Source organism: Oncorhynchus keta, chromosome 33, assembly GCF_023373465.1.
Source record: "Oncorhynchus keta strain PuntledgeMale-10-30-2019 chromosome 33, Oket_V2, whole genome shotgun sequence".
Taxonomy (NCBI): domain Eukaryota; kingdom Metazoa; phylum Chordata; class Actinopteri; order Salmoniformes; family Salmonidae; genus Oncorhynchus; species Oncorhynchus keta.
In genome coordinates, this window is record NC_068453.1 from 18171475 (window position 1) to 18238716 (window position 67242).

General features: G+C 44.4%; 1 protein-coding gene across 1 annotated transcript; it reads right to left on the reverse strand.

Annotated features, from left to right (window-relative positions):
• Positions 1-13393: 13393 nt before the first annotated feature.
• LOC118366315 (leucine-rich repeats and immunoglobulin-like domains protein 3) lies at positions 13394-37259 on the reverse strand. Its single transcript, XM_052492314.1, has 19 exons — positions 36793-37259; positions 33055-33126; positions 32861-32935; positions 26219-26353; positions 25893-26036; positions 24432-24575; positions 24013-24156; positions 21030-21173; positions 19403-19483; positions 19160-19231; positions 18476-18547; positions 18146-18309; positions 17319-17657; positions 16173-16454; positions 15519-15977; positions 15063-15224; positions 14734-14874; positions 14330-14602; positions 13394-14145 (listed from the first exon to the last, which is right to left on the reverse strand). Exons 1-19 carry the CDS (start codon positions 36993-36995, stop codon positions 13880-13882), a joined length of 3372 nt encoding a protein of 1123 aa, XP_052348274.1. The 5' UTR covers positions 36996-37259; the 3' UTR covers positions 13394-13879.
• Between the last annotated feature and the right edge of the window lie 29983 nt (positions 37260-67242).

The following is a 67242-nucleotide window of genomic DNA, read 5'->3' on the forward strand; positions in this document are numbered from 1 at the left end:
CCGAGGGGGCATATCAAAGACAATAGTGCTGGGCAATGGAGGGAGGTTGAAAAACAGTTTCATACACACGGGGTACATAACCTAGAATAATTGTAGGATATAACAGTAGGGATGGAAAGGAACAAACAGTACAAGGAAAGGATCTCCTCAGGGAGATAATCAGACAATTCTGCCACCAAACTGTGCATGTTTTCTCCCCAGCTACCTCCTCCATTGTGGACATGATTAGTTTAACTGCAGCGAAGCAAGTTCCACCCACTACCATGGAAAGTAATGCTGTTTTTTTCTGTAGGGAGTAATTTGTCCACCTGCACTTCTGAACACCAGGTTTGGTAACAATTACTGGCCCCAGGAGAGAAAACATTACAGAGCCATTACAATAATGATAGTAATTCAAGCCAGGATTGATGGAGGGCTCTGCCGGCTTTCTCTCTACCTCCGTCCCTCCACCACTCTCTCTCTCTTTCTCTCTCCCTCTTGTCCGTTCACTTTTTCTCTCCCTCCCGTCCACTTTTAATTCCTTTGTCTGTGTTTCACTTTGTCTCCCAATACTTCTCACTCACTGTGAACACACACATTGGCATCTGAAATAGCACAGGATAGTCCCACTCAAAAGCTGACTGAGGCCTTTGACTGAAGTGAATTCATCTGAATGCAGAACTGGAATCAAGGCAGGGTATTCACACCACATATTGTATGAAAACAATCTGAGAAAAGCCTGAGGGATCAAATGTTATTTTTACTTGTGCACTGAGTTTTCCAGCAGGGGGCACAAGGCAGCAGAGACAGAGAGCTGCTGGACTCACTCTGCCATCACCACGACCATCTTTTATAATAATCTTATTTATGTTTCAGAAAGCTAGCAGTGCCAGGACATTATCTAACACACTGATGGAGCTACCACAGTGCTTGCTGCCGCTGCTTTTCCCCCCTTCGCTGGTCTGGAAAACATTAGAAAGTCTTTGTTATGAAAAGCGTGTGATGCTCACCAAAATGAACTGCACGTTTGAGCTCCCATGCCTCAGTCTTCATGTTGTAGAGAGAGTCTTGAGGAAGAAAAATCAAAAGAATTCCCTATTTCCATTTGGATCGTACTAAATTGATGTGGGGAGGAGGGGGTAATGTATACAAGACTTTGGCACCATACCCAGAAAGTCAACCTATGGAGAGGAGGGTTGTGTAACTTAATAAACATTTCTTGTAATATTCTTCTGGGTGGGCTTGGAGATGTACATCTCAGAAGATGTCTCCAGGGGCTTAACTGTACTTCTCCTTCATTTTGGGGCGAGAGAGAGCCATCAGCTACAAAAAGACCCTGGCTAAGGTAGACCGATCCATCAACGGAGAGCCCCTCTGGACAAATCCACCTGATATGGGAACTCTTCATCTATCAACTGGAGTTGGTGTTATGTCTTAAAACAGAACCAACAGACTGCTAGCCAAATGCCACTCTATTCCCAATTTAGTGCACTACGTTTGACCAGGATCCATAGCAATCTGGTCCCAGGGCCCTTGGGGCACTGGTGAAAAAGTAGTGCACTACTTAGGGAATAGGGTGCCATTTGGAATGTACAAATCTGGGCTGGGAAAGTGGGAAATCCCCCTCTCTCTGTCTCCACTGTGGGCCTTGTTGCTACTCAAGTCCAGTGTCATAATTCAGTGCTGTAACCCAAAACCAACCAATAAATATTAGACAGTTTAGTTGTTTTAAAAGCAGCAGTGTTTCTACAACAGTGCACGCCTGAACATGCTCGCTTTATGGCGATGTGGAGGCTTTTTCTATTGTCAACCACCAGCCTCAAAACATACTGTAGCCTACTATACACAACCCAAATGAGGTTTCACACACAGGCTCTTACTTAACTTCATTGCAAGTTCTCCAACAGCACAGATCTGTCTGTATTTTTACATATAATATTTTATCAGTTCAATAGTCTTCAGGCACATGGTATATGTCAAGTGTGTACATTTTCAGATTGACTGCACATATTATGATTAGCCTGGAAAACACACAAGATATGTGTTTCAATTGGCTTTTTTGATGGCTGCAGTGCATCAGGGCTCCCCAGACAGCACCAGTAGAGCACGAGGCAAACAAATACACCATGGAGCCAAGAGTGGATTCTTTGCATGTGAAGGGATCAAACAGATTGTTTCCATTAATCACTGGCAAAACCCAGAAAAACACAATAATTGCCATAACATACCAGCCAAGACTTGAAATCAACATATCTGCAGCGCTCTCTGATGCTCCACAGAGAAAATCTTGGAGCTGAGTACTTATAATACTGTATATGGGAATATAAAAGTACTCCCTATAATGAAACGTCTCTGGCACATTCAGGTAATCTCCATAGCACAGTACTGGCTAGCTATCTTCCCCACACTGTATGTAGCCTTATTACTCCCCAATGTCATTCCTGGTCCACCTTCTGTTTGGCTGAGTCATTTGGAGTATTCTAAAACAGCAGCCATTTGGTGGCTTTGGCTCTCAGTAAACAGTGGATTGGTTACCGTGGTAGAAGACCAACCCAAACACCCCCGCTACTCTAAACCTTCCCCTGTTTGTTTTCTGTCATCAGATCTGGTTTCTATATAGAGCACTTTAAATCAATGAATGAGTCATTTTGGGGGGTGAGGGGTCGATGTCTGTGTGCCCTCCTCCTGCCTTCCTCCCCCTTCCTCCCCCCTCATCCCTCCTCTCATTCAGGTGTTGTTTGAGCTGATGACAGGGGGCTTGGCTTCACATTACAGGCCTTTGGTGTTCGCTTGCTCATAGTCAACAAAAGGGCCTATTCCATCCATTTATGGAGGAGCATCACTCACACCTTTTCAAAGCACATCCATTGATTTGTCCCAGGCCATCCATTGCAGTGCCGTAGGTAGGGTAGCCTAGTGGTTAGAGCGTTGGACTAGTAACCGGAAGGTTGCAAGTTGAAACCCCCGAGCTGACAAGGTACAAATCTGTCGTTCTGCCCCTGAACAGGCAGTTAACCCACTGTTCCTAGGCCGTCATTGAAAATAATAATTTGTTCTTAACTGACTTGCCTAGTTAAATAAAAGTAAAATAAATAAATAAATAAAAACTCCCAATGGTGGAATTGAAGATATGTCATGTCATCGCTTGACAAGGACTCATCTGCACAGTTCCAGGACAGCATCTTCAATGTCTTTAAAGGATAGCTATCTTTATTTAAGAAATTAAGCAAATAAGTGAAAGACCCTTGAGGTCAGGTCTTTGCCCATTTTTGTGTGTGGTTTGAGTGTGTGGTTTGAACATTTGTGTGTGCGTATGGTGAGGTTCTCCTGAGTTGTTGTGTAAGCATGTTTGACCCTGGAGTGTCTGAAGTGGCGGTGCTCCAACAGGTCAAGGGTCAGATCAGTCAATACCTCGTGTGGGAGTGTCACCGTCGCCTACATGATCAGACACTGTGTGGCACCCTGAGTTTTGCTCCATTTCACCTGTCAGTTACTCCAAGGATTTATGACTTAATGACCCCCTCTCGACCTCTCTGTGAGCAAATCTCCTATTTGCATTGATCTACGATACCATCTCAATTTCGATCATGTGCCTCAAGTTAGCATTCATCTTTAGGGTTCTTGTAATTGTAAATAAATTCTGAAATTCTTGAATCGGACAACAATTAGCATGGAACTTCAACAACGCAGACTCAGACGCATTATTCGCTTCACTATGGAAAGATTGGGGGGTATCTTACATGGAATAGCCTTGGGGTCAAGCCAAGAGTGAATGACCCTCTCTCCCTCCTTCTCTCCATCGTCAAGCGTGCAAGGCAGATCCCCTATAGAAGAGAATTGGCCCTCTGGCCAGTCACACATTTTTAAGGGGGGTACTAGCCACATGGTCTTAGAAGTTTCATGTGGCTGGTGAAAGCACCACAAAAAGGCAATATTCATGCCTAAACTTTGCTGTTTTCTACAGCTTTAATACGGAACATTGTAATACTGAATCTATTGTTTTAATATGAAGTTGTAATATGAAGGCGGTGGAAGAACTATCAGTGCCAAGGGGCATCTTCTATCTACAGAGACTATGGGGCACCCTTGATTGATTGATTTTTGTGCCGGTGCCCTCCAAGGTCCTTCACTAAGTGAAGTAAGCCATTAAGTGTGGGTTTGTGTCAATGACCGATAATGTCATAGTTGCCAGGTCAAAGAGGTTAACTCAAATAGCCCACCCATTTTTACCCTCCTCATCCCCATACTGTTTTTATTTATTTACTTTTCTGCTCTTTTGCACACCAATATCTCTACCTATACATGACCATCTGATCATTTATCACTCCAGTGTTAATCTGCAAAATTGTAATTATTCGTCTACCTCCTCATGCCTTTTGCACACAATGTATATAGACTCCCTTTTTTTCTCTACTGTGTTATTGACGTGTTAATTGTTTACTCCATGTGTAACTCTGTGTTGTCTGTTCACACTGCTATATCTTGACCAGGTCGCAGTTGCAAATGAGAACTTGTTCTCAACTAGCCTACCTGGTTAAATAAAGGTGAAATAAAAAAATAAAATAAAAAATTACACAATCTACCAGGCTTGACAAATAGCATGATGTAGCTGTAAAAAACGTTATGTTCTCACCTGCCTTGCTAAGCCACGGAATCGTGGCTGAATGATGAATGATGACATGGATATTCAGTTAGCAGAATAAACGCTGCACCGGCAAGATAGAACAGCACACTCCGGTAAGACGAGGGGAGGGCGGTCTGTGCATATTTGTAAACAACAGCTGGTGCACAAAATCTAAGGAAGTCTCTAGACTTTGCTCGCCTGAAGTAGAGTATCTTGTGATAAATTACAGACCACACAACTTGCCTAGAGAGTGTTCAGCTATACTTTCGTTACTGTTTATTTACCACAACAGACGGATGCTGGCACTAAGACTGCACTCAGTCAGCTGTATAAGGAAATAAGCAAACAGGAAACCGCTCACCTAGAGGCAGCGCTCCTAGAGGCCGGAGACTTTAATGCAGGGAAACTTAAATCAGTTCTACCTCATTTATATCAACATGTTAATAACCTGTTGAATCTAGGGGGCACTATTTTCATTTTTTGAAAAATAACGTTCCCAAAGTAAACAGGCTATTTTGTCAGGACAAAATGCTAGAATATGCATATAATTGACACCTTAGGATAGAAAACACTCTAAAGTTTCCAAAACTGTAAAAATATTGTCTGTGAGTATAACAGAACAGATATTGCAGGCGAAAGCCTGAGAAAAATCCAATCAGGAAGTGGCTCATGATTTGAAAGCTCTGCGTTCCGATGCGTCCCTATTGAGCAGGGAATGGGCTATCAACCAGATTCCCTTTTCAGCTCCCTCTGCAACTGGATCCTGGACTTCCTGACGGGCCACCCCCAGGGGTGCGTGCTCAGTCCCCTCCTGTACTCCCTGTTCACCCACGACTTCATGGCCAGGCACAACTCCAACACCATCATTAAGTTTGCAGACGACACAACAGTGGCAGGCCTGATCACCGACAACAACGAGACAGCCTACATGGAGGAGGTCAGAGACCTGGCCGGGTGGTGCCAGAATAACAACCTATCCCTCAAAGTAACCATGACTAAGGAGATGATTGTGGACTACAGGAAAAGGAGGACCGAGCACGCCCCCATTCTCCTCAACGGGGCTGTAGTGGAGCAGGTTGAGAGCTTCAAGTTCCTTGGTGTCCACATCACGAACAAACTAGAATGGTCCAAACACACAAAGACAGTCGTGAAGAGAGCACGACAAAGCCTATTCCCCCTCAGGAAACTAAAAGATTTGGCATGGGTCCTCAGATCCTCAAAAGGATTTACAGCTGCAACATCGAGAGCATCCTGACTGGTTGCATCACTGCATGGTACGGCAAATGCTTGGCCTCCAACTGCAAGGCACTACAGAGGGTAGTGCGTACGGCCCATTACATCACTGGTGCCAATCTTCCTGCCATCCAGGACCTCTACACCAGGCGGTGTCAGAGGAAGGCCCTAAAAATTGTCAGACTCCAGCCACCCCAGTCATAGACTGTTCTCTCTACTACCGCATGGCAAGCGGTACCGGAGTCTAGGACAAAAAGGCTTCTCAACAGATTTTACCCGCAAGCTATAAGATTCCTGAACAGGTAATCAAATTGCTACCCAGACTATTTGCATTGTGTGCCCCCCCCCAACCCCTCTTTTACGCTGCTGTTATTCTCTATTTATCATATATGCATAGTCACTTTAACTATACATTCATGTACATACTACCTCAATTGGCCCGACCAACCAGTGCAACCGCACATTGGCTCACCGAGCTATCTGCATTGTGTCCCGCCACCCGCCACCCGCCAATCCCTTTTTTACGCTACTGCTACTCTCTGTTCATGCATAGTCACTTTAACCATATCTACATGTACATACTACCTCAATCAGCCCGACTAACCGGTGCCTGTATGTAGCCTCACTACTGTATTTAGCCTCGCTACTGTTTTTTTCGCTGTCCTTTTACTGTTGTTTTATTTCTCTACTTACCTATTGTTCACCTAATACATTTTTTGCACTGTTGGTTAGAGACTGTAAGTAAGCATTTCATTGTAAGGTGTTGGTGTAACCTGTTCTATTCAGCGCAAGTGACAAATAAACTTTGATTTGATTTGAATAATGGTTCATTTTCGGGTATTGCCACACTGAAATCTTTTGAATATGCTGAAATTAAACCTGTAAATACAAAAAGGTAAATACATTTTTTGTGGTTGTAGTTTGTAAGTTTGACTTATTCTTCCTTTAAATCTACAAACACCTGTTCCCCTCTCCATCTTACAATATGAGTTTCTTCACAACAAAATTACTTTTAACAAGAATTTTAACACAGAATTTCCATTTTTCACACAGTTTATTTTAAGGCTTTTGAAACAGAGTTTCAAGATGGATCAGACGAGCCCAAACAAATGAATATGATAATGATAGCCTGCCAATTACAGTGCCCACTGGGCACAAAGAGCATTGTTTGCTCCCTGCAGTGGCTCTTTGCATACAGTGAAAGAATGCAAAGAGGCTGGAACGTCGATTGTGTTGACAGAACGAGCGGAAACCACCTGGACTTAAATTAAACAGGCAAGGTCACCTTTCTTTAAAAAATATATATATATATATATATATCTCCGCTCACAAAAGATGCCCCGAAGACATACACTTAACCAGTCTGGGTTTATCCAGGGCTATAATTTCATTCAGGCTTAACACAGACAACATTTAGCTCTTTATTGGCCATTTGTTAAGGGATTATTTCTGGAGTGTTTGACGCCACCAATATTGTAACACTATGTTTAGATCCATTAGCTACTGTTATTTAATTGATACACTAACTGTTCTATTCTTGTTTTTACTATGATAATGACTATCTTTCCAGCAAAACAAAGTAACGAATCCTTCTTTTGTTAATCAAGGGGAATATGCCATGGAATTAATATAACTGTTCACTCTGACACCACAAACAAATTGACTGAAACGTACTACTTCTGAAACAAGAAAGGACTCCTTGCAGTCCGTTTTCAAAGCAGCTGTAAACCAAAACAAAAACCTTAATAAGGTCTGAGGTAACCCTGTTTCAGGAGAGACTGATGGTCTCTAGTGGGTTGCTGTCACCATCACCTCCATAAATCCTGACACTTAGCCTCTCGTCGCTGTACTCCCCCATTCTTCTCTCACCCCTATCCCTCACTACACTACTCCCCCAGTCTACTACACTCAGACCAAAATGTCACAAACCCCTATTACAAGGTCAGGAAATGGAGAATGAAAGGGGGCACACCACTATGAGTTAGTTAGACTATATTTCACCTGCAGGGTTTGTGTCAACTATAATGGGGGCATGTAACTGTACACTAAAGCACAGAAAGGTTAAACAATGATGAATAAGACACATCTTGCTTTAATTGATGGGGAGAACTGGAATGTAAATCCATACAGAGTTTGAAGGTCTGAAGACAATATTTTTTTCCTGTATCTTAGTCTAATTAACAGTAGATTAGTTGGCTAGACAGAACAGTGGTAGTCACTATTCTTGTATTTGTGTCAGCATAGCAAGATATCTCCTCCCCTGGGTTATAGACATAAAATCCTCTGGGACCCTGTCCTAATCCACCATTATCAGTGTGAAATGCAATGGGATGGGAGTAGTCAGTAGTGTGGCTTTGAGGCTATGGTGAGAGAGCATCTTTTTCGAAGCTGTCAAGGGACAGATTCATGGCCTTGGCCATCGCCTCAGCCATTAATGCTTTTTTTATGGGGTGGGGATATTAGCTAACACCATCCGTGGAGGCTTAGGCAGTCTGGCTGGTTCAGCCATCATCGTTTTGTGTGGAATTAGTCACAGTATAGACTGCATTGGAGACAAGGGAGTTTAAGATCGTAGCCTCCATGGTGAAAATAAACTAGTGTGATAGAAAGAGAAAGCCGGCTGTGGGCGTTGTTTCCTTCCTTTATGGTTCCTTCAGGTTTTCACCTGTGCTGACATGGCTGGGAGTTTACAATTGTCCCGAAAGATTTACAAGCAACCTGGCAGAAATTCCAGACTTTTTTCTTCAAATAGTTTTTACGGGAAGGGTGGGGTGGGGGGCTTAGTTATTGTGGAACATTTGTCAGACATCCAGTTGCCTAGGCAAGGCCAACTAGTGATTTATTACAACATCTGCAAGATGAAAAATGCTTCTATCTGCTTTTAATCATATGAGCCCCTATGGTTCGATGGGAAAGCCAAATGAGAGCTTTTTAGTGGCGGAGAGGGTGGGATTCACTGATGGTTCACTTAAAGAAACGGTCCGGAACTTTGGCGACTATGTAAGTAATTTTTAAACCTCCCAATTTGGGCTTGATTTGTCTATTTTTAGTTCATACATGCATAATCTATGAGCATTATTACTGTCTTACAGTGGCGCGTCCTTCAGGGCAGGTGGGGCAAAAACAAAAAATAATAATTGAGTTAATAAAGCCGCATACAAACATGGTCTCAGCAACTTTCTGTGCCAGCGGAAAATACCGAGCATAGGGGTTGGTAATATTCTTTAGTTGCACCATGATTGGCTCAGTGTTCTGTCACTCATGGGGACACTACATCACCCCAAAATCTACGGGTAGAGCTTGAAATTCAAGCCCTTTGGGTGCTGCCATAAACTTACATTAGAAGTGCCCATCCAAGAAGCCTCAAGGTCATTGGCCACAGATAAAATGACGTAAAATCAAGTTATATCTACCTTAGCTTTGATTGGACTGAGCATGTCAACATCATACTTTCAAAATCTTAGCTAGCAAGCAGTCATCATCATGCATCATGTCAGCAATCTACTGGCAAATCCTTTTCAATCCAAGATAAATTATAGATAAAACGTATCGGTTCTCATCGGCCATTGGACATAAACATTACACAACACGTTGGAAATCGCAAATTCAATAATGAGTGCCACTGCAGCCATGGGTTCAATCCCAGCTTGTGTCACAGCCGGCCGTGACCGGCAGACCCATGGGACGGCGCACAATTGGCCCAGCGTCGTCCGGGTTAGGGGAAGGTTTGGACGGCCGGGATGATCTTGTCTCATCATGCTCTAGCGACTCCTTGTGGCAGGCCGGTCGGTCGACTTTGGTCGTCAGTTCGACAGTGTTTCCTCCGACACATTTGTGCGGCTGGCACGGGTTAAGCGAGCAGTGTGTTAAGAAGCAGTACGGCTTGGCTCTCGGCCTTCTCCAAGTCCATAAGGGAGTTGCAGTGATGAGACAAAATCGTAACTACCAATTGGATATCACGAAAAAGGGGGTTACGCCATGAGCCATACAAGTTTGAATACATTGGCTGTCAATCAAGCATGACTTCTGCCATGTTCAAAACAACTGTAAACTCAGATCTAGGAAATCTCAGATTTCAGTGAGTTCAAAATAGGGAAAATAATGTTGAACGGTCATCCAACTCTGAATTCCAGGCCTCTTTCTGGAGCCCACAAGAAGGAACGTCGTGCCACCTTCCTGTTCAAGTGAGCACAGCACAACAAGGTGAGTGCAAAAATGTCTTGTATGCTGCTGCATAATTGATCAAATCAAATTGTATTTGTCATATGTGCCGAATACAACAGGTGTACCTTACCGTGAAATGCTTACTTACCGTGAAATGCTTAACCAACAATCCAGTTTTAGGAAAATATAGTTAAGAAAATATTTACTAAATAAACTAAAGTAAAAAAAAAATGCAATAAAAACAGTTACACAATAACATAACAATAACTCGGGAGAACTGAGTTAATGTGCGGCTTTCAGGTTAGTCGAGATCATTTGTACATGTAGGTAGGAGTAAAGTGACTATGCATAGATAATAAACAGCGAGTAGCAGCAGTGTAAAAACAACGGGGGGGTTTTGGACCTAGTCTTGGTGCCCCGGTAGTGCTTGCCGTGCGGTAGCAAAGAGAACAGTCAAAGTCTTTGGTCAGGAGGTATCTCTCACTGGCCACTACTCCAGTGTTACCAGTCAACTCTCAAGACGCTACAGCTAGCTTCCCGCTTGTGGAAGATCCAAACATTTTATCATGCTGTTAATGACAATCAGCCAAAACTAAGAACGTCCTTTAGGCAAAACCAGCAGTGGGTTTGAGTTACTTGAGAAGGGTAAACTGTGACAGCATGAACAAACTTGCAAACAAAGTCAAATTTGCATTGGTTTGGGGGTGGTACTGTTGTTTAGAAATGACATGATGTGTGGAAGAAGCAAGCGCTCACCATTTTGTTTTCCCCCAGAAGTTGCATCAGCCAAAAAGTTGTGAACTAGTCTGGAAGGGCTTGAAAGAATATCCACAAGAAAGAATCTCCACTGACCTGTGAATGTAAGTCTCACCATGTTCAGAAGCAGATAAAGGAAAACATGTTTTTTAAGAGAATCATTATGAATAATTCTAATTATTCATGTTAGTGAATAAACATGATTTTCTCTATGCACGGTCTGAAAACTTCTCACAGACGGAGTTTGAAAGCAGAATATAGGGATGTGGAGGTAGGTAGTAAGAGTTAGACTCCATTCCCCCAACAGATTTTCTGAACTTCACAACAAAAGAATACAATTTCAGCGAGCCGCCCGTGGCCATTTAATATCATAAACATCTGTATCCATGTCGCCACATCTGGCAACAATGAAGACAAATTAGATACGAATTTCAGAGTGTCTGGCAATGAGATAAGGCTCTGGCATGCTAATTCACAGGGTTGGGCTTATTCACAGGGTTGGGGAGTCCAATGCTGGCCTAATGCTGGTGTGGGTCAATGTGTGGTGCTCAGAAGCTGATCCAGGACCAGGGGTTGGGGGGGGGGACTCACTAACCCCTACTGTCAGTCATTTGTAGTCTGAGGAATAGTCGACTTCCTGTCTCGTTTCTCTGGAGCCGAAATCAAAGAGGGGAAATTATTCTGCAATCTGGCCAGTGTTTTCTTTTTTCCCCCGGCTGGAAACGTGAAGGTTCTCGCTGCCTGATGTCTCTGCAGGAGTTTACTGGCTCTAAATCATTTATTTTTTTCTCTCAAGTAAACCTTTTAAACCCCCCTCAGCCCCTTGTTATGGCACAAATTGTTTCTCGATTGCAGTTGTTTTCAAAAACGTTGCCAGAGGAATAAATAAACCATTTTGGCCTCACCCAAATGTGTGGAGGTAAATTACATCCACACAGGTAATTGCTACATGCATAGTAGTTTGGTGTGTAGTTATAGTAATACATAGTAACAGTTAAGTGCAAAACTATGTTTTCTAGTGAGAAGTCTCATCTGAACAACATTGTGGGGATATCAGCAAGGTATAATCTTAACGTAAAGAAACCCTTGGCGAGAGTTCATGAACTATGATTTTTTAATGTACATGGGCAGCTAACTAACTCAGTAATGGGAACAACATATACATTTCCTAGATCATTGAAAAAGACACGAGTTGAAGTTTGGTTTTACTGACTAATAACATGAACTTCAGCATTCTTTGTGTTCATCAAACATCAATTATCTAGCCATGAATTCACTACACTGTTTAAATTCAGGAAGGTTTGAAATGAATGCTTGCAGGCTTTGGTAATTCTCCAAGTTGATCAAACATCACATCTTTCTGCACCACCTCATCTGTATCGGTTCATGTTTGTTAGACCCCACAAGGTTCTCTAAACCAATGGGAGGCCTTGGGTTTGAGGACTAGCTTCAGCAGCTGTCTTCCAGGTGTTTAAATGTGTGTGGTTCTGGTTCCACCGTCTTGTGCTTAGCCCAAGTTCCTCAAAGAGCTGGCAAGACTTCCAACAGATTGTTTCATTCCTTCACACTGGGGTGAATGTATACTCCCCAATAAGCACTCAGTGAATAACAAGGTGTGTCGCTGAGGCTCAAGGACATGGATGGGTTTTCAAACAAACCGCTCTGAATATGATTCCATCAAACAAAAGGTTTAAACAAAACATTTGAATACATTTTGAAAATGTGTTGTAACTCAATGAGGTCTTTATAAGCTATTGTAATATATTCCACATTGGAAGATTGGCAGATGAAGTGGACGGCTGAACTGAATCCCCTTAGTAAGGTGTCTTTCTATAAGCCCACCTCAAAATACTGGCACCACCATCCCCTCTCAGTGAATCATCCATTTTATACACACATCTCCAATGTGGCAGTGAGAGAGCCCGCAAGACAATTTCCAAGGGCAAGTTTCAACAGCTAGCGGACAAGCACACCTTTTTCTTCCATGTTGAAAAGGAGAGGCCTGAAAAAACAAACCCAAGATGTGAAAAAGCCAGAAGGGGACAGGCTTGGGGAGTGACTCATCTGGTGAAAAGCTTCCATGTGCTGGATACAGCAAGAGCAGCAACCCCCACCTCCTTCCCAGAGACGAAGGCCCAAAGAGGGGGACAGGGGAGCCCTGTGACTGGCTGGTTGGGAGAGAGCAGGACCAGACCAGACGGCCAGCTCCAACAGTTGCAGAGACCTTATGTGACTGTTCCTTTCCTTGACATGTCTTCACTAATTTAGCCTTCCATCGAATGTCTCCAGGGTACTGAGTCTACACTGAGCCAAAGACTGAAGAAGCTAGGCCTGAACTTCCCACACACACAGACAAATGCCAAACGCATACACACACACACACACACACACTTTCTCAGCATACACTTGTTGGATTCTATTTGGGCAGCATGGTGGGGGGCCTCATGGCAGGCGCAAGCCGTCCTTGGCGGTCTGTGGTTCTGCTCGGAAAAGCCACGCTCTATGTCAAACCCCCCCCCCCCTTCTCATCCCCGGCTTCAGCAATACTCTCTTCTACCTCGATTCTCTTCGTCCTCCATTACAGAACAGTGGTGTCTGTGCATGGTACAGCCATTTAAAGATAGGAAGGAGTCACAGTAATTTTAATGTACGTAGCAGCACATGTTATGGTGTTTTATTATGTATAGGTATGTGCAAAGGGGTGCTTAACTCAAAGCAAAACAAAAGCTAGAATAACTGAACTGGCGTGGTCGGTCGCACAACACAAAATACTCATTTACAGGAAAACGGACAGCAAAAATAATGGATTCTATTTTTACACTTAATTTACAAAATATAATAAACTTTGTATAAAAAAGTATATACATTCAATATCTATCTTCAATTGAAGATGTTTCCCATTTTTCTTAAAAAAAGAACAGTCCTCGCTGTTAATATCTCCTCATATAATTTTTCAGCCTTTTGTAGGCACAATGCATTATTCTTTTACATTCAAGCGTTGCACATTTGCAGTGTCCATCATTGAGAAAGTGTCCATTCACTGAGGTAGTATTTTTCTTTGGTAATCCTCATTGTGAAGAAAAACTCAAAGGAATGTCAGTTTGTTTGAACGCACATATTCAGCTATGTGCTCACTCGACCTTGCTGACTAGTAGCAGTCCTGTGGAGATCATATGGCTTCTCATAGATATTATTGCCGCTCTTTTCCGATTCCGATTTCGAATTCTTTGACTGGACGCTGTTCTTGTCTTCCTCGCGTTCCGAGTCTGTGTCCAGGGCTGCGTAGGGATTCTCGTGTAGCATCATGCTGTTGTGCAGGGCCAGTGGCGGTGGTCCAAATCCGGGGTATAATTCCTGTTGAGGCCTCCAGGGGGCTTTCCCAAACGTTCCTGCGAGAGAGAAGGATGGAGGGAGATACAGGGTAATGCCTGAGACATTCACATGTTGTGCTAGTTGTCAAGAAAATTAATATTCAATAAATCACTTAGTAATTGAGTGAATTTATTTTCTGAGTGGACTTAAAATGTGCTTGACTTGACCCAAATCCATACAGAGAAATTTCCTCAGACATACCCATAAATGTGTTGGAGGAGGAGAGCCTCGTCTCCCGAGGTCGGCCGTACTCGCTTCCATCTCCCTCGTCCATGGAGGGGGGGCCTTCGCCCTGTAGGTGGTGTAGCCCGTGGAAGCTGCTGCCGTTGGGCATCTGCATCAGCACACTGGGGCTCCCGTGGTCAAATGGGTCCTGGAGGGCCCCGCCACATGGATAGTAGTTCCTCCTCTTGGAGCTGGTCAGGCTGCCACTGTAGGAATCTATGCAGATGGGCCGCTGGTCCATAGCACAGCCTGTGGGGGGGTTACAGTGAGCCATGGTAAATCAGATCAGTATGACAGCAACACATTATTGTTATTATTTAATTTAGGGAAAAATACTTATAATGCTACAATTTAAAAATATATATATCTGTTGCTCCAACCTGTGAAAGCCTCTGAGGATTCTTCGGTGTACATGTTGCCTCTCCTGAGGAGAGAGCTGATGGGTCCTTGGTAATGGCAGAGCAGGGGATCTATGGCCGCCTCCATGTCCGCTTCACTTCCCGTGTCCAGCTGACACAGACCTGTACGAGTCACATGACATATTAGTAACGCATTGGTACTTGCCTCAAATTACTTACACTATTCCAATATGTATTCAGGTGAAACAATACATATAGAAAAATGCTCAGAGTACAGTTGACTGATCTAATGCACATATTCATGACATAAAAGTCCCCATGCATTTCCAATGAAATAGCTGCTCTCCTACCATTCATGTCTTTAGGCTGCATGTAGAATCCACTCATGGAGGAAGCCATGAACTGGTGGTTGCCACTGCCACTCTCTGAGGGGACATAGCCATCTTGTCTGTCGGCCAGCGTGCCCTGAGAGGACAGGTAGCTGGGGATGTCTGCAGGCAGGTTGGTCTCGTCTGCAGGGAAAACACCAGGGAGGGAAAAGTTTCAGAAATGTTTCCATAGAGAAATAAAATAATTATAATAATCTGTTCAAGGCGCTGGTCTGTCACTGATTCATTTCAAAGCATTCGTAAAAGGTGTGGTTTTAACAACATGCCAGCCAAAGTATGTGGAGCTGGAGCCCAAAACTCAAGCTCCCCCAAAAATGTAATTTTATGTTTGAAGGAGGAGGCAACATGGGCATGCAAGTACTGAACTCTTCAAAACCAGTTCCGTGCTGACAAAATAGAATGGCACCCTCTCCTCACCTGTGTTGGTGACGCTGCAGTCCTCGTTGCGCCGACGCGTATGGTAGATGATGACCACCCAGACCAGCGAGGTGCCCACCACGCAGCACACCACCGCGATGATGACGATGCCCACCGTGGTCCAGCCGTCCTCGTCCGAGCCTACGCCTCCCGAGGCGCCCACCCCCACGTCACAGTTGGGATTGGGCAGTACGGCTAGGCGCACGTTGCCCCGCTGGGTGCCCAGCGTGTTGGACATCTCGCACGTGTACATCCCGGCGTCGTCCTCCGCTGCGTCCACGATTATGAGCAGCTGGTTGCCGGCGGCGAAAAAGTGGCGCTCTGTGACCACAAGGGGGTTGTCGTCTTTGGTCCAGTTGAGCCTGGGGGAAGGGCTGCCGCCGGCGATACACTGGAGGACCGCAGTCTCTCCTTTGGCCACGGTGCGGTCCATGAGAGGGCGCAGGAAGGAGGGCGTTTCTGGAGGAGAATGGGGTAAGGGGGAATGTTAGTTGTCTTACAGTCCCAAAACGCCTGATTTATACGTCATTTTTTTGAGGGAAAAACTTATGGAATACCATGAAATTAAATTGATCTGTGACAAAATGAAGAGGCACACACAGGCAAATGCAAAGTTCTTTGACAGCAGGTGAAAATAGAAAGGACAATTCTCACCTAGCACAGTTAGCGTAGCGTTAGCTGATATGGCTCCGGCGGTGTTCTGGGCGGTGCAGCTGTACAACCCGATGTCCTCTGTCTTCACATCCACGATGAAGAACACATCGTCCTCAGGCATCACGTGCATACGACGCTCCCGGGCGGCGGGGAAGTCCGTGCCCCCGTCTTTCTGCCAGGCGATCTGTGGAGACGGGTGACCCACGGCGGCACACTCCAGTCTGGCTGTGGCACCGGCCCGGATACTCAGGTCCATGGGCATCTTGGTGAAGGACGGAAGCACTGGAGGGACAAAATGGATGGACATTTTATATGACATCTAACTGCACCACCACTTCAAGAGCAACATGATAGTTACAAGGTTTTGCAATGTCAGTCAGAATGAGATTCCTTATATGTTCATAGGGCACTCCATGATGATACTTGCAGTGTACTTGTGCACTGGTTCGTCATAGTTTATCATGCTGAGAGTTATACTAAGAAAGACAAAACTCTTGAAATAACCAGTGTAAGGGAATTCCGCCCTTTGTGCACACAAGTGACCCCAGGAAACTTTGATCAGAGGTTAGTTTGTTTAATAATGATTGCAATCATCACCCCCCTACTGAGGATCACCCCGCCCAGGGTGATGTCCCTTAACTTTAATACCATATAAGCTCATAATTAATAGTTGCTAATACACAGATGTCTCTGCTAGGAGGAGTTCAGCTTATTGTTATTTGCAGTTAGTTTCACAATCATTCTTCCTCCTATTGCTATCATGTGCCAGCAGAAGTAAGACTGGAACATAGTATCAACAGGAACTGAAAGTATAGTTTCAACACACAATTGGCTCAGCGTCGTGAGGGTTTGGCCGGCCGGGATGGCCTTGGTCCCATTGCGCTCTAGCGACTCCTTGTGGCAGGCCTGGCACATGCACGCTGAGTTCGGTTGCCAGCTGTACGGCGTTTCCTCCGACACATTGGTGCGACTTTTGCACAGTTGACCTCTTCATGCACTTACAAAGTCTACCACTGATTCTCAATCTCAAGCTAAAGCAAAACATGAATCATTGTACTTTTGTAATTACAGGTGTTCCTATAATCTACAGATATTATACAATTCCTTTCACTAGTCAAATCAATACCAGTAGGTTATGTAACTTACTGTTGACAGTGAGCTTGGCCTTGGTGGAGTAGGAGGAACCAAAGTGGTTTGAGATGACACACTGGTACTTCCCCTCGTTGGTGAACTCTACACTGCGTAGCTGCAGTGTGGTGGTGTACTCTGTAACCTCTGTTTCACGGCCTTGGCCCCCCCCCTGGGCTCTGAGGTGTGCCTGGTTGTGGATTTCAGCGTCATTCAGGACCTCATTGTCCTTCTTCCAGGCAAAGGTCATGGGTGAGTCGCTGGAGCTGGCCGCCGAGCACACGAAGGTGACGTTGGTGCTTTTGATGGCCGACTGGGTCTCAGGTTGCACCGTGATCTGAGGATTGGGGAAGTCGTCTGGTTGGAAGACAAGAGGGGAAAAACATTAGTTTCCATTTGATGTGAATGGGGCTAACTCAAACTGACATTCATTTTGGGTCTAACCAGTTTTTGTTAAAACCGTGATGGTCCACAAACAGCTTAAATATGGAAATTCTACTATTTTATGCGCCAAGAGAAATGAGAAATGTTGAAAGCTCCGAAGGCAAAGCACCTCAGCTCTAATAGTAGTCATTACTTAAAGAAACTGATCCCAGAAATTCCTCAACAATGATTTATTTTCTCCCTGCTCTCTCTGACTCCACCCAGCCAAGCTGTTAACTCACTGAGTTTCCACATGGTTCCATTACTACGCTGGCTCCATCAGAGTGTCCATGAGTTGAAGGAAAATATGGAACAATCTGGGTCAGTTCATAAAATGGAAAACCTGTCACGGCTAAATGGCTGTTTTTAACAAGAGCTACATTAAGAGGCTTTGTGTGTGTGTGTGTGTCAGTCACACTCACCACACACAAAGTCCTCCTGTCTGACGGTGAACACGCTCTTGCCCTTCAGCATCAGGGGATGGGCACAGCTGGCGTTCACGTAGGGCAGGAAGGCCTGCTCCGCCACCCACAGAGGAAACCACTTGAGCTGGCAGTCACACAGCAGGCTGGATGTGTTCAGGTGCCTGGGAGGGAGAAGGTACTGCATTAGAGCCAGGAATCACAAAAGAAACCCAGCACAAAGTTGTTACATTTGAAGATAATCACTTTTATGAGTATAGGTGCTTTTGAAGTAATTGTCTATGGAGGATTCTTCCTTTCCTCAGTTAGACTGAACCAAGAGATACTTACAGTTCCTCAAGCTTCTTCATCTGCACAAAGGCATTCCCTTGGACCGACATGATCGCATTGTTACTCAAATCTCTGAGAAGGGGGGGAAAGAGGGGAGAACGGATGTATCTTTACACAGAAAGATGGCAAACTTTCCCCTCCATCTAGGCTTATCTGGAGGAAGACTGCTAACACTTCAATCATCAGAGAGAGGGAGGGAAGAAAAGGTCTTGAGAACAATAGAAATCTGGGCAGCACCGTGCTTTGTTAATCAAGAGGGGCCCGACTTCGGCTCCTTTGAGCTCAGACACGACTGGGGAAAAAAGTTAATTACAATCAAATGCAGCTGTTTCACAGATAGAAATACACACACACAGATGTACACACACACACACACACTTGTACACACAGAAACCAGCACACATGCAAGCACGAACACACAGGCGCACACAAACACTCCTCTCGCAATGCCTAAGCAGTTAGTGATCAATAGTCTCCCAACATATGGAGATGGTGAATACCAGACAGCTCTGTTTTTCATCAAAGTGTGGACAAGAAGCAGGGACAAGAAGCAGAGACAATAAGGTCATGTGGTTCTCACAAACAGGCTTTGTTTCTCATGGTTATGGATTCTCCCATATTTAGTTTACAGCTTTAGGACAGTTGAGACAGACGTATGAGGATATTGATTTGAGGTCAACTCACAGGTGCTCCAGTGTGTCCAGGCCAGAGAATGACTTCTTGGTCACCGAGCGGATTTGATTTCCTTGAAGGAACCTGAGAAAAGGATATTTGAGTTTTCATTCAAATACAGCAATTTATATTAAGATAACAAGAAAATACTTCCAGCTAAAATCTGTTCTCATGGTCCATTTTATAGTTTCTAATCTATCTTCTGGAAACTAACAGGTTAGAAGACAACGCCATGGTAAAGTCAAGCCTACTCACAGTTTCCTCAGTTTGTCCAGTGCAGAAAATGGTCCGTTCATATCTTCAATGGTCCAGGAGATTTCGTTGTTCTGCAGATCTCTATTTAAAAAAAAACAAAAAAACAAACCACATTGTAAAAATCCACACCCAGAAAACAACTACACTCATTATAGTCTTAGCAAACCTTGGTGCGGCTTTGCGTTTCGTCTGGAGGATGAGAAAGAAGTCAAAGTCTTTACATTTGTATTCAAATTGGTCCCATCACTGGAGGATGTTTCTCGCAAACTTTGGGGCTTTTTAAATGTTTGCGATGGTTTCTCCGTGTCTCGCAGCATAACACTGCTTCACATGCAATACAGCGTGTTTAACAGGGAGGAACTCAGACCCACACGTCGGTTCTTCTTAATTTAGTGAAAAATTATACGTTTTTAGTCATGGGTTTTATGGCTGGGGTAAATAACATTTTAACTATATATCAAAGGGTTTTGAAAAATCCGAAATATCTTTTAACCTAACTGAATGTCATGTGCACACAGCAGTACATCATGTCTGCTAAAGAGATTTTCTGGATGTCGTCGCCCTTCCCCCGCTCCTTCACTCTCAAGTCTCTAAATACTTTCAAACAGCTAGTTTCCTCCTCTGCATGCCTGGTTACAAATTATTGGGGTTGAGGAGGGGTGGAGAGGGTAGAGGAGCGGGTTGGGGAGAGAGGCTGGGGGGTAAAGCCCTCTAAGCCACCCCAACTCCCCGTCCACCAACCTACATACCTGCCCTCTGCCGACCTTTCACGCACAGTTAACATTTGGTTCCATTTAAGAGAGGGACCAGGGCAATGTTATGGAGCTGGTCTGGAGATGGGGGGAGCGGTGGACTCAGTCTCACTCTGCTGACTTGTTGAGGTTATGTCTGGGGAGAAACCACAGGCAGTATGTTCATCTATTCCACATCCCGAAAACAAACAAGGTGGGAATATTTACACTCACGCCTCAATGAGTGTGGAGAGGGACAGTGGGCAAAATGCAACAAGCAGGCAGCATCTGAGAAGTTAGCTAGCTGCTAATGTACTCTTATAGAAGTGGAATAGGGCTTCTCTTATAGAACACAAAGCAATGATAAAGTGTAGGCTGATGGGGCCTCCCAAGTGGAGCACTGCATCGCAGCGCCAGAGACATCACTACAGACCAGGGTTCGATCCCAGGCTGTGTTGCAGCTGGCCATTGTGCTCTAGCGACTCCCTGTGGCAGGCATGGCGCATGCACGCTGAGTTCGGTTGCCAGCTGTATGGTGTTACCTCCAACACATTGGTGCAGCTGAGTCCGTAAGGATTTGCAGCAATGGGACAAGACTGTAACTACCAATTGGATATCATGGAAAAAAGGGTCAAATATATATATATTTTTAAGTGTAGGCTGATGAGGAGTTTAAATCGAGTTCATCCCTAAACTCCCATGAGCCTTGAGGCTTCTCAAACAACATCAGGGAAAACTCTAACAAGGATTCGTGATATTAACCATGGCTAATGCACTCACTGCCAGTGGGACGTTGAAAATAATAATTTAATGCTTCGGCACATTATACAATAGAGCTGTCATCTCTGACAAGTAATTCACTGAAATTGAGTTTAGACATCCTTATTCAAACTTACAGCATCTGTAGGTGGGAGAGTCCTCGGAAGGCTCCGTCTGCGATGAAGCTCACACGGTTGTTCCCGATGTGGAGTTCGTCAAGCAGGCTGAGGCCCACAAAGCTGGACTCCTCCAGTCTTGTCAAGTGGTTGGACGAGATGTCCCTGTCGGGTGGAGAGAGAAGGAACATCAGCATCACACAGTTCAAACCCCAAGGGAAAATGGAAAGGAGGGGGGGTAGAAATAAACAGTTGAGGTAGAAGGATAAACTGGCCTCAGATCACTAGGAACGTGCACCAACTATAGCCAGATTAATCTATGAATTACCAATAAGGTAAAAACCTTGTTAGATTGTATCTTGCACAGCTGGTCTACTTTGTTTAACCGTATGCAGACTAGAGGTCGACCGATTAATCGGAATGGCCGATTAATTAGGTTCGATTTCAAGTTTTCATAACAATCAGTTTAAAAAAAAAATACATTTTTTTACACCTTTTATTTCATCTTTATTTAACTAGGCAAGTCAGTTAAGAACACATTCTTATTTTCAATGACGGCCTAGGAACGAGGCAGAACGACAGATTTTTACCTTGTCAGCTCGGGGGATTCAATCTTGCAACCTTACAGTTAACTAGTCCAACGCTCTAACCACCTGCCTCACGAGGAGCCTGCCTGTTACACGAATGCAGTAAGCCAAGGTAAGTTGCTAGCTAGCATTAAACTTATCTTATAAAAAACTATCAATCCACGACATCAATGCCTTTCTTAAAATCAATACACAAGTATATATTTTTATACCTGCATATTTAGCTAAAAGAAATCCAGGTTAGCAGGCAATATTAACCAGGTGAAATTGTGTCACTTCTCTTGCGTTCATTGCACGCAGAGTCAGGGTATATGCAACCGTTTGGGCCGCCTGGCTCTTTGCAAACTAATTTGCCAGAATTTTACATAATTATGACATAACATTGAAGGTTGTGCAATGTAACAGGAATATTTACACTCATGGATACCACCCATTAGATAAAATTCGGAACGGAATAAATGTTTTGTTTTCGAGGTGATAGTTTCCAGATTTGACCTAAGGCTCGTATTTCTGTGTGTTTATTATAGTTAAGTCTATGATTTGATATTTGATAGAGCAGTCTGACTGAGGGGTGGTAGACAGCAGCAGGCTCGTAATAGTTAAAAGGTATATGGTTTAGAGAAATAGTCGACGCGTTATAATTCCTTTAATAACTTGCTGCTGAACTTGAAAGGGGTTCCTTCGTTATTTTACCGTTCATGTCTTCCATAGAGGATGTCTTGATCTACTTCAAATAAGGTCTGTGTTTCGTGCTTAAACCGCCTCAGCGTTTTGATACCCGTATAAATCTCACTAGAATAAGGTAACGTTTGTCAAAATATTTTCATAAATCCACTCTACAAAGAAAATGATCTTCGCTTATATTTAGCCAATATTGATCACAGTTATCTTCTCCTATGGATATCCACACAGTTAAAAAATTGGCAAGGTGGTGTAAGCCTACACGAAACACAGACCTTATTTTAAGTTAATCTAAAAATATCCTATGGAATAAATGAATGAAGGAACCGCTGTTCAGATTTTGCTAGAAGGTGTCATGGGAATTATGACTCGCACTTTGGTAGTCAATTCTTACCGTGTCCATTATTAAAATAGGATTTCCTGCATATAGAAATTACAGTTTTTGTTTTCAACATTCATCACAGGTAACTTAAACTCTATTTTTATTCAAACAGTTGAGAGTATTTGTCTCCTAAGCAGACTCTTCAGTGTCATTGGGGCGGCAGGGTAGCCTAGTGGTAAGAGCATTGCAAGTTCAAACCCCCGAGCTGACAAAGGTACAAATCTGTCGTTCTGCCCCTGAACAAGCAGTTAACCCATTGTTCCTAGGCCGTCATTTAAAATAAGAAGTTGTTCTTAACTGACTTGCCCAGTTAAATAAAGGTAAAATAAAATAAAAAAATTGTCACTTCAGAGCTGTGTGTGTTTTACAGATGGCAGAGAAAAGCAGTGTAGGACAATGACATGGAATTGGCACCAGGGAAAGCAAAGTGTCTTATTTGTGATAAAGATGTAAGCATGGTGTCAGCAACAGCTAAATCAAACAATACCGCCAACCCATGGAATCACCTTAATAAAAACACCCATCCAAAAGCCCATATGTATTATATTAAGTTAAAATAAAAGTGTTCATTTAGTATTGTTGCAATTGTCATTACTACAAAAATGTATATATATATTTTTTTTAATAATCGGCCAATTAATCGGTATCGGCTTTTTTTGTCCTCCAATAATCGGTATGGGTATTGAAAAATCATAATCGGTCGACCTCTAATGCAGACAGTATAAAAAGTATTAACTTTGTACTAGAAATCCTCAAATGCAAACATCAGACGAAAAAACTAACAAACCAGGAAGAAGGCTATTTACCAAAGAGTGGGAGAAAAAAGATCAGTCAACTGCCAATTTGTTTAACGCTCAGGCTCACTTGATAAGAGAAATGGAAAAAACAACCTCTCCCCTCTCAGAAACAACCTTGTCGCTAGTAAAAAAAACATGGCGGACTTAGTAATTGGCCAGTGCCATAAACAAAGTTAACAACAAAGGAAACAATATGTTGCTGCCGCCACTGGTGGTAGCAGACACTCTGGTTGTGAAATCCTTCCCTCCTTCTCCCCCCTTTCTCCCCTATAGACGTGGCGAGGCATTAAAGGAAGGGGGCTATAGTGGCGGGGGTGAAGTGGGGGAGTAATATTTTGTCAGGAGCCCTGCATTGGTGTTGGCACTGGGCACTAGGGGTGGAGGAAGAGAGGGTGTGTGTGTGGGGGGGTGGAGAGTTGGAAACTACGAGGAAGGTGGGGAGAGCAAAGGAGAGAGAGAAAGAGAGAGGTGTTGGGAGTTCACAGTGTGAATAGGAGAGAAAGTAAGAGGGAAAAAGAGAGGGAGGGAGAAGAAGAAGAAAAAAAAGGGTCACTCACAGCTCGCTGAGTTTCTGGCAGAACTCCCAGGCGTCGGGCTGGATCCGGCTGATGGCGTTGTGGCCCAGGTGGAGCTGCTGCAGAGTCAGCAGGCCGTACAGCCAGCCCTTACTCACCTCCGTCAGGTTGTTGTAGTCCAGCTGCCTGCAGGGACACACAGAGACATACAAAAAGAGGTCAGTCATCAACATATAGACATATAGACACACACAGACAGACAGAGATGAAGACGTATGCTGGCCTGGACTGATCCCACACTGTATAGGCTATAGTCAACTATCGTTGTCTAGACATATAGCTGCAAATACGTATCCAAAGATGGTATGCAGACACTTTCAACCAGATATATGCTGTTAAATCCACCAATGTACACTAGTAAAGGAAGACACATTTTCTTGTCACAGAGGACAGTTACTTACAGGACCTCCATGTTACTGAGGCCCCAGAAGGCTCCGTCCATCAGGCGGCTGATACCGTTCCTCTGGATCTTCAGCGAGCGCAGCGCGTGCAGACCGTGGAACGTAAGGCCCTCCACCCTGCGCACCCGATTCCTGTTCAGCTCCCTGCAAGGTTGGACCACAACCAGACCGTAAGAGAACCGCAGCATCATATATGCAGGGTAGGAATAAGAGTTCACTCAACTCAAGAAGTGAGGTTGAAAAGGAATCTAATTCATCCAAGAGAAGCCAAGAAGGTCAAAGAGTGGTTAGAGACGTCAACACATTGTCAATAAGTGCCGTCACAATGTGTTTTCAGGAAGTTCACAGAGCAGTCAGAGAAACATCAAAGAGTAGTGAAAAGTCGTGGACTGTTACACAACCGTTCAAAGAGCAGTCATAGTATAGTTTGAGGTCAACCCCAACAGCGCTCAAAGAGCAGTCATAGTATAGTTTGAGGTCAACCCCAACAGCGCTCAAAGAGCAGTCATAGTATAGTTTGAGGTCAACCCCAACAGCGCTCAAAGAGCAGTCATAGTATAGTTTGAGGTCAACCCCAACAGCGCTCAAAGAGCAGTCATAGTATAGTTTGAGGTCAACCCCAACAGCGCTCAAAGAGCAGTCATAGTATAGTTTGTGGTCAACCCCAACAGCGCTCAAAGAGCAGTCATAGTATAGTTTGAGGTCAACCCCAACAGCGCTCAAAGAGCAGTCATTGTATAGTTTGTGGTCAACCCCAACAGCGCTCAAAGAGCAGTCATAGTATAGTTTGTGGTCAACCCCAACAGCGCTCAAAGAGCAGTCATAGTATAGTTTGTGGTCAACCCCAACAGCGCTCAAAGAGCAGTCATAGTATAGTTTGTGGTCAACCCCAACAGCGTTCAAAGAGCAGTCATAGTATAGTTTGAGGTCAACCCCAACAGCGCTCAAAGAGCAGTCATAGTATAGTTTGAGGTCAACCCCAACAGCTTTCAAAGAGCAGTCATAGTATAGTTTGAGGTCAACCCCAACAGCGCTCAAAGAGCAGTCATAGTATAGTTTGAGGTCAACCCCAACAGCGCTCAAAGAGCAGTCATAGTATAGTTTGTGGTCAACCCCAACAGCGCTCAAAGAGCAGTCATAGTATAGTTTGAGGTCAACCCCAACAGCGCTCAAAGAGCAGTCATAGTATAGTTTGAGGTCAACCCCAACAGCGCTCAAAGAGCAGTCATAGTATAGTTTGAGGTCAACCCCAACAGCGCTCAAAGAGCAGTCATAGTATAGTTTGAGGTCAACCCCAACAGCGCTCAAAGAGCAGTCATAGTATAGTTTGAGGTCAACCCCAACAGCGCTCAAAGAGCAGTCATAGTATAGTTTGAGGTCAACCCCAACAGCGCTCAAAGAGCAGTCATAGTATAGTTTGAGGTCAACCCCAACAGCGCTCAAAGAGCAATTGTCACTTACAGGTGCTGGAGGTTGGGGAGCTGGAAGATCTTGGCAGGGATGGTTGAGAGGCGGTTGCGGTTGAGCCTGAGGACCTGCAGAGTGCTGGACAGGTTGACAAAACAGCCTGTCTCCAGGGTGGAAATGCGGTTGTTGTTCATGATACTAGAGGAGAAGAAAATACATAATGTGATATTGATCATATAATTAATTCCAAAGAGGAAAAATGACCAAAGAATGTTGTAGTTCCACCAAAATGTTACTATTTGATCCAAACACTTATATCGTATTCTTGGACGGAATTTAACCATGCATTTTAGTTAAAAAGTCCAAACGGACAGACTCACAGGTTCTTGAGAGGCAGCGCAGGGAAGGAGTCAGCCTTGATATCCACTATGCTGTTATTGCTGAGGTCCAGGGTCTCCAGGCCTTGCAGGGGCCTCAGCTGCTCCAGAGAGATCTTTGTGATCCTGTTGTTTGCTCTGAAAACACAGATCGAACGTCTCAATGAACGATAGAAAATACGGTGTATTTTAACAACGCGGGTCACCAGTCTAACGTTTCCAGACATACAAACACTCAGAGCAGTCAATTAGCGGGCGGTATTATATAAATGACCAACCTCGCCCGAGCATTTCCCTTCGACCCTCGCTACCCCTGTTTTCCCATTATTATTATGTTATTAGACATTTTTCCTAGAACATTGAGTCTCTCCCTGAACCATGAAAAAGACCACAGTTCCCTTGTTGTCTAGGAAAGGGGGGAGGACGGGGCAATACTAAGGCTAACCAATATCACTACTCATCTCAACAGGTCAAAACAGCCGTTTGGTTTAGTGCTGTGTTATTTTGTTTATAAGGTAATTACTAACAAGGTATTTAAAAAAATAACCTGCCAATTACTTGGCTGATGAATACCATTCCCTCAGTTAAAGCATGCCTCAGCAGAGGCTGGCAATTTCCTGAGCTGCACGCCTCCTAAATTGCAGTGCAGGGACTGCTTAGTTATAAACAGTGTCTGTACAGAGCCGTCTTTGTGTATGGGCCTCGATGGGTAGAGAAAGGGAGAGTGAGGGAAAGGAGTAGGAATTCCCTCTAATACACAAACTGCAGGCCCCGTTTCAGTATTAATTGCAAGGCTAACATAACAACAACCCCCCCCAAAAAAAAAATTATATAACTTGTATTAATGCATCAGTTCTTAATTTGATCTTCTTTATGATACATATTTTTTGTGCATTTTCCTGATACTGACCAAAGTGTTCGCGTTTTCCCTATACTGTGCATGCATGCAATGCACATGTCAACATACAGCCCTTTGGAGAAATGGATGGACATTGACATGGCTGAGAAGTACTGCTTTATGTGAACACTAGCACCCTTCAAGAAGCTGCCAATAAGAAAACAACAATGAAACGGACACACGGAACCAGCACAAGTCGAGAGCCAGACACAAAGTCTCAAACTGACTCAGCTCCTCTGTACGCCTGGCCAAAGCGAGACTAAAACAGCACTGAAGATACAATCAAGCGAGAAATTGAGCACAGTGGCAACGTAGCTTCTCAGTCCATCATAAAGCCTCAGAAAGTGGGATCTTTGACTTGGACAGAGCAGTCATTTTCCACACATTTCCCTAAATCTGCCAACCATACCTCTCTTATGACTAGGCTCCCCACGTTGAGACAGTGACACCCCTTGGCAGCCTTACCACCAAAACATACAGAGGAAAACAGACGAGTGTGTCTGTCAGTCAGTCCAACCTGGAACAAAGGCAGTACCAGGAGGATATATGGATAGAGGCCCAGGAAGGAGAGGCTGATGGGGTGTCTGGGGCACTTAGGGGTAGAACCTGCCACAGCACGTCCCTCTGCCTAGCCTCCGGCAAGGCCAAGACTCAACGCTTGGTTCTATGCCAACCGACTGTAAGAGTGTGTAGCTGAGGGTGGGGGTAGAGTGTGGGGCTGAGGGTGGGGGTAGAGTGTGGAGCTGAGGGTGGGGGTAGAGTGTGGGGCTGAGGGTGGGGGTAGAGTGTGGGGCTGAGGGTGGGGGTAGAGTGTGGGGCTGGGCGTGGGGGTAGAATGTGGGGGCAGAGTGTGGCTGAGGGTGGGGGTAGAGTGTGGGGCTGGGCGTGGGGGTAGAATGTGGGGGCAGAGTGTGGCTGAGGGTGGGGGTAGAGGGTAGGTTCTGGGAGGCTGAAACTAAATCCCCCTTTTTTTTCTTAAACACTCAGTCACTGCCTAAAAATGGTTTTATTTCATTTTTTAACACAGTTTAGGCAACAGCCACAGGCTGAGCTAGGTGCGGTGCGGCACACCACACCACCCGCAGTAAAAAGGGTACAAGCCAGCCTTTTGTGTGCAGATTTGCAAAGGGCTTTCCACGCACCACGGCCTCTGTGGTCCCAAACAAAAGGGGCACACACCACCTGGGCCTGGGTTTTCATGTTCCCCTGACTGGTCGCTGAGAGAAGAGGAGAAGAAAGGTTGGCGAGAAAAATAGAAAGAACCTGTATTTCCAGTTTTGTGGAGCCCTGGATATTTTGAGGGGAGGGGGCAGTTGAAAAGCAACTGTCAACGCTGGCTGCTCAGTCCATGTTCCTCTACAAAAGACATACTGACCCTGGGGCCTGTCAGCTGGAGGGAGGTGTGATGTGGTGGTGATGATGATGATGATGAGTCCCTGGTCTTTGTACCCCAACACGCTCTCCCTTCCCCCCACAGTAAACATCTGGCCAGCGGTGGAGACCAGCCAACTCATATACGAACAAACCTTGTTTGTTTGAGTACAAATGGGCCAGATACATCCAAGATTCCATTCAGCTGCTTGTGATGCTTACCCTCAGCTAAGTTGTGGAGAATTAGCAGCCCCTCCATCGGAGAAGCCCCAAATACAACATGGTGTCCCAAGCTGATGTTGTTAATGCTTACTCACTGACACACTTCCCACTTCAACCAAAACAGTGCTGCTACAAATGAGCCTCTCCGTGGCTTTAAAAACTTGACATGACCCATGAGGAGCATAAGAATCCATACAAGAGTCAAGTCTTGGGAAGTACAAAGACCACACAAGTCAAAGCCTTTTATAACCCTCATGAGGACCCCTATTTTGAAGGAAGTGGTCAAGACCATCTGGCAAAACATGAACTACACACAGCAGAGGCCAGCCCTCTCCAGATAGACAGAGAGATAGGCTACATGGGGACCTACAGGAGCTGTTATGGCTACACTTGCTTGAATCTCAGAGACCACTGAGCAATTAATTGAACCCGGTTGTATTAACCTGTAAGTACAACATACAACAGAATCTCAACACCCAGCCAACTCTAACCTTAAACATTGTGGCAGATGAGGACTGTGATATCAACTGAGACTGTGCAGTTGAGGCCTACAGGGATAGACGTGGAGGAGAACGTGGCTACGGTCCATTCAACACAACAGTTTCTCTCCATCTCTCTCTACTCCCTAACATCTGCCCAGAGATCTAATGAGAGCTTTTGAAAGGCCAACCTAAATGCTGTGTACAGGAGAGTTCCAAGTGCTTATCTGTTGATCTCCACCCGTCGGGCCAACTCCACGGACAAATAAGCAGGGGCATTGTCCATTCGGACGACACACACTTAAAATTTGTTTAACCAATTTTCTCGCAAATAAGGTTACTATGCACCGTTGGGTTAATAGTTTCAAGATCTGCCTGTCATTCTCGTTTGGGTCTCTTCAGGTTTTAGCTTCTCATTTTAACACACATTGAAACGTTATGACTAGGGAAATTTAAAGCATCTATAAAACGGTGCTTTGTTTATTCATTAAATGAATCAGGTAGCACATGCATGTGCCCCAATTTGAGGAAACTCCAGGCTTTTGGGTATAGTAGGCAACTTAATAACTATTTGAATAGAAGGCGGTGTACCCTACATTATTGCTGAGCTGATCCTAGATCAGCTGAAATGTGCTGCCGGACTAACTAAAGTGTACTCTAGGGACGACACAGCAGCACATCTAAATTTGAATGACACCTCTGTCTAATTTGTCAGTTTTCGAGCAAATCTACTCCATATTTTTGGGCTGTGTTGCCTTCACATGCCGAATGTGTTTATCTGAAGAAATATGACCTACATAAACAAGACGACAGTGTCAGACTATTAGAGACAGCTGACGCTGCAACAGAAATATTCCTTAAAGAATTTAAAAAATCCACATAAATTATAGCTAAACCGCAGAGGCCGCTGTCAGTCAGATACACACATACGCAAACAAGTTACCCCAAAGGCAGCAACACTTTTTAATAACGCAATAAGATGGAATCAACAACGGAGGCCTGATAATCCTGAAACCCCCCTTTTCTCTCCATTTAGTACAGTCTGATTTTTCCTTCCATTCGCACATACAGGAGATGTTCTTCCCCTTCCTCCATTTCTCTGGCCTGGGAGGGGAGTAATGGAAAAAAAAGCCCCGGGGTATCGAATGCCACTTATTCAAACAGCCAGGCAGACATAGCGGCAGCTCTCGTCAACTTCCTTGACCCCACAGCCCAGAGTAAAAACAAACGTCAATAACCCTGCAGCTGGTAGTAATTGAGTTGTGATCATCTTAATTAATTGAACAATTTCCCAGGAATTTATGGTAGGGGGTGGGTGCTTTAACCAGATTGCTGTGAAACCACCTCTCGTTGAGTTTGGTGGGCTCTACAAATTATCTGGTGATTCCAGGGCTGATTAGGTATTTGGAGAAGACGGTTTGATGGAATCTCTGTGTATGGAAAAGGTAACTGAGTTGGAACTGGAAAGAGTTTCATATTCTGCTTATCTACCAATTCATCCTTTCTTCTGTGGCTAACTAAGCTGACAGATATACTTGGATGTCTTGCTTACAAAGCTCTTGGCAACAAACATTGTAACTTTGTAACTCAATACTGTAATAACCTAATATCTACTAAAACAGTGTTTCCCAACCCTGGTTCTCAAGTACACCCAACAGTACACATTTGTATTGTAACCCTGGACAAACACACCTGATTCAACTGGTCAACTAATCGGGGCGGCAGCGTAGCCTAGTGGTTAGAGCGTTGGACTAGTAACCGGAAGGTTGCGAGTTCAAACCCCTGAACCCCCGAGCTGACAAGGTACAAATCTGTCGTTCTGTCCCTGAACAGGCAGTTAACCCACTGTTCCCAGGCTGTCATTGAAAATAAGAATATGTTCTTAACTGACTTGCCTGGTTAAATAAAGGTAAAATAAAAAAATAAAAAAATCATCAAGCCCTCAATTAGCAAGAATCAGGTGTGTTTGTACAGGGCTACAACAGAAATGTGTACTGTTGGGGGGTACTCGAGGATCAGGGTTTGGTATGAAACCAACATTATAACTCTTTCTCTCATCGTAATGTTTCCCTTATAGCACTGTAGTTGATGCGGTCCTACTGCAACCTGACAATGTATAGGAACAATGTCGTGATGATGTGTTAACTGTGCTATTAGCAATTTGGGTCAGATGTAGTGTTTAATATAGTCTCTGATGTGTGCCTGAGCCGCCCCAGCTAACGTAGCAGCCCTGCTTCTCATTACAGGCGCCAGTCTGAAAAATAAGTCATCTGATGGCTTCTCAAAACTCTGTTCTTTTTCCAATAGGAAATACCACACACATATTCTCCATCAATGATGCCAATACCAGCAACAAAAAGAAAGAGAGCGGGGGGGAAGAGGAATTTTGTATTTAAATCCCCCCCTCAGAGATTTTAGTTGCCGAGTAGACACTAAGCAATGCAACTGGGAATACTACGCATGCACCCACAGACACAAATGAACACACGTTGTGGTAAGAAAGTATGAATTGATCATTCCCAAATGCACATTGAGGATGACAACTAGGCTGGCTGACATACTTTGGAACATTGCTTTCAATGGTGAAATATATTGGAATTGTTCTCCTATTCATACATTATATGTTTTAATAAGAAGCATCAACTAAATATGCACCTTGAGTGGAGATTTGAGAGTAGAGGGGAATACTATTGTACACCTCCTAAAACCTCTGAATGTTGTCGAAACAATAATGTTCATAAGTTCATCAATTAATCAGCCCTATTGGAAATCCAACCAAATCAAATCAAACCAAACCAAACATACCCTGGGGCACTGTATTTTGCTTTAGTTCCAGGTAATACTGCCAGCCACATCTGTGGCCTATAGGCTATACACCTAAAAGTCTGAAGACAAATTGACTAATAGCCGACGTCTGAAACCCCTTAGGCTTCTTTCTCTGGTGTTACTGCTTGTCAAGTTCAAGCTTGATGAGGAATATGCCTCTTCATGTTTTTGAGATGGATGCATTCTTGTTGGGAAAAAAACGTCATATCCATTGATTTTGTGAGACATTGTGTTGGGGGAAAAGTTCAAAATCAATGCCTTTGAAACCTCTGACATTGTCGGGTCTATTTGTCTTTGAAAACACATGAAAGCCCCACATTGCTCCATCATGTTCTGGGGCCATCCTACTAGGAGTGTATACAAACACTCAACCTCCAGATGGATGAAATGCCACACTACTCATACAATCAATCAATCAAAATGATTTATAAAGCCCTTCTTACATCAGCTGATGTCACAGAGGGCTGTACAGAAACCCAGCCTAAAACCCCAAACAGCAAGCAATGCAGGTGTAGAAGCACCTAAGTAGATACAGACTTGCTATAACGGAAATGAGATGGACGGACAGAGAAGTCTAATCTTACAGATCCCAGATCAACATTTATGGAAACGCTGGAACCACCTCTGGCGATTCCATTTTTAACAATTACATTTATTTTCAGACATGTGAGTGACTTGTCTCAAACTGGCTGCCATGCCTGGGACAACCCAGTCTGGGAACCAACTCAGCCAAAAGGGCTTCCACCAAGGAGGGAGGAGCAGGGCTTAGCAGCTCTACACTGTTAACTAGTACTGACAACTCTGATGGGTGGGTTGGTGGGGGAGGGTTGTTTCAAAAGTAATACTTACAGAATGAGGGTGGTGATGTTTGCCGCATGAGGGCCCAAATCAGGTACCGTCTCAAATTCATTGTTGTTTAGCTTTCTGTAAACATACAGGCATAAAGGTTGTTTGTCACATGTGGTGTGAAGGGGCGGTGGACGGAGAGTGTTTGTGACTGATGTTTTTTACTCTAGGAAGTACAGAACACAGAGTATACTTACATCTCACTTAAGTGCCGCAGTTTCCTAAACACAGTGCTGTCGAGCGACTGCAATTTATTATGGCTCAGGTCCCTGTGAAGAAAGACGTTTGTTAGAGGAAAGTTACACAACATGGAGGGCTGTTCACTTCACAACCAATCATATACTGGCCTTCCTGTTTTTAAACAGGAGACATAAGTTGTCTGAGTGAGCCTAGCTTATACAGCTCCAACTGAAGTAATGTGGGATAGCAACTGAGTCATTTTCAAAACAAACCACTGTATGCAAAAAAAGTAAAGCTAGCCAGCTATAGGCCTAGTTTTGGCATAGCAGCCTTTTTTAAAACATTGAGAGAAAATCCAGCCAGACAAGCTCACGCATCCAATCCGCTCTTGAATCACCGAGCCAAAACAGACAACCAGATAAGTTATGGAAAGGAGAGATTCCATTTTTTCCCCCTTTTTGAGAGGGGGTGGAAAACAGGCCTAGAGAAGCCTGCCTTGCCCAGAGTGTTGAAAAGCTGTGGAGTTATTGACGCTGCTGCGCACGATCAACATTGTGGTGCCAGACCCTTTTTTTGGCTTGCCCCCATCTGGAATCCATCAACTGGAGCTGAGAGGAGGGAGGGGAAAAAACGAACAACTGGTAATCTATTCACAATGCCAGGGAAGTGAGTTTCCAAGCAGAAACACTCCTGGTGCACTTTTCTAGATCTGGCCCTGGTTTTATTCTTCAGCAAATCGTTTTTTCAACTCTTCAACAAGAGTTTTACTTCTCTCTCTGAAACTTTTTTCCCTTCCCAACATGCAGCTGTATGTTTTTTCCCCCACTAAATCGGGCCATATGGGAGAGGTGGAGAGGTGTAGTATCAAATATGTCCAGATAAGCCCTGAGGGTTTCTGACACTTACACTTCCTTCAGAATTACAGGTCCAGAAGTGGACCCGATTAAATCAGTACAGCTAGATATGCTTTGGCCTGTATATATTAGACTGTGCGACACACATTGATCCGTGTCTGAAGAGTGAATGAAACCAAGCTATCCATCCTCTTAGTAATGAGATAAGATAGACCTGTTGGTTCTTTGATGTGGTTCTTAAAGCACTTGGACTAATATAGATCACAAGGGAAAATAGGTCATTGACTTCCAAGCTGACAAAGGCATTCCCTTACCCACCAGCTAAAGCTCTCATGTTATAATCCAGAGCGCTTTCTCTCCTTATCTTTGAAGTGCCATAACATAATGGCTTGATCTCACACGTCTCGCTCATGTAAATCTGTGAAACGTAAAGTTATTTTATAGTGGGGGAACTGGCTGTGGATGGGATGGTCTGGTAATACAGCAATGTTGAGTGAGTCTCCTGAGAGAGCTTACCTCCTCAAATGCATATTACGCTACATTCCAGGCTATAAACCCGAAAAAACTCGGAAAAAACAAAAACTTGTCTAGATTTGAATCGTAAAATCTTTACCCCTCACTCACTCACCGAGACATTTGAAGCTCAAACTAAATGCCTCTCCCTCCTTCCCTCCCACATTCACTCGCTCCATCCATCCCTCCTTCCCTTGCTTTCTCTCTCTTTCAGAGAGTTTGTACGAACTAATCCAACAGTGGCTCCTTAATCAGTACCATCGGTGGCTCTGGAGATGCTAATTCAGCAGAAATAACCGGGTGCTGGAAAACAAAAGGCCGGGCAGTTTAAGATGTGCTGGAGAGACACTCGTAAATTAGCATGCCGGAGTGCAAAGAATTTTCCCTGTGTGGAACTTTTTTTCTCCCTTTTTGCATGGCTTGCCTTGGTTATGAGGCTGTGCCTGTGTTTTCTGGCAATGTGAGATTTCCAGAGCGGGCAGCACACATTTTGTAAATGCCAAACAAACATTCTAACAGGGGACTAACTAGCCTAGCTGTGTTGTGAAATATGAACTAGAAAAAACACAAGCTAGTAGTGAGGATACATCAACATGGTGCAGTCTGACTGGAAGCCAGGCAGGCAGACCTATGAACATCTGCTTATTAATACATGTTAAACAACCATTTGAGTCGTTACCATGGGAGATTGGCCTGGAGTGACTATGACTTCATTTGACATTATGTATTTATTGTCTTAATAGTCCTGGGGCCCGAAGAACTTCTGAGCTCACATAATATGGAAAGAAAGGCCAATGATGGTATCACCTCATAAACAAAAGGCAAACAATTGTCATTGAGCAGTTGGTCTCATCTAGGGCCTAGTGTAATGGACATCTGTATTCTGCATTAGCTCCTTATCATGATGTCACCTGATATTTACATGCTGAAAAAGGTTCAACAAGTTGTCAAAATGAATTGTAATGAGTTGTTTATGATGGCATTTTAGGCTCTTCGTTCATGGCAATTGTGATAGCACCAAAATCCCAAAGGTCTGTTGAAAGGTCTCCATTAACTATTTTTAAAATTTTAAACTTTATTTAACTAGGCAAGTCAGTTAAGAACACATTCTTATTTTCATTGGTGGCCTAGGAACAATGGGTTAACTGCCTTGTTCAGGGGCAGAACGACAGACCTTGTCAGCTCGAGGATTTGAACTATGCAACCTTTCGGTTGCTAGTACAACTAGCTCTAACCACTAGGCTACCCTGCCGCCCCCAAACTATATAACGTTGGGAAATGATTGTACCTCACTGCACTGACAACAAACTCAGAAGCAAACAGTACTACCAACTCACTAGCCTACTGATGTTGGCATGTCTTGTTGGGCCTACTGGGTGATTGGAATAATCCGAATATAAAAGGCCAACTAATGATTCACTAGTGTAGAATGACTGACAATGGGACACTGATGTGTAAAGGTCATCCGTGTTATATCTTCTTCTAAAACGGCTGGCTTTATTACTCACAAGACTGAGCTTCCCTCTTGTTCCTAAATAGTATGGCACACATGTCTTATAGGTATTCCCATGGAAGAATTGTAGGCAGTGTGACATTGCAAGAAATACGTTTGATTTCAATTACAGTGTTGTTCGAGTGCAAAATCTAAATTTCCTTGATGTTTAGAGTAATTTCCTTTATCTTAAATAACACCAAATGTTGCTAAGGAATGATAAACAATCGAGTATTTTAAATTTGAAATCACAATAAATTAAAATCCAATAATATAATTCTAAATGTGACAAACACAACTTTTATTCAGTAAATATCTCTATACCTCAGTTGGCAGAATATGGCGCTTGCAACGCCAGGGTTGTGTGTTCGATTCCCACGGGGGACCAGTACGGAAAAAAAGTACAATAATGTATCAAGTTGCACTGGACGAGAGCGTCTTCTAAATTACAACAAAAAAAAAATCAGTTCTGGCCTTCGCACCTTGTAAAATGGAGAGGCCTATCGCGCGTTATTGCGAAATACTTTCTAAACAAACAGCAAATCAGTCCCGGGGAATCAAAAAGTCAGGATTAAGGACTAATTTCCCTTTCTTGTTGATGTGAAGTGAAATAACCATTGTTTCCAAACGGTTTCATTCTCTTCGAATCGTCAGTAAGCAACAACCTAACAAAGTTGGCAACAATGTAACAAATCACATAACGTTAATTCTCTGCATAAATGTATCTATTCGAGTATTCATTCCATTTATACACTTGTTGTAACTGTGTTAAAACCTATATCTATCAAACTACTCATTTCAAACATAGATGTGAAAGGTAATTAAGATAGCTGTTCGTATCTATGGGCAGTGAAGATTAAATGGCAAATCAACAAACGCTCTCTAAATTGACTTACAATTGTACCGTCCATTCGGGAAGATTTTCAGGAATTCCACGCCTTTTCAACCGACTGCAGTCCAAAAGGTCTCCAACACATGTGCACGGAGACGGACACGTCCTTGTGTTTTCATCATATCCAAGTATAAGTTCTATTCGGGAAAACAGTAAGAAAACGACCGCATACATCGCAGCATTGAGAGGCTGCATAGATGCGGACATTTTAGCCACACTGAAGTTCCCCCCAAGTTTTAGAGAAAAGCGCGAGAAAATCCGATATAGTAAAAGTTCCAACCCAAGGACAATGTTGTACGGTTTAGTCAGAGGTTTGGTTAGTCCTTAAATCCAATTCCTCGACCGTATTCCTTTGAAACTACGAACATGTAAAATATTTTTACGGGACCCAAACTTCTCCATACCTTCGTAAAAGTTTTAGCCTGTAATAGCATACTTTTTGCCTTGCACTCGCAGCAGCTACTACTTTCAAGGCTCTCAACAGCGCGCCTCTCTATTGGTTGTTGTAGTGATACGCACCGGCGGGGGCAGGGGTGGGGGTGGGGGTAAATAGTAGGCCTATTTTACAACTGTTCCATATTCATGTTATTCAAATTTTACACAACTTTGTTTACACCATAATGTTGATGACACAAACAGACGGCTTATTCTTGTCTAATGTAGACATTTCACATAAATATTTGCTAATGTGTGTCAAAGACAGTCTTAACACAGATAAAACCAAGGTTTTTGAGAACGCCTGGCCAAGGGTCATTTGTTTTATGACTTATTACTGGTTGTAAATTCTCGAAAGTTTAACAATGTGTAGTCTCTGATAAATGATTACATTTGTAAGATGAAGGCTACTTTCCCCTCTCGTTGCTTATTACCATGCGGAATACAACAGGTGTAAAACAGTACAGTGAAATTCTCACCTTGAGAGCTCTTTCCAACAATACAATGACAATAACATAGATAACAGAAATTAGAATAAAACATGTAAGTAATAATAAAAACCAAACAAGAACTACTATTAGAATTGAAGAAACTCCCGTCTCGTTGTTTATTACCATGTGAAATACACATCATGACACTTCATGGCCCATTGCAATGTATCGAGCCTTCCCGTAGGCAGAGTGTGAAAGAGCAGTTTCCTGTAAATGCACTTTTTTGTTGTTTCTCCTCGTCTTATCATTCAATCTCCCATGTTATTAGGTGTGACTGTGGACATAGTGTAAGTGTACTTTGGCCAGAGTCTGATACCAGTTGGTTACATTTCCATAAATTGCAGTTCACTCCGTGAGATCCTTCAGGCAAAACAACTTGAATAATGCATGCTTCTAATAAGTCCTGATTGCTTGCAGCATAACTGACTCTATTTCCTCCCCCATTTTGTCCAATTACAACAACAAAAAACTCTCCTCAATTTCGTCTGAAAATTGCACGTCCTCTGGCTATCCCAAACGGGCTCAATCTGTCCTTTTCCCCCAAAGTACCTCTTGTTTGGACAGACATTGTATTAGTTTTTCCACTCCAACTCACAATGAAGGTCATTTAGTTGAGGCATGTGTATTGTTGTCTTTAAGCAGTCTCTTGACTGCTTTATTGCATCAATAATTGAAACAGCAAGGTGTGAGACTTGTCCTTCGGCCCAGTTGCCCCAATTATCTTTGTCATTTGTATTCAAAATGGGTCACCTGGTCAATTGAAAATGAGATTGGGCCTCTAGAATCAGAATACAAGCAAACTGGGGCACATGAGAATCAATTCTCATTGACGCCAGTACAGCCAGAGAGCAACTTCATTATTTTATTCTGTGCTAAAACTTCAGCAACAAATTAGGAGCTATCTTATTGGACTGTCCTGTTAATTATCTTTATAAGTATAGCTCTCTGTGCTACAAATTCATAATTATGTCTGAGGCAAATTAGAGGTGTGGGTTTGCTATTATGTAAGGTGCTTATATTCTGAATGGTTTGCAGTCAAATTGCACAAAATAAATGCTGCAATTTAAGTGAGTATCTTTTTGTAAGGTATTAAGGTATGCACCTTAAATAAGGTAGGATATACATCTGAAACACCAAAATGGTGTGTTGGCAATTTAGAATGTGAGAAGCACAGATAAGACAGTATTGGTATACCAATCATACCAGTCAATCCAATGCATAGTCAAATTTTCCATTAACAACGATTGATCAATGATAATAATTGTACTAGAACTAGGTAGAATTATTGTCCCTTTAACATATAATTAGAGACTCAACTAGGTTTCAATCATCTGTAAAAGTTTATTTGAGATCAGTATTGAACAATTATGAAATAACCTGAAAAAAACGGTCCTTTGTCTTTCGTAGCCTAGAACCATTAGTTGTTTTTCATCAATCTGTTATAGCCAATGCTCAAATAAGGACAGCAAAAGTACTGTTGTTCTGTGTCTATGTGTTATCTGTTATTTTACCAGCAGCAAAACCAGTCTTCAACACTTCATTCCAATACATTAAATTGGACTAAATCCACAGACAACCGCACATTTTCTAGAACATCTGACTTAGTAATAGCACCCTGGAACAATCACAGTGTGGGAATGCTTGGGGAGTTTGGGGGTGGAAAGGCATGCCTATGCATCTGCATGACCGCCGTGATTGATTAGGTCCCTGGGGACCCCTGCTGGATTAGGGGAAGAGGGGGGAGGGAGCGTGTAGGCCAGCCAGGGCTGGATGGTGGGTGAAATGCCCTAAAGGCCCTAGGAAGTCCAATCCCTGATCAGTTGATTGCTTCCTCATGCTTCACCAGTCTGCCGTGGTCTCACTCTCAGACTGAGAGCAGGGAGAAGAGAGCAACAACAGCAGTTGTTTAACCAACCAACCCACACTCTTTAACATATAAACTACTGGGTGAACACAAGCCAATACATGTTTTTGCATGTCTCCACAAACCTTTATGAAAATCACCTGCCAGTGATAGAGAGAAAGCACATTACAAAGACAGAACTTTGTTTGTAATCTGACTGTGTGTAATGCGAGTGACATTTATTGTGACATTCACAAGCAAACATTCGCGACACATTCAACAAAGACACACATTTTTCTGCTGTCTGGAGAAGCACTGAAGCAGACCCTCGTTCAGCTAAAACATATGCCATCTAAAGCATTCCCTACTTGGTGAAATCATATTTTCTCTTCTTGGCTGCCGAGTTGTTTGGCGCCTAGATGATGGATGCTTCGCTGGCCACGAAACATCCACCGTACCCCACACAGAGGATAGCTTTAGGTACATTTCTCTTACATGAGAACTACAGGTCCATCAAGTGTGGTTTAATAAGACAAGTGTCTGGAATGTAAGAAAATAAAGGTGTTGAAGACCTGGTGAAGTCCTCAGAAGCACGTACAGAGGATGGCAGTGGACTGCTTTCACCCGATAACTCTCTCCAAGTGGCTAGGTGCCAGTCATTATACTCAGAATAGTAACAGAATTAAAACATGTCTATGTCTACCCAGCATGCCTAGCTCCTTGTATCAATGTTGGCCAGTAAAAACATCGAGGAGGGTTGACGGGTGTGTGTGTGTTTGTGTGTGTGTGCATGGGAGGGAGGGGTCTCTCTACAGGCAACAGAAGGCAGACACTGTTTATTCACGTCAGAATGGGGTACTGTGTCTGTATAAACCTGCAGTCTACTCCATCTAAAATGTCAGACACAGTTGCACTTGATAAAATTTGCATTTGGATTGGGGGAGGACATGGAAAATAGTTGATACCATCCAATTGAAATATAATAAACCACAGTTAAAACAGTCATGGGAAAATAAAACATTATAGTAACAGTTTCACCTCATAATGTGACTGAGTGACTACAATGTGACTGCATATGTTTGTGTCACATTGAAAATGGATCTTTAGCAAATGAGATTCTAACTGAAAACTGACGCATCATGCTTCTGAGAGTGAAACCAGCCATTGGAATGTGGAGCATCTAGACACACATCTTGACACATACCAGGTTTATGAGACCTCGTCTCACCTCAAAAGTCTTGACTACCAAAACACACAAACAACATCACTTTTCCCAGACTCCTCGGCTCATCGACTAGCTACCACAGGAAAGTGTCAGAACAGAGTGGCCGCTGTCAAGGTTACACACACAAGCCTCCTATCCCCATGACTGTGTGAGGTTTCTGTTGATGGGTGGCTGAGTGGGTGCAAAAGTGGTCTGTGTTCGGGTCTGAGTTGTGTGGCCTTCGCCAATTACAGGTCGGAGACCCCTAAACAAAATAAACGTTGTGCTGACTGGGACGTGGCATAAAGAGGGCAGTGTGCAGATGCATATTTCATGGTCAGGGATACATGCCGTTTATAATTAATGAGATGACAGCCGTGGGCATTGAGTGTGGTCGCCAGTCGATCACCCAGCAATTTGTCAACAAGCCCTCACTCACCCTATAACACATAAAGCCATAGTACCACTTTCTCTGCATGCATAGAGGGGATCCACGTTTTTAGAGGACAGAATTCCCACAACCTTCTCCCTGTCCGATTTGGGACTCTAAAAAGAAGTGTACTACTGTTCAATTGTGGGTCCGAGTAGATCATGTCTGTACATTGAAAGAACGCTAGTGGAACATTGTATTCGTGGTTTATGGTTCATTGCTAAAAGTCTACAGCCTCATGTCACTATTGATTATAGATATGTAATTATCTAGTTGTCCTCTAAAGCAGTATTTCAGTCATTTATAACAACTAAAACAGGTGATATTACAGCAGTGAGTAAACACAAGTCATGTTGTTTGATATGGGGGACAGCTGTACTAAAAGTAGATATTGTCCAAATGGAGTCACTACTACACTGGGATTGCAGGGTATAAGGCAATCACAGACACTGGGTGCGAGTACACATTATGACTACAGTATTGCTGGTGAAAGACTGTCCTAATTCCTGCCTCAATCAATACCTCACACTGTGGGAGACAAAATCTAATGACATTTCAACAGCTCACAATATGATGGTCATGACACTCAATGCCTGTGGCAATGTCCAAACTAACCCATTGTAATCACTCTTACTTGTGTGTGTGTGTGTGTGTGTGTGTGTGTGTGTGTGTGTGTGTGTGTGTGTGTGTGTGTGTGTGTGTGTGTGTGTGTGTGTGTGTGTGTGTGTGTGTGTGTGTGTGGTGTGTGAGAGAGTTGTGTAAGGGAATTCTGCCCTATGTGCACACAAGTGACCCCAGGAAACTTTGATCAGAGGTTAGTTTGTTTAATAATGATTGCAACCCGGAGTATACACTTACAGTAATTTGCAAGTAACACACTCAGTACAAAATATGGTGTTTTCCCTTTGTATCCCTACTGAGGATCACCCCGCCCAGGGTGATGTCCTTTAACTTTAATACCATATAAGCTCATAATTAATAGTTGCTAATACACAGATGTCTCTGCTAGGAGGAGTTCAGCTTATTGTTATTTGCAGTTAGTTTCCCAATCCTTCTTCCTCCTATTGCTATCAAGTGCTCGCAGAAGTAAGACTGGAACATAGTATCAGCAGAAACTGAAAGTATAGTTTCAACACACAGAAATCCGACTTTTGTACAGTTGACCTCTTCATGCACTTACAAAGTCTCTACCACTGATTCTTAATCTCAAGATAAAGCAAAACATGAATCATTGTACTTTTGTAACTACAGGTGTTCCTATAATGTACAGATATGGGGTTCTGAGTTTCATATTAATTGCTCAAAAAGGTAACGAGAAGAACGGTGGAGACATGAGTTCCCCAGATGCTGAGTTTTCCCCTTGAAAAACTGCTGAGCTGAAAAAAGAGCCAAAGGACCCTGACTGAACCTCGGCCAACGATGTTAACACTGAACGTCTGAATGGAATCCAGCATTATTAAATGATGACTAGTGACATCATCTGACGGAAAACGATGACACATCGCCGATGCCTTCTCAGATAGATGGGAAGAGCAGAGCTAGCTTTACAGTGGAGCTCGGCATCTGCACCATTCATCACAAAACCATCTGTGTGTGAGTACTTCACTATGACAGACAGAGGTGTGTGACGGTTGTCAGGCAGGATGTGGCTGTGTCTCGTATCTCATTTGAATGTCCCCATAAGGCATGTCTGTCCCCACAAGTCCGTGTGAAATGTCCCACAGAGGTCATCTGTCCTGTTTACTGCCACATATGAGAGTACTGTTTTTCATAGTACCATGTAGACTAAGGTTGTAGACTTCTCCATGCTCTGGCAGCCCTACCTCTTATAACCACTGAACCCAGTAATAGGGATGGTCTCAAATAACCTATAATTACTCCAATAAAACATACCAAATGATATAACATTTTTGACGGTCATGACTTTTATTTCTTATAAATCCAGACCAGAGGCAGCAAACTTCCATGTTGACAACTCAAACAAGAACATTGATAGCCTAGATGGATGAAGACCCCCTAGGAGTGTCTGCTTTTGTTTGCAGATTATCTTAAATTACATTCCCTTGGTGTTGTTTGTCTCCAAGTTAATAATTGTTTCACTCTCCCACTCACCAGTACAATGCAGTGGGTCATAGAATCACAATGATTTTAATACAGACTCAGGTCCCTGACAGGTCATCCATCTTATAATGATGGGTAAGGCATTATTTTCAGTCCCAGGAAATGAGCCTGTTTTTCTGACAAATAGCTTCTGGGACACTCAGTGGCTGGAGACTATACATGTATCATGTTTCAGACTAATGCTTTGAGTGTGTAGACATGTATCCATCACCATGACAACCTGACAGATATGAAGTGAAAAGGTCCAAACCTTTTTTTGTTTGTTGGTCAAATAAAGATAGAACAACGGCTACAGCAATTATGAGCATTTTACAATATATAGGGGCTTACCCATTAACCAGAAAATGGTGGTGGTTTGTGGGTCGCGGCTGCACTTGGCCAAACAATGAGGCGTCAGTCAAGTCAGACAAGATCTCTCTCCTGCTGGGCCCTTTGCACATGAGGAACCCTCCCCTACCAGGAGAAATCAGTAGTGGAGTCAAACTCAATGATAAAGAAACACTAGCTGTTCCAACAGCACAGATTAACCCCGACAGGAGATCTGAGCCACACAGGGAAGAAAAAAGGGGGTTGATTTGAATTGCAAATAGACAGCTAGTACTTTTGTGTTTACAAATAAATAAAATAAATAAAAATGCCGCCTCAATAGCTCAGGACAGACTCAAGAAACTACACACCAGCCCCCATTCATGTCACTTTTTTTGTTTAAGCAAAACTCCTTTAATTATATATTTTATTGTTCATGTATTTAAGTGAATGCTTTTAACATTAACAGTATGACAAGAAAAAACGATCTAAAAATTAACCGAAAATAAATCATTTGGTGAAGGGTAGTAAGATCCTGACATCCATAACTAAATGCAACAGAGTAACAAACAAATCAACTTTGATAGTTAGACCATTTAATAGGTATTTGATTAAAACCTGCATTACTATTGTAGATTCCAGTATCACTGAAAACAACCCTGGTAGCCCATAGCTATAAGTAAACACTATCTCCCACCTCCCGCTTCACTACTGCTGTGGTTACCGGTGCTGTACCAGGTAGACACAGGTAGCCTCTCTTCAACATAGACACGACAGATGGTTAACTTCTTTGGTTGTACATGGTGTAACGCTGCGTTTCCCAAACTTGGTCCTGGGGACACGAAGGGGTGCACGTTTCGATTTTTGCCCTAGCTCTACACAGCTGATTCAAAGAATCAAAGCTTGATGATGAGTTAATTATTTGAATCAACTGTGTAGTGCTAGGGGAAAAAACAAAACGTACACGTTTCCCCTTGCGGTCCCCAGGACGGAGTTTGGGAAACGCTGGTGTAACGGAAAAAATATACCCCTTTCACCATGGCTGTGAAGACGCCTTTAGCAGAGTTGTAGCCACTGCCAACGTTGGAGAATACTCACTTGTACTGTAAATGGATGTCGGTGGAGATCGGTCCAAAGGCCCAGAACCAGACACTTTAAACCCTCCTTCAAAGTCTTCAGTTCTTCCTCTTGAGCTTTGTTCACACTCCTCATCTCCTCCACAGCTCTGAGTTTCTGGTCCGTGGTTCCCAGTTTCTCCTTCAGCACAGCCAGCTCTCTGATCAAAGAGCAGGGGTCAGGCTGGCAGACAGGCAAACTGGTTCCAGGCCTCTGGTGAGGCAAAGAGAAAGCATTAGTAGGACCAAAACTTCCTTCAATCTTACAATGGGTGGCAGGTAGCCTAGCGGTTAGCGTGTGGGCCAGTGTCAATCAAATCAAATCCAAATCAAATTTTATTGGTCACATACACATGGTTAGCAGATGTTAATCCGAGGGTAGCGAAATGCTTGTGCTTCTAGTTCCGACCATGCAGTAATATCTAACAAGTAATCTAACAATTTCACAAGAACTACCTTTTACACACAAGTGTAAAGGAATGAATAAGAATATGTACACATAAATATATGGATGGGCGGTGGCCGAATGGCATAGGCAAGATGCAGTAGATAGTATAGAGTACAGTATATACATATGAGATGAGTAATGTAGGGTATGTAAACATTATATAAAGTGGCATTGTTTAAAGTGACTAGTGATACATTTATTACATTCAATTTTTTATTATTAAGGTGGCTAGAGATTTGTGTCAGTATGTTGAGACTGTTTTTCAGTCTCTCGGTCCCAGCTTTGATGCACCTGTACTGACCTTGCCTCCTGGATGATAGTGGGGTGAACAGGCTGTGGCTCGGGTGGTTGTTGTCCTTGATGATCTTTTTGGCCTTCCTGTGACATCGGGTGGTGTAGGTGTCCTGGAGGGCAGGTAGTTTGCCCGCGGTGATGTTTTGTCCAGACCTCACAGCGCTCCGGAGAGCCTTATGGTTGTGGGCGGAGCAGCTGCTGCACCAGGCGGTGATACAGCCCGACAGGATGTTCTCGATTGTGCATCTGTAAATGTTTGTGAGTGTTTTTGGTGAGAAGCCACATTTCTTCAGCCTCCTGAGGTTGAGGCGGCGCTGTTGCGACTACTTCACCACCTTGTCTGTGTGGGTGGACAATTTCAGTTTGTCCGTGATGTGTACGCCGAGGAACTTAAAACTTTCCACCTTCTCCACTACTGTCCCGTCGATGTGGATTGGTGGGTGCTCCCTCTGCTGTTTCCTGAAGTCCACGATCATCTCCTTTGTTTTGTTGACGTGGAGTGTGAGGTTATTTTCCTGACACCACACTCCGAGGGCCCTCACCTCCTCCCTGTAGGCCGTCTCGTCGTTGTTGGTAATCAAGCCTACCACTGTAGTGTGGTCTGCAAACTTGATGATTGAGTTGGAGGCGTGCATGGCCACACAGTCATGGGTGAACGGTGAGTACAGGAGAGGGCTGAAAACATTGTGGGGCCCCAAGGTTGAGGGGCCGATAGAATGTCCAGGACCCAGTTGCACAGGGCAGGGCAGGGTCGAGACCCAGTGTCTCGAGTTTAATGACGAGTTTGGAGGTACCCTCCAAACTGGTGTTAAATGCTGAACTGTAGTCGATGAATAGAATTCTTACATAGGTATTCCTCTTGTCCAGATGATTTAAGGAAGTGTGCAGTATGATTGCGATTGCATCGTCTGTGGACCTATTGGGGTGGTAAGCAAATTGGAGTGGGTCTCGGGTGTCAGGTAGGGTGGAGGTGATATGATCCTTGACTAGTCTCTCAAAGCACTTCATGATGGCGGAAGTGAGTGCTACGGGGTGATAGTCATTTTGCTCAGTTACCTTTGCTTTCTTGGAAACAGGAACAATGGTGGCCCTCTTGAAGCATGTGGGAACAGCAGACTGGGATAGGGATTGATTGAATATGTGCGTAAACCTGAGGACTCGGCTAGGGATGCCGTCTGGGCCGGGAAGCCTTGCGAGGGTTAACACATTTAAATGTTTTACTCACATTGGTTGCGGTGAAGGAGAGCATGCAGGTTTTGGTAGCAGACCGTGTCGGTGGCACTGTGTTGTCCTCAAAGCGAGCAAAGAAGTTGTTTAGTTAGTCTGGGAGCAAGACATAGGGGCCCGCGACGGGGCTGGGTTTCTTTTTGTAGTCCGTGATTGACTGTAGACCCTGCCACATACCTCTCGTGTCTGAGCCATTGAATTGCGACCCTACTTTGTCTCCATACTGACGCTTAGCTTATTTGATTGCCTTGCGGAGGGAATAGCTACACGGTTTGTATTCGGGCATGTTTCTTGTCGCCTTGCACTGATTAAAAGCAGTGGTTCGCGCTTTCAGTTTTGCGCAAATGCTGCCATCAATCCACGGTTTCTGGTTGGGGAAGGTTTTAATAGTCGCCGTGGGTACAACATCACCGATGCACTTGCTAATAAACTCGCTCACCGAATCAGCGTTTACATCAATGTTGTTGTTCGACGCTATCCGGAACATATCCCAGTCCATGTGATCGAAGCAATCTTGAAGCGTGGAATCAGATTGGTTGGACCAGCATTGAACAGACCTGAGCACGGGCATTTCCTGTTTTAGTTTCTGTCTATAGGCTGGGAGCAACAAAATGGAGTCGTGGTCAGATTTGCTGAAAGGAGGGCGAGGGAGGGCCACTTTAATAATGGAATTGATGGAAATCGGTGTAAAAATGTATCACTAGCCACTTTAAACAATGCCACTTAATATAATGTTTACATACCCTACATTACTCATCTCATATGTATATGTATATACTGTACTCATTTAAACTGCTGCATCTTGTTGCATCTACTGCATCTTGCCATCTTTATGTAATACATGTATCACTAGCCACTTTAAACTATTCCACTTTATGTTTATATACCCTACATTACTCATCTCATATGTATATACTGTACTCTATACCATCTACTGAATCTTGCCTATGCCGTTCTGTACCATCACTCATTCATATATCTTTATGTACATATTCTTTATCCCTTTACACTTGTGTGTATAAGGTAGCAGTTGTGGAATTGTTAGGTTAGATTACTCGTTGGTTATTACTGCATTGTCGGAACTAGAAGCACAAGCATTTCGCTACACTCGCAATAACATCTGCTAACCTTGTGTATGTGACAAATAACATTTGATTTGACTTGTATGCGTCGCGGAAGTTAGAGTAACAATGATCCAGAATTTTGCCAGCCCAGGTCGAGCATTCGATATGCTGATACTGCCACGCCCTGGCCATAGAGGGGCTTTTATTCTCTATTTTGGTTAGGCCAGGGTGTGACTAGGGTGGGCATTCTATGTTCATTTTTCAATGTTTTGTATTTCTTTGTTGTTTGTTTGGCCGGGTGTGGTTTTCAATCAGAGGCAGCTCTAATTGAGAACCATACTTAGGTAGCTTTTTCCCCACATGGGTTTTGTGGGTAGTTAATTTCTGTTTAGTGTTTGTTTCACATTTCAGAACTGTTTCGGTTATTCCTTTTGTTATTTTTGTATTTAGTGTTCAGTTTCAAATAAATAATATGAACACGTACCACACTGCACCTTGGTCCTCACCTCCTTCCACCAACAGCCGTTAGATACAAGTTAGAGAGCCTTGTTTTCAGATTAGCCTTGTTAAAATCCCCAGCTACAATAAATGCCGCATCATGATATGTGGTTTCCAGTTTACATAGAGTCCAGTGAAGTTCTTTCAGGGCTGTCGAGGTGTCTGGATATACACGACTGTGGTTATAATCCAAGTGAATTATCTTCGTAGATAATGCGGTCGGCATTTGATTGTAAGGAATTCTAGGTCAGATGAACAAAAGGACTGTATGTTGTTATGATCACACCACGACTCATTAATCATAAGGTATACACCCCCGCCCTTCTTCTTACCAGAGAGATGTTTGTTTCTGTCGGAGCGATGTGTGAAGAAACCAGGTGGCTGTACGGACTCTGATAACATATCCCGAGCAAGCCATGTTTCTGTGAAACAGAGAATGATCTGCCCTGTGCAGTCCATTATGTTTATCTCTCTCTTATATAGGGATGTGAACGGAGGAAGCTATAATAGGAACAAATGGGAATTGTTATTGATTGGAAAATAGGTCAGTCCTTGCTTGGTTGTGGAAACTTTACCAAACTTCCCAGTGTCATCATCAGCAGTGATCAGCAGTGGGGTCGTTCCACCAAATTAGTACTTGTTGCGTCCCTTTAATATGTTAAATTAATGTTAAAGCCTGTTGTATTAAATTAAGTGCCCTTTAATATAGACCACATGGAGAATTCAACAAATATATGTTTTTTATTTGACTAGACTTGCTTAAGAGCCAGAATTCAGTGTTTTGACATGTTCCTCTATACACCCTCTGTGACTTTTTAAAATGTTCTTATTTTAACCCACTTAACCCCAAAATGTTCTCCTTTCTCCTTATTTCTCTGTGTTAGCCCATTGTCTGCAAAGGTTGTTACATTGTAACCACATAGTAATAATAAAGATTATACCCTATGTGTTTCACTTTACATGAAGTTACATGATAATTAAGCAAGAAGGCCCTCGGGGTTGTTGTATATGGCCAATATTCCACGGCTGTTCTCATGGGAGTGCTTGGATACAAACTTTAGCCGTGGTATATTGGCCATATACCACAAACTCCCGAGATGTCTTATTGCTATTATAAACTGGTTACCAATGTAATTAGAGCAGTAAAAATACATGTATTGTCATATCCTTGATATACAGTCTGATATACCATGGCTGTCAGTCAATCAGCATTCAGGGCTCGAACCACCCAGTCTATAATTACAATTATATCTTACATAACTACATTGTTCTTACTTTACTCCTTGACTCGGTATAGCCTTTGAGCCAGGTCATAACATAGACATAAACTAATTGAAAATGACTGGACGTTAATGACAAGGTGTGCCTTGTTAAAATTGTTGTTGCCAGGTAGTTGCACTTGTAACGAAGGTCAGATTTTGGTTTGAGCTATTAACATGATCATTTTACAGGTGACTTTCAAACGTGTAATTACAAAACATGAATTACACAGTGGAAAAAGAACATGTGCAATAACATCAGTAATTACACATGCGGAATAACTTTCACCAAGTGGATGTGCAATTACACAGTGCTTGTTTCAATTGTCTAACAACCCATAGCCCTACAACCTTATTACCATGTAATTACATAGTAACACCTATGTCATCATTACAGTAATTACTGTGTAGTTACATAGTAATAGGGCAAACTTAATGGAAAGTTTTTTTTTCTTTTCTTGCCAAGTTACACTACCCAAAGAATACTCATTTGGTGGAATGACCCAGTGATCAGTGAATTTTCAAAGTGGGTTGCATTATAGTTATAAAAGCCGCAAGTCAACTGCATGAACTTTACAAGAACCGATGGAAGGCCACACACTTTTTGATAGTCACAGCAAGTCCCTGAAGCCATCCCATGCATAGTGGGAGGCAGAGTTGTATCATTCGGGTGTTTTTGTTGACCCACGTGAACGTGACTAAAACAGGAGAAGACTTTCTGTCGCAAACTACAAGCTATGGTGGATTAAAATAAACAGGATATTTGAGAAACCTTTCTAATCTGGTGATTTGCCATAACCCATCCATCCGGGTCACTATTTCACCCATGCATACCTAGTATAGAAAATAATGTAACTGCATCTATGTGAGTCAGATTATATTAACATGACAACAAAGATTTACATGAAATCATCCATTTAGTGCTCTAACCAAACGGTATAGTCATGCATAGTTCCATACCGTAGGTCTAGGAGGAATTATATCCAATTTTCCATTGTGAGCACTTATGTCCAATGGCGCAAACATGTGGCAAACATGCCTGTGGTCAAAACAGCATGTGTGCCTCTGTAGAAAATGTGATTCTTTATGTGCTGCTATAGAGGGCATCGGGTCTAGAAAGTCTTTATTGTGAAGTAAAGTACTGTGCCTCAGGGAACCTGACAACCATGATGGATCCACTAAATCTCCAGGTAGCTGTCACTGCTGAGAAGGCCAATATTAGGACCATGACAGAGGTTGATCCTGACATATTGTACATCCCTGTCTCAGTCCAGACTGATTCCAGCTCTGCCTACACGGTGGACCATTGGAGAAAGTTCTTCAAAATAATTGGTCTCTAAGGTTTTTTCAAAAATATATCACCCTGTTAAATTTGATACTATCTCCAGGTTTTCGAGACAAAATGAGTTAGATATTCGCTGTTTAGTTGAATTTGCATTTCAAAGACATGAAAACAGGCATGCAACCCCCTAACACCCAGGTCAGCATTGTTAAGGGTGATCGGCAGTGTTAAGGGTGATCAGCAGTGTTAAGGGATGTCAAGGAAAACAATGTAGAGTTAATAACATGTAACTGATTTCTAATTTGCAAGATGACCTACAATAGGCCTAGCTGATACATTTCCTGTGAATCACAAGGTGACACATCAGGAATGTGTTATCAATTACAATACATCATTAAATGGAAAGGGACAAAATAACCATGCATAACTCATTTCACAGCTTCGGTTCCCTGTGTAGGTTGAATACAAAGAAGGTGCAGGGAGCTTGGTGATTGGTGGCAGGGAAAAAGACAAAAGGCCTTACCACCTCTGGAAAGCAAGGGGGAGAGGGGGTGAACTCCACAGAGACAACACCTATAGGGTTCCCTGTGGAGTGCTGATTATGCACCCTACCTCCCGCTCCTATCTTCCTACCTCCCCTATCCCTCCCTCCATCCTGTGCTTTTGTGTGTAGGTCGACAGTGCAAGGCTCGTGTTGTATATTCAGGGGCAGCATGGGACACCTCAGTAGCGACTGCACTACTCTTTGTGTGAGGTACAAGGAACTTTAGCAAATGGGAAATACATTGAAGTTCGTCCATAGAAGGACATAAACCGTTTTTGTATGTATGTGTGCCTGCCAGTTTCTGTGTGTGTACTGTGAAAGCATGGAAAGGCCCTGGTCAGAGGGCTTGGTAGAATACAGCTGCTGATTGTCTCCTCTCTCCCCCCACCATGTTACAGGGGGAGGTGGTGAGGTAAGAATGGGGGAAAGGGGAAGCCCTCCATATCTCCATTCCACATATCAACACTATACTACCCCCAGCTGCAGCTTCTCAAGACACCCAAGGTCTTTTACACAGGTACCTTTGTGGAAACAACATGACAGCAGAAGTAAACACTAAGGTGTTGAGAGAACCACTTCCTATGGTGGTCTTATCAGTCACTGGATCAAATGGTGTCTAAGTAAAGCTTGAATTAGAAGTACAGTGCACTTAAGCAGTACTCTAGCAGGCTTGCATATTTTGAGTTGATACAGTAGATGGTACAGGATGAGAACATTTATCATGAGTAGGGTAGCACAGTTGCTTTAATACCAAGTACAGTTGTCAGCAACAATTGAACAGAAGATGACGCAGATAGACATGGAAGCTCTGCATCTAGCTCCCTAGGATTGTTTTTTTGTGTGTGTTATATTTTTTACAAGGATTTTGCTTCACCCACAATAACATTTGCTAAATATGTGTATGCGACCAATACAATTTGATTTGATTGGGATCTTCATTTTCTTCCTGGTTAGTTGAAGCCCCAATGGGATGTTTCTAGTGACTAGTGACCTCTAGGGGCAGAAGTTAGAGATTAATTGACATTACAGAGACTTGAAAGCCTCGGGACAGTAGTATGCAACCATGAAATCAACCAAGAGCAATATCATCTAACACTGCAATCTGAAATACTGAAGAATGAACTGATTAGTAGATTGAAAGATAGAATAGATTGGGTAAGTAAAAAGAGAAGTTACCTACAGTCAATACGAAGCACAGCCATTAAGAATTTTCTTCAGGCGTATGTGCTTAGCACAGAAAGTACTGTGGTTCAGCAATCAATTTTCTAAAAAGCAGCACAGACCAACTTGCAAAAACATATTGGTTTGGAAACCTCAAGACAGAAAAACTACAAGAGAAGAGTGTGTATATGGATATATATTATGATTTCTACGGGCCAAAACCAATATAAATACAACCAATGCAATAAAACTCACATATTACATGTTGACTTCTCACAAATCCTGCCCCTTTAATAATAGGTTTTCAGTTAACACAGAACCCAAGTTGGTAACTTACTATAATGTACTCTTGTAAATTTGTGATTACATGGTTATTACTAGTAACAACATTGTATTCGAGCATTTACCACACATCAAGCTGTCCCTTCATGTGCTGGGCAACACACATATTCATTGACAATATTGCCACCTGGTGGTGATCAGTTGAAGTCAGTCATACAAAGAACAGTGCCCATGGCAACAGTGCCCATGGCGATACATACTATTATATAGATGAGTCAATATTGATTATTTAAATAATTCAATTCAGTGTGCCTTTAATCTATTTTCACACGCTCTTTGAATATACACTTAACAAAAATATATAAACGCAACATGTAAAAAGTATTGATACCACATTTATTGAGGTGAAATAAAAGATCCCAGAAATGTTCCATAAGCACAAAAGTGTATTTCTCTCAAGTTTTGAGGGAGCGTGCAACTGGCATGCTGACAGAGGGGTTATGGCATGGGCAGGCATAAGCTACGGACAACAAACACAATGTCACGCCCTGGTCGAAGTATTTTGTGTTTATCTTCATGTATTGGGTCAGACCAGGGTGTGGCATGGGTTTTTGTATGTGGTGTGTATATATTGGGATTGTAGCTAGTGGGGTGATCTAGCAAAGTCTATGGCTGTCTGGAGTGGTTCTCAATCAGAGGCAGGTGTTTATCGTTGTCTCTGATTGGGAACCATATTTAGGCAGCCATATTCTTTGAGTTTGTCGTAGGTGATTGTCCTTAGTGTCCTTGTTCCTGTTTATGTGTTAGTGTACACAAGTATAGGCTGTTTCGGTTTTCGTTACGTTTATTGTTTTTTGTAGTGCTTGTATTTAGATTCATGTTACGTTTGTTTATTAAAACATGGATTGCAATCTACACGCTGCATTTTGGTCCGACTCTCCTTCACACCTAGAAAACCGTTACAGAATCACCCACCACAAACGGACCAAGCAGCGTGTCAACAGGCAGGAGCCACAGGAGAGGCAACAGAGGCAGCAGCAGGAGCAGCAGCAGCTGCAGTGGGAGAGGCTGCACTACCTGGAGAAATGGACATGGGAGGACGAACTGGACGGTAAAGGACCCTGGGCTCAGCCTGGAGAATATCGCCGCCCCAAGGAAGAACTGGAGGCGGCGAAAGCTGAGAGGCGCAGGTATGAGGAGGCAGCACGGCGTAGCGGATGGAAGCCCGAGAGTCAGCCCCAAAAATGTATTGGGGGGCTCACAGGGAGTAGGGCTACGCTAGGTAGGAGACCTACGTTAACTTCCTGTGGTTACCGGGGGGCTAGAGAGACCGGGCAGGCACCGTGTTATGCAGTGGTGCGCACGGTGTCCCCAGTGCGGGTGCATAGCCCGGTGCGGTAAATTCCAGCTCCGCGTATCGGCCGGGCTAGATTGAGCGTCGAGCCAAATGCCATGAAGCCGGCTCTACGCATCTGGTCCCCAGTGCGTCTCCTTGGGCCGGCATACATGGCACCAGCCTTGCGCTTGGTGTCTCCGGTTCGCCTGCATAGCCCAGTGCGGGCTGCCGCACTGGCAGGGCGACCGAGAGTATTCAACCAGGTAAGGTTGGGAAGGCTCGGTGCTCAAGAGCTCCAGTGCGCCTGCACGGTCCGGTCTATCCAGTACCACCTCCATACCCCAGCCCTCCGGTAGCAGCTCCCCGCACCAGGCTTAATAATAATAATAATAATATATGCCATTTAGCAGACGCTTTTATCCAAAGCGACTTACAGTCATGTGTGCATACATTCTACGTATGGGTGGTCCCGTTTTCCTGTGCGTGTCCTCGGTTCAGTACCACCAGTGCCAGCACCACGCATCAGGCCTACAGTGCGCCTCGCCTCTCCTGCGCTGTCGGAGTCTCCCGCCTCTCCAGTGCTGTCGGAGCCTTTCTCCTCTCCTGCGCTGCCGGAGTCTCCCGTCTGTTCAGCGCAGCCAGAGCTGCCAGCCTGCATGGAGCAGCCAGAGCTGCCAGCCTGCATGAAGCAGTCAGAGATGTCAGTCTGCATGGAGCAGCCAGAGATGTCAGTCTGCATGGAGCAGCCAGAGATGTCAGTCTGCATGAAGCAGCCAGAGCTGTCAGTCTGCATGAAGCAGCCAGAGCTGCCAGTCTGCAAGGAGCTGCCAGTCTGCAAGGAGCTGCCAGTCTGCAAGGAGCTGTCAGTCTGCAAGGAGCTGCCAGTCTGCACGGAGCCGCCAGAGCTGCTAGTCTGTAAGAAGCCGCTAGAGCTGTCAGCCTACATGGAGCAGCCAGAGCCGCCAGTCAGCGTGGAGCCGCCAGAGCCGCCAGTCAGCATGGAGCAGCCAGATCTTTCAGTCTGCCAGGATCCGCCAGTCAACCGGACTCTTCCAGATCTGCCAGTCAACCAGACTCTTCCAGATCTGCCAGTCAACCAGACTCTTCCAGATCCGCCAGTCAACCAGACTCTTCCAGATCTGCCAGTCAACCAGACTCTTCCAGATCTGCCAGTCAACCAGACTCTTCCAGATCCGCCAGTCAGCCAGACTCTTCCAGATCCGCCAGTCAGCCAGACTCTTCCGGATCCGCCAGTCAGCCAGACTCTTCCGGATCCGCCAGTCAGCCAGACTCTTCCGGATCCGCCAGTCAGCCAGACTCTTCCGGATCCGCCAGTCAGCCAGACTCTTCCGGATCCGCCAGTCAGCCAGACTCTTCCAGATCTGCCAGTCAGCCGGGATCTGCCAGTCGACCAGGATCTGCCAGTCGGCCAGGATCTGCCAGTCGGCCAGGATCCGCCAGTCAGCCAGGATCCGCCAGATCCGCCAGGATCTGGTAGATCTATCCACCTGCCTGAGCTTCCTCTCACTCCTGAGCTTCCTCTCACTCCAGAGCTTCCTCTCACTCCAGAGCTTCCTCTCACTCCAGAGCTTCCTCTCACTCCAGAGCTTTCTCTCACTCCAGAGCTTCCTCTCACTCCAGAGCTTCCTCTCACTCCAGAGCTTTCCCTCAGTCCCGAGCTGCCCTTCAGTCCCGAGCTGCCCTTCAGTCCCGATCTGCTCCTCAGTCCAGTGGGGTTCTGGGTGAGGACTACTAGGCCATGGTCGGAGGCGAGGGATTGTAGCTAGTGGGGTGATCTAGCAAAGTCTATGGCTGTCTGGAGTGGTTCTCAATCAGAGGCAGGTGTTTATCGTTGTCTCTGATTGGGAACCATATTTAGGCAGCCATATTCTTTGAGTTTGTCTTGGGTGATTGTCCTTAGTGTCCTTGTTCCTGTCTATGTGTTAGTGTACACAAGTATAGGCTGTTTCGGTTTTCGTTACGTTTATTGTTTTTTGTAGTGTTTGTATTTAGATTTGTGTTACGTTTGTTTATTAAAACATGGATCGCAATCTACACGCTGCATTTTGGTCTGACTCTCCTTCACACCTAGAAAACCGTTACACACAATTGCATTTTATCGATGGCAATTTAAATGCACAGAGATACAGTGACAAGATCCTGAGGCCGATTGTCGTGCCGTTCATTCGCCACCATCACCTCATGTTTCAGCATGATAACGCACGGCCCCATGTTGCAAGGATCTGTTCACAATTACTGGAAGCTGAAAATGTCAGAGTTCTCACCAGACATGTCACCCACTGAGCATGTTTGGGATGCTCTGGATTGCCGTGTACGACAGCGTGTTCCAGATCCAGACAATATACAGCAACTTCGCACAGCCATTGAAGAGGAGTGGGGCAACATTTCACAGGCCACAATCAACAATAGCCTGATCAACTCTATGCAAAGAAGATGTGTTGCGCTGCATGAGGCAAATGGTGGTCACACCAGATACTGACTGGTTTTCTGATCCACACCCCTACTTTTTTTAAGGTATCTGTCATATCTGTATTCCCAGTCATGTGAAATCCATAGGTTAGGGCCTAATGCATTTACTTAATTTTCTTATATGAACTGTAACTCAGTAATATCTTTGAAATTGTTGCATGTTGCGTTTACATGTTTGTTCAGTGAATTTCAATTTCTGTTTATTTTCTGATTACATGTGTAACAGTATACTTTTAAACCGTCCCCTCGCCCATACCCGGGCGCGAACCAGGGACCTTCTGCGCACAACGACAACAGTCACCCTCGAAGCATCGTTACCCATCGCTCCACAAAAGCCGCGGCCCTTGCAGAGCAAGGGGAATTTTACTACTTCAAGGTCTCAGAGCAAGTGACGTAACCGATTGAAACGCTATTTAGCGCACACCGCTAACTAAGCTAGCCGTTTCACATCCGTTACACATGCACCATGGCGACTAGTTTATTATATATTATGATGGTGTTTTCCCATCAAAGAAGGTGCTTATCTTGAACGTTTTATGGTATTTTTCTCTCTTGGTCCAGTTTAAAATACACACAGCTCTTTGTTGTAACTATACATACTACAGCAGTGAAAAGCTCATTTATTTTTCTTGGCTTTCACTTGAAACTTCACCTATACTTCATAGAAAACACACACTAGTTGGAGGTGTTTGTTTGGCTTTTGGGAGCGCCAAGCTTCCTTAAATTCTACTCCCATGTTTGGGTGGGGAATTCTTCCGAACACGGAAAAGGGGACTGAGGTTTTCAAAGCATGTTCATGTGGAGGGAGATGATAGCTTATTGTTTTGTCCATTATTTGAAGCAGGTAGGGGGCATCTTCTGAAGAAGTGTATATCACATATGGATCACATGCTTTCATATAAACTATTGAGCAACAGTTACTAACTAGGTATGAAGGATCGGGAGACAGGCGCAGGAATGCGTAACAGGGTTTCTTATTAAGCCCCAAATTACGGCGTGCCGTGTAAAGGCACAGGGACAAAGACCAAACAAACACGTACACAAAACACAGGGTTGAAACCCAAACATAAAAGCGAGGAGTAACTCAAATAAATACACACGCACACAATGATTATCACACGGGACGAGACCTGTAATCATCTGCACAATCCACAAGGACACGAATGCCCAAAACACACAGCACAGGTACTCACACGAACCAACGAACATTGCAACAATAATCGACAGACTACGGAAACCAAAGGGCACACTTACACAAGTACTAATCAGTGGGAATAGGGGCCAGGTATGCACAATGAAAGTTCCAGAGGGATCCCTGACACTAGGCTGCTTCAGTTAATCAACAAAATGTTGATTAATTTATTGAGTAACTACAGTATATATATATACTACCTGATTATCCATGACTTATTTCTTGCAGCTGTTAATAAATACACCATATATCCAAAAGTATGTGGACACTCCTTCAAGAGCCTTGCACTCTCCATAGACAAAACATTGGCAGTAGAATGGCCTTACTGAAGCGCTCTGTTATTTTCAATGCGGCACCGTCCAAGGACGCCACATTTCAAAAAGTCAGTTTGTCAAATTTCTGCCCTGCTAGAGCTGCCCCGGGTCAACTGTAAGTGATATTATTGTGAAGTGGAAACGTCTATGAGCAACAACAGCTCAGCCTTGAAGTGGTAGGCCACACAAGCTCACAGAACGGGACCGCTGAGTGCTGAAGCGCGTATCGCATAAAAATCATCTGCCTCTGGAAGCAAACTGCCTCTGGAAGCAACGTCAGCACAAGAACTGTTCATCGCGAGCATCATGAAATGGGTTTCCATGGCCAAGCAGCCGGACACAAGCCTAAGATCACCATGTCCAATGCCAAGCGCCGGCTGGAGTGGTGTAAAGCTAGCCGCCATTGGACTCTGGAGCAGTAGAAACGCGTTGTCTGGGGTGATGAATCATGTTTCACCATCTGGCAGTTCTACGGACCAATCTGGATTTGGCAGATGCCAGGAGAACTCTACCTTCCCCAATGCATAGTGTCAACTGTAAAGTTTGTAAATTTTGTAGACAATTCTGTTCTTCTAACTTCATGGCAACAGTTTAGGGAGGGCCCTTCCTGTTTCAGCATGACAATGCCCCTGTGTCAGGCAGATGGGCGGGCTCGGGGTCAGGACAGGCAAGGATCAAAACCAGGAGGACGAGAAAAGAGAGACTGAGGAAAAGCAGGAGCTGATACAAAAAACACTGGTTGACTTGACAAAACAGGAAACCAAGGGCTGTGAGACATGGGTTTAACTCAGGACACATGAAAGGTGTGGTGTATACAAAGGGTAAGGGGCAACAGACGACGAACAGCAGAGGGACTAATAATTTTAGAGATGGGAGAGCTTGCGGGTTTCCACCCGGAGCGGCAGATCCCGGGTGGATAGCCATACCTTCTGTGCACAAAGTGAAGTCCATACAGAAATGTTTTGTTGAGGTCAGTGTGGAAAAACTTGACTGGCTTGCACAGAGCCCTTACCTCAACCGCATCAAACACCTTTGGGATGAATTGGTACGCCGACTGCAAGCCAGGCCTAATCGCCCAACGTCAGTGCCCGACCTCACTAACGCTCTTGTGGCTAAATGGATGCAAGTCTCCTCAACAATGTTCCAACATCAAGTGGAAAGCTTTCCCAGAAGAGTGGAGGCTGTTATAGTAGCAAACTCCAAAAGTGATGTGTGATGGGCTGTCGCGAAAGAAAATATGGATGACTGAAAATAATAATTATGTAACAATATTGATTATAGAAACATTGGGTCTAATACAAGACAAGGTGTGCAAAACTTTGTTTTATAATACATTGAAAACACATTTAAACTGCTGTGAAGAAACAATGTTTTGTGGTATTTACAATCTATCATGAAATTGGGAACCAAACTAATAATTGCTGGCTGGTTTATGGCACTCTAGAAACTGGTTTCAGTTCAAGATACGGAATAAGAAAATATATCTGTGACAAATAAGAATGATTTCACATAGATTTGTATCACTGACTGCAATGTTTCCTGCCTGTTCGTACTCCTTGCAATTTTACCACTGTCTATGTAGCCTAACGTATAGCTCCAGTGATGATGGAAGCAATGCACTCAATGAATTTAATCCATCCTGCCATGACACTGGTGCTACAGAGAGCAAACATCAATCACCTTAAGATGCCAGGCTATTTATATCACCCACCACCACCAACTGTAACTCTCTCTCTCCCCACACGCAGTGACACCTGGGCCTGTGCAGGCAGCATCTCTGTGTCACTGACATGTCATGCACCAGTAGCTCTCTATTCCAGTGAATACATTACTCAGTTTGTGTGATACTTCTGTAAAAAACAGCCTGGTTATTACTAGAATAAACTAGAGTTCATTGCCTTCAGAAATGTATCCTGCTCAGAGAGAATTAACTCATGCATAAGCCTACAGGCTAAGCATAGTGTGTGGAATGTTTCTATGTCTAATATAATAGTGGGAACAAAGACAATACATTTTGGTTGGATAGACATTTGAGAGTGATTATGAGGCCTAAGGGGATTCCCCAAGTCAGAGACAGAAAGAAAGATCATTGATAGATTCTGGATAAGCCTAAAGGGTCTATCAGAGTACCAAGCGTGTACGCATACACATAGCAGTGTTCTAGAATATTGGACCATTGGATTTCATATTTTTCTAATTCTCAGCGCAGCTCAAGCAATTTCTCCAACTGTCAACAGATTCAAATGAATTTGGGATGTGTACCAGAAACATGTTGGTTAGGAATTGTAGGGAGGTGCTCGTCCGTCTGTGTGTCCCCTGGGGATGGTGCTCTCAGAGCCGCTTAACTATGTCACAAGGGGACGCCGGACTATCACTTCTCAGGATGGATGAATAAAATGTACTTTTATGTCCATGTGCACAGTGTAAAATGTGTGTTTGGATTAATGTAGGCCTAATTACAGTTTGAGACAGACACTGTGTGAGGCAAACATAATCTGTTTGGTTATGTTGCTTTTAGTAGGTTATTCAAATTAGTATGATTAGTGGCATCAGGTGTTTTGTCATTATCTGGCATGCACAGTGGTGTAGTGGTGCCTGGAGAAGTGGGTATACAGCTGGCTAACTGTGTGCAAATTCTATTGACTCTGCAATTATTTGCTAATGGCAATGGCAGCCCATGAGGAGATTGGCATGGCTACTACTTCGACTTCCACAGCCAAGCAAGCTCATCATCGCCTGGCCCAACCTCGTCACGGTGAGCATGTCATCACGAGTCCATGACATGCGAGTGTTCCCCACTACAGTGATCGATGGAAAGTGCAGTGTTTCTCGTGGAAGTGGTACGGACAGTTTTATTTGCAGTTTGAAAAGGGATGCTGTTTTCTGTAAAATGTGTAGACATTTCCCAGAGGCCACTATGGAAGGCTAATTTGTTTGAGACAGATAAAAGGATTGGAAGTACCTTCTCAAGGCATGCTTCAAGCACCAGGCTAGCCAACCCCACTCTTTTGTACTGGATCAATTTGAAGGCTACAGTGCAAATCATCACAATCAAACCAGGAGTAAATCAACTTTTAAATCAACTTAACCGCGAGGCCATGGACTATTCATTTGTAGAAAGGAATTGTGATCATGCCAAAGTAAACAGGACATAGCACTATCTGGACACAAGGAGGGTGAAGAAGCCTTTAATTAATAAGGGCAGCAACTTTTGAAATGAAAAAAAAAAATCTAAATATGATCAAAAAATTATAAATCATCTGACTGAGCTGCAGACCCGGTTCCAGGAGGATAAATATGAAGTAATGAGAGCAGCAACATTTTCCCTAGCATCAATAGACTACTATAGTATTATATACAGTATATACTGTATACAGTGCAATGAGAACCTCTTCATACCCCTTGACTTATTCCACATGTAGAGTTACAGGCTGAATTAAAAATGGATTCAATATTTATTTTTCACCCATCTACACACAACCCCCCGTAATGATAATTTGAAAACATGTTTTCAGAAAAGTTTGCAAGTTTATTGAAAATTAAAATGAAATACAGAAATATCAAATTTACATAAGTATTCACACCCCTGAGTCAACATTTTATTGAAGCACCTTTGGAAGTGATTACAGCTGTGAGTCTCTAAGAGCTTTCCACACCTGGATTGTGCAACATTACCTTTATTATTTTCAAAATTCTTCAAGCTCTGTAAAAGTGACTACAATGTTGCTGATCCATCCTCAGTTTTCTCCTAATACAGCCATTACATTCTGTAACTGTTCTAAAGTCCCCATTGGCTAGGGTTGAATATTTCCCCGGTATTTTACAAATGTTCCATGCCGAGAATAAATCACAAGTCATTCAAAAGCATTATAATGCATATAAATGTCTGGATTTGAGAGCTTTGATCAGCATGAAAATTCAAACCTGATGCTACCTTAGCCTGATGAGCCCCATATTAAATACATTTCCTGAGCCCTACGTTAACAACATTTAATAAACCCAAGCCCAAAAAAATCCCAAATGATTGTATCAGGAATCAAGGTAAGACTTCAACCGTGTCGAAGTAACAATGTTTATTACATCAACAGGGGCAAAGGTACAGGACGGCAGGCAGGCTCAAGGTCAGGTCAGGCAGAGGTTGGTAATCCAGAGGTGGGGTAAAGGTACAGGACGGCAGGCAGGTTCAGGGTCAGGCAGAGTGGTCAGGCAGATGGGCGGGCTCGGGGTCAGGACAGGCAAGGATCAAAACCAGGAGGACGAGAAAAGAGAGACTGGGGAAAAGCAGGAGCTGATACAAAAAACACTGGTTGACTTGACAAAACAGGAAACCAAGGGCTGTGAGACATGGGTTTAACTCAGGACACATGAAAGGTGTGGTGTATACAAAGGGTAAGGGGCAACAGACGACGAACAGCAGAGGGACTAATAATTTTAGAGATGGGAGAGCTTGCGGGTTTCCACCCGGAGCGGCAGATCCCGGGTGGATAGCCATACCTTCTGCCAGAGACAATACCGGGTACGACGACAGTGGCGGACAAACATCTGGAAAGAAGGTACGCTGACCTCTTCCTCCTACTCGGAGATGAGCGGGGGCTAATACCCCAGAGAACATTCAAAAGGTGGTAGGCCCATGGCAGTAGGGAAGGGTGTTGCAAGCATATTCCACCCACACAAGCTGCTGGCTCCAGGTGGTGGGGTTGGCAGAGACCAGGCAGTGCAGAGTTGTCTCAAGATCCTGGTTGGCTCGCTCTGACTGGCCATTGGACTGGGGGTGGAACCCAGAGGACAGCCTGGCCAACGACCCAATGAGGGTGCAAAACGTCTTCCAGAACCCGGGACGAGAACTGAGGGCCCCGGTTGGAGACCACGTCCACGGGCAGTCCATGGATCCGGAAGACGTGCTGCACCATGAGCTGGAATTTCTCCTTGGCCGAGGGTAGTTTGGGGAGAGGAACGAAGTGGGCGGCATTGGAAAACTGTCCGACCACCGTCAAGATGGCAGTGTTGCCCTCAGTTGGGGGGAGACCCGTGACGAAATCCAGGGATATGTGGGACCAGGGACGGTGAGGGACAGGCAGAGGTTGCAGAAGGCTAGCCGGAGCTTGCCGAAGAGTCTTGTTCTGAGCATACGGAGTATGCGAAGACGAATGCGGAGACGTCAGGAACCATGGTGGGCCACCAAAAGCGTTGTCGCACAAAACGCCAGGGTCCGGCGGGAACCCGGGTGGCAGGCCAGTCTGGAGGAGTGGACCGCGTCAGGCACGAACATCCGATTATCAGGACCCCCCCGGGGTTTGGCTGGGAACGCTGTGCCTCCCTGACTAGTTTCTCTAGACCCCATCTGAGTGCAGTTGCCAGGCATTGAAGCAAAGAAGGCGCAGGGATGTAGCTTCAGGTCTAGGGCAGAACACTGGGACAGGACCGCCTCCAATCCTACATCCGACACATCGGCCTCCACCACGAACTGACGGGGAGGGTCAGGATGAACCAGGATGGGAGCAGTGGTGAAGTGGTGTTTGAGGTCCTGCAACGCCCGGTCAGCAGCAGGGGACCACGTGAACGGAACCTTGGATGAAGTGAGTGCTGACAGGGGGGAAGCCAGGGTGCTGTAACCCGAGATGAAGTGACGATAGGAGTTGGTGAACACCAGGAAACATTGAAGCAGCATCCTGGATGAAGGCTGGGGCCAATCCACCACCACTCTCACCTTCCTAGGATCCATCTGGACACTCCCAGCCGAGATGATGTACCCCAGAAAGGGGATGGTGGAGCGATGGAACTCACACTTCTCTGCCTTAATAAACAGCTGGTTCTCCAGTACATTTACATTACATTTACATTTAAGTCATTTAGCAGACGCTCTTATCCAGAGCGACTTACAAATTGGTGCATACACCTTATGACAACCAGTGGAACAGCCACTTGCATCTAAATCTTGTTGGGGGGGAGAAGGGGGGTGAGAAGGATTACTTACCCTTACTTACCCTATCCTAGGTATTCCTTGAAGAGGTGGGGTTTCAGGTGTCTCCGGAAGGTGGTGATTGACTCCGCTGTCCTGGCGTCATGAGGGAGTTTGTTCCACCATTGGGGGGCCAGGGCAGCGAACAGTTTTGACTGGGCTGAGCGGGAACTGTACTTCCTCAGTGGTAGGGAGGCGAGCAGGCCAGAGGTGGATGAACGCAGTGCCCTTGTTTGGGTGTAGGGCCTGATCAGAGCCTGGAGGTACTGAGGTGCCGTTCCCCTCACAGCTCCGTAGGCGAGCACCATGGTCTTGTAGCGGATGCGAGCTTCAACTGGAAGCCAGTGGAGAGAGCGGAGGAGCGGGGTGACGTGAGAGAACTTGGGAAGGTTGAACACCAGACGGGCTGCGGCGTTCTGGATGAGTTGTAGGGGTTTAATGGCACAGGCAGGGAGCCCAGCCAACAGCGAGTTGCAGTAATCAAGACGGGAGATGACAAGTGCCTGGATTAGGACCTGCGCCGCTTCCTGTGTGAGGCAGGGTCGTACTCTGCGGATGTTGTAGAGCATGAACCTACAGGAACGGGACACCGCCTTGATGTTAGTTGAGAACATCAGGGTGTTGTCCAGGATCACGCCAAGGTTCTTAGCGCTCTGGGAGGAGGACACAATGGAGTTGTCAACCGTGATGGCGAGATCATGGAACGGGCAGTCCTTCCCCGGGAGGAAGAGGAGCTCCGTCTTGCTGAGGTTCAGCTTGAGGTGGTGATCCGTCATCCACACTGATATGTCTGCCAGACATGCAGAGATGCGATTCGCCACCTGGTCATCAGAAGGGGGAAAGGAGAAGATTAATTGTGTGTCGTCTGCATAGCAATGATAGGAGAGACCATGTGAGGTTATGACAGAGCCAAGTGACTTGGTGTATAGCGAGAATAAGAGAGGGCCTAGAACAGAGCCCTGGGGGACACCAGTGGTGAGAGCGCGTGGTGAGGAGACAGATTCTCGCCACGGTGTTGAAGTAGGTGTTGAAGAACCTGTCGGACGTGGAGCACATGTTCTTGGGTAGAGCGGGAGAAGACGAGGATGTCATCAATGTAGACGAAGACTAATCTGTTCAACATGTCGCAGAGAACATAATTTACCAGAGCCTGGAACACAGCAGGGGCGTTGGTCAGGCCAAATGGCATCGTAGTGGTTTTGCACTCATCCTCCTCCCGCATCTGCACCAGATGGTAGGCGTTCCATAGATCCAGCTTGGCGGCTCCAAGGCCCGAGGAGATGGGTGGTAGCGGGTAGCGGTTCTTCGCCGTTTTGTAATTGAGTCCCTGGTAGTCGATGTACAAGTGCAGGGTGCTGTCCTTCTCCACAAAGAGGAACACCTGCGCTGGAAAAAGAGGACAAAGGACGTATTAAATCCTGCAGCTAGGGAGTCCATAGCCTTGGTCTCCGGTCCCGACAACGAGCACAGTCATCCCCGGAGCAGAGTGGTGCTAGGGAGAAGGTTAATCCTGCATTCATAAGGTCGGTGTGGCGGAAGCGAAGTGGCCTGGGCCTTGTTGAACACCTCTTGAAGGTCCTGGTACTTCACAGGAATGGCGGAGAGGTCCTGGGCACCTTCCAAGCACCCAGGAAGACGTCCGGGGCAGGTTGCATTGACTTCAGACACTGGGTGTGGCAGTACGGACTCCAGCCCATGATGGAACCAGTAGACCAGTTGATGAGGGGATTGTGTCACTGGAGCCAGGAGAATCTCAATACCACAGGAATCTGAGTAGACTTGATGAGCAGGAATTGAATAGTCTCGCTGTGATTCCCTGACACCAGTAGGTTGATGGGAGTGGTAATATGAGTGACCTGGCCTATACAGCACCCGTCCAGCGCTCTAAAATCCTTAGGAGTGGAAAGGGGCTGAGTGGGGCTGTTCAGCTCGGAAGCCAGGGAAGCGTCAGAAAAACTCTCATTGGGCCCCAGAGTCTATGAGGACCCGGAGAGATTTAGACTGGCCTCCCCAGAGCAGAATGGCATTTAAAAGGGTGCGAGCAAAGGAAGCAGGAAAGTTCTCCATATGGCCCATCAGAGGACTCACTCCTACCAGTGAGCCTGATCTCTTTAAAGGACAAGAGGACACAAAATGACCAAGCGTCCCGCAATACAGACAATTCTTTGTGTAGATCCTGTATTGCCATTCCGCTGGTGAAAGCCCAGCTCTACCTAGTTGCATAGGCTTGGGAAGCGGTGGCTCAGCCGTCTTCAGCAACCCTCGGGAAAGGTCGGGAAGCCTCAGGTGCTCACAGCAAAGGGATTGTTGGGGACTTCCGGGATGACTCGGAGACAAGGTGGAATCCCTGGACGTGCAAGTGAAGTCGAATTTCCTCTCCCTCCCTAGTTCCCGTAGTCGACCATTGATTCAGATGGTCAAAGCGATGAGGGAATCAAGATCCGTAGGTAAATCTCAAGCAGCAAGCTCACCCTTGACCTCCTCCGAGACGCAGTGCAGGAACATATCGAACAGTGCATCCTGGTTCCAAGCACTCTCCGCTGACAGCGTGCAGAAATCCACCTCGTAGTCAGCCACACTGCAGGAGTTCTGCCGAAACTGGATTAGCTTCTCTCCCAGAGAACACGGTGTAAAAACCCTTCTTAACCTTTCCCACGAACCCCTCCAGACTAACGCATATGGCCGGCTGCTGTTCCTACACAGCAGTAGCCCAGGTGAGAGCCCTCCCGGATATCAGCGTGATGAGATAGGCTATCTTGGCGCAATCTGAGGGGAAGAAGGTGGGCTGAAGCTTGAAAATGAGGACACACTGAGCTAGAAAGCCCAACATGTGCTCGACTCTCCATTGAAGCGTTCCAGAGGGGGTAAACGTCAAGGGGTCTGAATACCTTCCGAATGCACTGTAATATATATATATATATAAAATATATATTTTACATTGTTTGCAAACTGATATGTGACATGTATTAATGCCAAAATAACATGCAAAACAGACAAGCCCCCCAAAAAATTGTTGCAAAAAATGTGAGGATCAAAACAGGTGAGGCTCACCTGCCCTGAATGACGGGTCGCCACTAGCCGGGCAGGTGACGTTGCGTGGGCGAGATCCTGAGCGCATTATCGTGCCATTCACTGCCATCACCTCATGTTTCAGCATGA

Excerpts from the sequence above, each read along its gene's own strand:
- LOC118366315 (XM_052492314.1), bottom strand. The coding sequence starts at position 36,995 with ATGTCCGCATCTATGCAGCCTCTCAATGCTGCGATGTATGCGGTCGTT. Across the intron at positions 15,978-16,172 it reads CGCTACGCTAACTGTGCTAG|AAACGCCCTCCTTCCTGCGC; the intron begins GTGAGAATTGTC and ends ATTCTCCTCCAG. Across the intron at positions 15,225-15,518 it reads CTGCAGCGTCACCAACACAG|ACGAGACCAACCTGCCTGCA; the intron begins GTGAGGAGAGGG and ends TTTTCCCTGCAG.